Here is a 69,788-nt window from a genome sequence, read left to right as displayed (position 1 = left end):
ATATGTTTTTTCATCTCAGTGAAGTAAAATGTGCTTAAAGTGAAGTATTCCATGGTTAGAGTGAAGTGTTTGTGATCCATGCTTATAGTGCACTGTTTTTTCATTTTAGTGAAGTAAAACGTGTTTATAGTGAAGTATATAGAGATTACCTCATGTCCCATAATATCATCAGTCAGCCTGCAAATATTTTACCTTTTTTTTTAATTTCGTGAAGTATATAGAGATTAAAGTGAACTAATAAATGCTAATAGTGAAGTATTTTACCTTTGCAGGGAATCAATTTATGTAGAGTGGAATATATGATGCATGTCTAATAGTGTTATGTGTTTTGTGTTTTCTGATTTCAGTGAAGTGTATAGAGCTTAGAGTGAAGTATATGATGAATGTTACTATGGTGAGCGCGAACAAGATTGGAAATGTGAATTGCCTAGAAGCATCAAGGGAATACTACAAAGGCTAAGAGCAAAAGTATTGCAGTGCATTAATGTTGTCGAAAACAAACCACAAGTCGTTGAATAACGTGAAAAACTATGATTGTAAACTTCAAGCGTTCATGACCATTTTAGTTCATAATATGTGTTATTTAGTTCAATTATAAAGCTCATCCGTTTCAATTAAATTCAATATTTTGTTAACTATTTACTTCAATGTAGAGTATATTTATTTCACTGTAAAGCATGTTTGCTTCACTATAATTCACAGATACGATCATTCTAAAATTCAAAATTACGAAACACGTGAAAAGAAAATAGAAATTTAGCTTTATTAATAAGCAAAGATCTCACTTTATTACTCATAAATTTATAAAATACAAAGAATATATCAATAATACCCAGCCAACCACAACAAATCGCTACTACTACTACTATGAATCATAAAAATCCATACATAAAAGGGGGAAAAATACAGCAATTCTAGTTTCAGTGATTCAAATCACTCAATTCAATGCTTGAGCAGCGCGGCGGCGGATAGGAGAACTGACGCGGCGACGGCGGTTCCGGAGATCGACAACGACAATGAATCTCCGGAGACGGATTCTGGAGCCGGTGCCGGAGCCTGAGCTGAAGCGGTGGCAGCGAATGCCGAGATCGCGACGGCGGCATACGCTAGCATTGCGGCAACCTTGTTGAAGCTAATTTGAGCCATCGGCGAGCGGTGTAGGTTAGCAGAATGATCGTATTTCAGAATTGAATTCATATAGCAATTCAGACTATTCACGATGAAGGACGATCGATCAGGAATCGAATATGGAAATCACGCTTGACGAATGATTAGAACTCAGGAAATCACGAACGAGATGAACAAATCTGGAATCATGATAAATCTGAAATCTGGAATCAGATCGTGATCAAATCCAGATGATTAACGACCAGGAATCGTGAATTTTGGAAGAAATCATAAGTTTGAAAGAAATCATGAATCATGAATGAGCTGAGCTAAATTTGGTGAAAATACACAAATATGGTAATGGTGAAGAAATCGTAAATTTGAATTAATTTCCAAAAATGCCCTTGGGTTATATCTAAGCAATATGATTATTTAAGCCATAGGATTAATTTAAAGTATAAAAATGTGTGGCTGAGATGTATTCTCTAGTTATACCCTTAAAATTAGTTAAGCATTGATCACTCCTCTATATATATGTATATATCTATGTCTAATTTTTGTTTTTTATAACATTTTTTAGCTGGACTTTCTCATATTTCATTTCTACCAATTTGGGCCCGTCAAGATTTGAGCCATAATTAGCCACATATCTCATATGTTCCCTCTTGTTTAGTATACTAGAATTGACCCAAGAATTGATCCAAATATTATACAGAGTATAAAATAAAGACTTTGACTTAATAGAATTATAGATTGATAAATTTATCCCTCTAAGTGGAAATGTGGAAAGGTGAAAAAGTGAAAAGGTGGGGCAAATATGTAGAACTAAGTCCATTTTTTGGTGCACTTTTCAATGCACACCCAAATCTTACTTATTCAAGATTCAATTTTTCCTCAATTGGCATGAATAGTGCGGATCTCACCTCAATTATAAGAGTGGAAAGTGAACATAAGAATTGGCCCAATTCTTCCCGGGCCAATTTTTTCAAAGTGAACACACCCTAGTATAAGGCTAGTCACTTTTAGTACCTACAGTAATTAATAATTATCGTGATGGTTTATATAATTACTAGTATTACTATGAGAATAAACATGATGTGTTGAGGGGATGAGAAGCTGGGCCGGTGTAAGTTGGAAGCAAAGTTAAAATATCGGATCGAATGCCATATAATATGTCTGATAAGCTTGAAAATATTAGAAAAGCTCACTGCTCACATTTTTTTGACATCGTATTTGATAAGCTTGAAAGTGTTTCACACGGACCCGCTCTTTTTTAAGTGATCCGCTACTTTTATATGAAAGTAAGCAAGCCAAATGAGACAAAATCCTAAGTCCTAACCATCCTCCCTTGGTATAGGATTCTTACTCTTCATGTGTGTATTTTATAACCAAATACCCTAAAGCCCATTTTCACTAGCCCAATTTTGTAACCAAACACAAATCCTAGTTCAGTTTCATAGAAATTGTTTTTAGACTTACAAATTTATCAAACATACTCTAAATAATTTAATGTGAAAATGTGAAAATAATTATGGAGAATTTTATCGGTGTGAAAAGTATTACATATTTTTTATGGAGAGACTAAAAAAGATAAAATTAGAAGACGTATATGGAATGAGAGTGTATTTTAAAAGTGACTTGTATGGAATGAGAGTGTATTTTAAAAGTTGTAAAAGTATTCCAGTGAATATATATTTTGACTGCAATGAGAAAAATTTGAACTTTGTAATTCGGTGGTGTATATATTTACTATCATCAAAATGTTTTAGAACTAGAAAAATAAATGTAGTAACAAGATTATAAAGAGAAATTGTTTAGTTTCGTATTTTGTGAGTAAATAGAATTGAAATTGAATAGTGAGAGAAGCTTCTGGAAGCTAAACATCTCTGTCGCGCACACACTCTAAGCCCTAGTTTGTCAACTAAACCCCTAACAAGAAACTCCATTTCTTCTTCATTCCCCAAACCTCGCAAAAACAGAAATGGCGTCTGCAAACACAATCTCGACCGCCTCCATCCTCCCTTCCTCATCTAAACAGGTGCTGCACTTACATACACTTGTCTATGACTTTGTATTTTGTTTGGTTTGTTTTCTATGTATGTTAATGTATTTATTCATTTGTGCTTATATAGAATGGGTTGAAGAATAGGAAGGTGAAGCAGCTATTGCAGCAGGGGCAGAAGCAGTCCAGGAATCGCTTTGTGGTGAAGGCCAATGCTAAGGAGATCGCCTTTGATCAGAAATCGCGCTCTGCAATGCAGTCCGGGATCGATAAGCTCGCCAACGCTGTCGGCCTCACTCTTGGTCCCAGGGGTAATTACTGGAGAACTGGTGTTGTTATCCTCACCGCAGTTTCATTGAATTTGTGACTTTTATCAACCACTGGAGCTGTTGGTTTTGGTATTTGCTGTTTGTCTTTGTTTTTCGCTTTATTATGAGATGGGGAGCGAGAAAAATGATGTTTTTTTGTTTCTATACGATTGATCTCCACCTTGATGATCGGGCAGATTGGCAGAAGATTGTAACTGTTGTATGTGGCATTGAATGTCGATGTTTTAGGCTTCATTACATAGTAGAGTTTTGTTAGTGTCGTCTGCTTGTTTGAAAATAGTAATACTTGTGGAATCGTCCAAACTTTATCCTGTGAAGCATTTTTGTAGACCGAGTAGGGACAGCAGATTTCATTGTCTGACGATTTCAAACAACGCTAACTTATTTGAAATATATCCAATATTTTTCAAATGGTGTGCTAGGCAATGTAAGCTGCTGGTACAATTTTTTTTTCTTTCTTTTTTTCTGTTCTTTGCTAGTATGTGCTCTGCACATTCTGGCTGCTGGTGTCTAAAAGCATGTCCTGCTTTGTTGCTCTTTTGTGTTGTTACACCCAGTTTAAGTTTTTTTAACTGTGTGTAGGAAGGAATGTTGTCTTGGATGAGTTTGGGTCCCCTAAGGTGGTCAATGATGGGGTTACAATTGCACGTGCCATTGAGTTGCCTGATGCTATGGAAAATGCCGGCGCTGCTCTGATTAGGGAGGTTAGTTCTTTATCTTTTGTCTTCTCCGTTCTTGGAAAATCAGTTACTATATTAGCATTCTTGTACATCAAAGCAAGCCACTTGTTTGGCTGATTTTTACCAAATATCCAGACCTCTCCTTTTGTTATTCAATTTCTTACTGAGTGCGCATGTTATGTTGAAGGTTGCTAGCAAGACAAATGATTCCGCCGGTGATGGGACTACCACTGCATCTGTTCTTGCACGTGAAGTTATCAAACTTGGCCTGCTCAGTGTTACATCGGGTGCCAACGCAGTTGCTGTGAAGAAAGGAATTGAGAAAACCGTACAGGGTTTAGTTGATGAGCTCGAAAAGAAGGCTAGGCCAGTCAAGGGCCGGGATGATATTAAAGGTATTTTGCATTCATGAGGTTGCACCTGTGAACTTCGTGTGGTCTTCTTCTAATGATGTCACCACTCTCTATAAAAAAAGAATTAGTAGTTTCTATACTAAAAGTTTGTTTTTGTTGCTTGCAGCCATTGCATCCATCTCTGCTGGGAATGATGAGATAATTGGGACAATGATTGCTGATGCGATTGACAAGGTTGGACCGGATGGCGTTCTGTCCATTGAGTCATCATCCTCCTTTGAGACCACTGTCGATGTAGAAGAAGGAATGGAGGTGTGCATCAAGGGTTTTCTTCTTCTTGACGTGCATTGCTCTCTGCTATTACAGTTTTTGGGTGTTTTGGGGGAGGGGTGCTTGCCCTTAACATGTCATGTTTTAATCTTGCTTAAAGTACTTGACCAATGCTGGTATTTTCTAATCACAGATTGACAGAGGATATATCTCTCCGCAATTTGTCACAAACCCAGAGAAGCTGACTGTTGAGTTCGAGAATGCTAGGGTATTAGTTACAGACCAGAAGATCTCAGCAATCAAGGACATCATTCCTTTGTTAGAGAAAACCACCCAGTTAAGGGCACCTTTACTCATTATTGCTGAAGATGTCACTGGAGAAGCTTTGGCAACCCTCGTTGTAAACAAGCTCCGAGGTGTCGTAAATGTGGCAGCCATCAAAGCCCCTGGATTTGGAGAACGGAGGAAAGCTCTTCTTCAAGATATTGCCATTTTGACTGGTATGTGTGACATATCTGTGAATGTGTGTAGTGAAAACAGAGGGGGTTCCACAGGAGAAGAACTGCAGTCGAGCATAGAAACATCATTTATTGTATTTGTTGAGGATCTCGTGCAAAATTTTTAGTTCAGTTTTGCTGTGTTGCAGGGGCTGAGTATCAAGCTACTGATTTGGGATTGCGTGTGGAAGACACTGATATTGACCAGCTGGGTATTGCTAGAAAAATAACCATCTCCAAGGACTCGACTACAGTAATTGCCGATGCTGCATCCAAGGATGAGCTGCAGGCTAGAATTGCTCAACTTAAACGGGAGCTTTCTGAGACTGATTCTGTTTACGACTCCGAGAAACTTGCTGAGAGAATTGCCAAGCTGTCTGGTGGTGTTGCTGTTATCAAAGTTGGTGCTGCAACAGAGACTGAGCTTGAGGACTGCAAGCTCCGTATTGAAGATGCCAAAAATGCAACATTTGCTGCCATTGAGGAAGGAATTGTGCCCGGTGGCGGAGCTGCGTTGGTGCATCTCTCAACTTTCGTCCCAGAGATCAAGGACAAGCTTGACGATGCTGATGAGCGACTTGGTGCTGATATCATACAAAAGGTGACGACTGCTTCACTTCTTTAGTAGCGACTGCATGAAATGAGAATGTATTCATGAATTTTGATATGTAATTGCAGGCTTTAGTAGCGCCGGCAGCTTTAATTGCCCAAAATGCTGGGGTGGAAGGCGAGGTAGTTGTGGAGAAAGTGAGGGCCAATGAATGGGAGTTTGGTTACAATGCGCTTACTGATTCGTACGAGAACTTGGTAGAGTCTGGAGTGATTGACCCAGCCAAGGTGACGAGATGCGCCCTGCAAAACGCAGCTTCAGTTGCTGGAATGGTGCTCACAACACAAGCCATTGTGGTCGAGAAAGCCAAGCCTAAGGCAGCAGCCGCTGCCGGTCAGCCACCTGCAGGCAGCTATGCAGTCTAATCTGGGAATAATTTTAGAAGGATTTAGTGTACTATTTAAGGAGAGGGATTGTTTTGGGTGTGTTTTAAGCGAGCTGAGTTTCATATATTGGTCGACAACATTCAACTTGATAAAAATGGCTTCAAATTGTAATGTTAGATAATAAAATGACTCTTGGCATTCTGCCACTCTAGCTGTTTCAAAATACTAGTACGAATGAAGAAATATTTTACTTTATTGACAATTCGGATAATTAATGTTTAAAATGGGAATCGAATTGAGCCAAAATGTTTATATAGTGGCTTTATTGCATGCAAAATATTTTTATTTGGATCAAATTTGATTTTATATATGGTTGTGTGAAAATACAATAAATTTGGAAAGGTCCACGTGGCTTCTAAAAATATCTACATGTACTGTGTCTATTAAAAGTGAGCATCACTATTTGATTTCCAATTGGTTATAGAATTTCAACTCAATTATTGCAAAAACTAGTTCCATCTGATCTCAACTTATATCATGGGATAGAGGTGGGGGACACTCAAATATTATTTGTTTTAGTTTTATAATTTCCAGTTTGGACAAGCCAGCAATCACTATTTACATGTCAGTTTCTCTCATTAATCCGTATGGGATAGCAAATAGTGCTCATTGGTCTTTCGTATATCTCACTTTTTTTTATTTCTTCCTTTAATTGGCTACTTTTATTTACTTTTATTTCAATTTTAACAATACATGTTTTCTTAAAATTGGTTAGTGGCTTTGTTTAATAGTATCTAAGTAACATCAAAACATCAAGTTTATATATTATGTGTGTAAAACTTACCATCTAATCAAGTTCATACCGTTCAATATAAATCAAATAATATGCCCACAAATTTTTTATTCTTTTTTATCGTCAATGAAGAAGGTCCCATACTTTTCTTTAGAATGCTTGTGCTAGTTTTACTGTTGGAATCAAATGGAGAAGCCGAAACTTTAAGGAATTACGTTTGTGTGAAAGCTACTGCAATTGAATGCCATGGTCCCATGATTTCCAGTTCCCATCATTCGTAAATCAATTAATTAAATTAAAAGTTATAAATATAAAAAGAAATTACAAATAAGAATTGGTAAAAAGAAAAAAAAAAGTGAACAACATAATTTTCAATTTAGAAATTCTTTAAAAAAAAGTGGGTTAATGATGAGTATTCTAACTAGTGAAACCTCCAACCTATTAATTAAGTGAATGTTTGATAGGCATGTTAAATTAATATAAGATGGGTTTTAAGATAAGGATATGTCATCTCACTTTTTTGGACTGTTAAATAATCTACCATTTTGAACTAATTCGCCCCGAGCCTTAGTGGGCGAGTATGAGCTTTGATGGCCTAACATGGACCTTATTTATATACCAAACACTCAAATAACCTATATAACTCATATATCTTGTCTTATCTAGGCTACCAAACAAGATAGGTGGAAGCATTTTACCGATTGAACTGTTTCATCGTTAATATTTCTATAGTCACATTCTCTTCCATAAATTGATCGCATATACTACCAATTAATTAAAAATACTCCATACGCCATTTACTCTTCATTAACAAATCATCTAATATATCATCACTAAAAAAAACTTACTTTTAAAGACAAAAATTAAGATGCAATTACGTACTAGTGTTTGAAATTGTTTAAAAATACCATAATTTATAATGCAAAAGAGTTTTTAGACAAGGATAAATCATCTTAATCTTATCCACTAATTTTAGTTGGAACACTAAAAATAAAGAGGCTTTATGAAGTATTGGTGATATAGTTAAACACACAAATTAACATCATTAATAGCATTAAAAAGTATGTTTAATGTAGTGCATATAGTACCATTTGGTTGGTTGAAGGTTAACAATTCCCACTACACACTGATAATCATGCCATGCATATAGTACCATTTGGTTGGTTGAAGGTTAACAATTCCCACTACACACTGATAATCATGCCATGACCTAAATCTATAGAAGGTCAGCATTTCCCACTATGCAATATTGGTAATGCTGTTTATCTTCAACACGAAATTAATGATGGCAAGGATTGATTAAGCGCATCATTTCAATGTATATGTCACACATTTCTGTGCCAAAATTTGAAAATTGAAACTATTAAGTGATAGGGGGCTCGGCTGCACCACTACCAACAGAAACTCGTGACTAAAGCTTCAATCTCGAGAGTAAAGCATGTATCATTATCATACAAGGACAAAATCAATAAATCAGCATTACTTGAGAGCAGTAGCAATGGGGCCGATCGCAGCCCCCCCCCCCCCCCCATCGGCTCCCATCGGCTCCTATTGTGGAGAGGGAGCCGATGATCACTCTTTTCGGCTTCCACGCCTCAGCCGATGCATCGGCGGTTCTCTTTCTCTCTTTTTTTTTTTAATTCATTTTTTATACTTTATATATACTCCATTCCCCACCAATTATTCACATTTAATCTCATTTTATTTTATCTCACTCTACATTATACTTCTCTTTAGTCACAATATTTTTAATGTTTTTATCAATATTTTTAGTTTATTTTTTTTAGTATTTTTTATAAATGTAGGCTTTTTAATGAAATTTGTTTTTTATTACGTTGTCTTTAATTTATTTTTCTTGCTATTTTATATCATTTTATTTCAGACTAACAATTATAAGTAAAATAATAAAATATTGTTGATGTGGAAATGAGATGGACTCTGGAATAGACTCTCATTGCAGGGAGATAAGCTCTGAGATGGGTCTGCTAATGTGGCAGGAAAAAATGTAAATAGGCTCTGAGATGGGCTCCGGAGATATGTCACCATTGCTAGTGGTCTAAGAACATCTCCAACCATTTATACAAAACTCAAACTTATTTTAGTGTAAATATCACATTAAATATGATTTTACTTCAACTATTTACACTAAACTCAAATTTGAATATTCTCTATAATGTGATTTTTTACTCGTAAAAATTGAATTTTTTTTTTTTGTTTGAGCTTAGTGTAAACCTAAAGATAAGGTATTTTTTTTCTTAAAAACCAAAAATGAGATTAGTTTTGGATTACTATTGGAGCTAATTACCTATCCCATTTTAGGTTTTAGTGTACAGTTGGAGATGGTGTAATCGCAAATTCCATTATCTTAGCTCTCTATATATTTCATTTCACACATTGATAGAAGCAATTCAAACACAACAATGGATATTACAGTTTTGAGCATTGCAGCTTTTGTGATAATAATTTTGGAGGTTTTACGAAGGAGGTTAAGAAATAGGGCGCTGAATCTGCCTCCGGGAAGCTACGGATGGCCGATTCTGGGTGAAACGGTGGAGTTCTTCCGCGCTGGAGTGGATGGAGAGCCGGAGAGGTTTGTGATGAAGAGAGTGGAGAAATACAATTCTCAAGTTTTCAAGAGTCATATAATGGGGGAGAAGGTGGTGTTCATGTGTGGAGCTGCAGGTAACAAATTCTTGTTCAGCAATGAGAACAAGACGGTTACAGTTTGGTGGCCGAGCTCCGTCAGGAAGCTGCTGGGGCAGTGCGTCTCCACCACCGCAGGAGAAGAAGGCTGCCTCATGAGGAAGATGGTGTCATATTTCGTCAGCCCCGACGCTTTCACAAAGCTTTACATCAACAGAATAAATATGGTTTCCCAACACCATATCAAGACTCACTGGCAAGGTATGTATATAAAATCGTGTGGCTGAGATTTGGTCTCTGGTTTGGTTGTAAAATGCATATGCATGTGTTATTAATTACTGTTTGTGCTTAGGTAAACATGAGGTCAAAGTGTTCCCTACGATCAAGCAATACACGTTTGAGCTAGCGTGTAGGCTTTTCATGGGGCTTGAAGATGAGGAGCATATTGGGAAGCTTGCTACTATGTTTAATATATTTCTGAAAGGGATAATCTCAATTCCTATTAATTTTCCTGGGACGAGATTCTGGAAAGGAAAGATAGCTACAAGGGCTATCAAGGAGGAACTGCTCAAGATAGTGAGAGCAAGGAAAGTTAGTTCGGAGCAGAAAGTAGACCTTCTGTCTCATCTACTAAACACCCCAGATGAGAACGGCAAGTACATGTCTGAGTCAGTGATTGTCAACAACATCCTCATGCTTCTTTTCGCTGGACACGACACCTCCAGTGTTGCGATAACTATAGCGATGAAGTGGCTCGCCGAACGCCCTGATATTTATGACAACGTCTTCAAAGGTATATATTTGCTCTCTATTTTTCTTTATTAATTTGTACTCCATGTGTTTTTGTTTTTTAATTAATGAACGATTGGAGATGTCGTCAGAGCACGAGGATATAGGAGAGTCTGTGCAGTGGGAGGACTTGCAGAAGATGAAGTACACGTGGAGCGTGGTGTGTGAAGCAATGAGGCTGGCACCACCGGTCATTGGTGCTTTCAGGGAAGCCTTGACGGACATAAGCTACGGTGGCTACCACATTCCCAAGGGCTCCAAGGTATAAAAGTATAAAGAGAATAAAAAACAGAGAGATTGATATTTCTATTTTAAGAAATGTGTGACTGATGAAGTATGGAGTATAAAGTAGTAAATGATGCATGGTTATTAATTATGTTTGTTTGTTGTTTTTAGTTGTATTGGAGCGCCAACAGCACCCATATGGACCCGAGCTATTTTACTAGCAACACCAAGTTTGATCCATCTAGATTTGAAGAGGCACTGGGGCCGGCCCCCTACACGTATGTGGCGTTTGGTGGGGGGCCAAGGATGTGCCTAGGGAAAGAGTTTGCTAGGCTCGAGATACTACTATTTTTGCATAATGTGGTGAAAAGATATAGGTGGAAACTCGTCAATCCTCATGAGAAAGTTGTATGTGATCCAATGCCCACACCACTCTATGGTCTTCCAGTTTATCTCCAACCTCATGTCTAGTTGCATTGTTTTTGGCAAACGACTAAGAAATCATGTTTCTCTTAATTTGGTTTCATAATAAACTTATTCGATGTTTTCATTTAAAATCTTGATTTGACATTATGCTATTTTAACGGTGTTAATTGCATTCCATTTTTTATACTCCGTCAGTTCCAGAAAATAAGGACAATTTCTTTTTTCATCCATTCCATAAAATTGTTTCATTTCCATGTATGGAAACTTCTCTTAAACTCTTTACATAAAATTATTTCATTTCCATGTATTGAAACTTCTCTTAAACTCTTTACATATACATCAATTTATTTACAACTTATATCATTAGGGTCTCCATTAAACACTAATAATATTAAAAGTCTCCATATCCAATTATGCATTAATACCTACGCTGTCCCAAATGTCCTTATTTTTTGGGACAAAGGGAGTATATCTGTATCCAATTTTTCAATATATGCTTTATAATTCGCAAAATTTAATTGATTGAATTTATATGAAAATATTTTTGTCGAAATGAAAGGAAGAAATCTTTATAAAATCTCAAAGTTAATAAATAAAGATGAATCCATTTAATATTCACTAATTATATACTCCCATTGCAACAACAAAAAAATTTATTAAGGACATTTTCTTAAAGCAATTAAATACACTCATTTGTGTTTCTAAATTTATAACCAATGCTTCAAAAAGTGTTCTTATAGTTGGTGTCCCAATTAAAATTATAGGACGCAAATGGAAGCGTTCTAAAAAATAAAAGATTTTAAGTTAATTACTTTTTAATTTAGAAATGTTTTATTTGCGTCCTAAATTGTTATGCTTTTTTTAAAAAACAATCGACGCAAATAAATTGGATCTCAATCTTTTATCCTTAAAAGTTAAGTTTTTTTTGTAGTGACCTTCTATCCCTTAAAATAGCTTTTTTTAAATTGTGGTTTGTCATAAAAGAGGCTAATTTCTATTTTTTAAGGTTTTTCCTCTAACGAAAAGATCAATTTTTTTTATTAATAATATTTTAATTATATATTTTATTTCTCATGTTTTACTAAATTTACATTAACATTTGTGTCATAATTTCTAAACACGAACCGATTGAAAAATTGACCATCATGAAGAATTCAAAATTCAAAATTCAAAATGTACTCTCTTTGTCCCATTAAAGATGACTCAATTTTTGTTTTGGTTTGTCCCCCTACCAAGATCACTCATTACGGAAACACATTTTTCTTTACCCCTTTTTTTTATATTTACTTTACTCTCTTCATTTCACTAACAGAATAAAGTTGCATAAATTCTCATGTCATCCAAGGAAGAGGTCATCTTCCTTGAAACGGAGAGAGCAAGAAGAAGACGCATGTTGTTCAATAAACCAAATTTCAGCGCACGTGATCCCTTTAAAAGTAAACCTCGAAAACTCTGCCACTTTAAACCTTCACAGTAGAAAAGAAACTCTCGAATGATGGCAACTCAAAGATTTTCATTGTACACTATATAAGATTCAATACCAAAATCTAAATATTTTACTTACCGTCCCACAAAAATATGAACACGTGATATGGCATGAGAATAATAATAAAATTGATAAAGTAAAAAATAGAAGGAAAAAAGTTGTTAAAGTAGTGTTAGTGAATAATATGACCCGCATTTATTAGTAATATTAAATTAAGATAACTTTCCATTTAGAATGCACATATTTTTATGGCACGAAGGAAGTATATTTATTAGGAGTTTGGTACCGAAGGAGTACTTAACGGTAAAAAGCAGTATCTTTGGCTATGGGTTTGGAGTTTGGAGGCAAATTATGGTAGGCATCTAACACATACCCACCGTCAATATAGCATCATAATCTACAAAATAACCCATCACCACATCGCCTGATTTTTGTTAAATTCATAGCTAAGAACTTGGGTTAATTGCACTAATGACTCAGATCTTCACGAACACATATCTAAATCTAAATTAAAAAAAAAATCTTAATTAAACAGAAAAGTCCATAGACCATAGTTATTGTTCAACTAAAACTGAGTTGACCAATCAAAACTAAAGGAAAAAAGGACAGATTGTGTGGAATCAATTAAGGCTTGCACTAGTGGTACTATTAATCGAATACACCACAGATGAACCAGGACCCAGATAGATGCCTTCTATATTTTGGTGGATCCCTCTATATAAAGTATTCCCCCGTATATAAGTATATAAACATGTAGTAAAATATTTGAATTATTGAGATAGAAGGAATGAAAACAAATGAATTAATTCCCATTTCCAGTAAATTGATGGCGAACAGTTACAAAAATGGTCTTATAAATATGCTATTTCCACCTCTTTAATTAATTCCCATTTACCCTACATTTATATCAGTAGTTTGTAAGATATTTTAGAATGATATTAAGTGAGAATTGCTGTTTCCAATCACCTATATCAATCAATCAATGTTTGAGAGAGAGATACAAATTTGAACTTTACAACGACATAAATTCTACTCGTATATTATTTGGAAGTGCCATGCAATATGAACATTATTTGAAGTTGGAGTTTGAGAAGGGGAGCGCCTGTTAGATTTGATCGATCTCTACTTACAAATAAGGCTTTGATCACTACTTGAAAGTCCTCCAAGAGCAACACCTACAAACGATCTCTTCTTACCTATATTATATATATGTTGAGAGATTGAAAGAGGAGTTACGTTGATTAGGGTTAATGTTCGCAGCGTGTGGACAAATTACAACACGTACGTACATCTGAATATACATCAAAATGTCGGCAGAATCATATAAATACTCGATAGTATTTATTAACATTTGAAATTCATTTGATGATAGACTGCATCTCCTCTTGCCCATATGCTTTGTGGGGTTGCCCTTTCTGTACGATTCAAACTCATATTAAATTCAATGTTTGAAAAATCTATTGCAACATTACACAACATAACCTCTCACTTGTTAATCTGTAACAACCTGCAAAATTAAACAAAAACTAAGAACTCATTAGTCTCAGACATGATATCTAATTCTATGTTGCCTCCTTCAACATAGATTCATCTCATATTGTCAACAACATAAGATCATATATAGCTAGTCCACTAGGACAACATTGATGAACTCGTTTATATCAATTAAAATCATACACGAATAATATCCTCCATTACTTCAATGAATTGTCATTCAAATGATAGTAGTTACAAACGTTGTAAAGCAATGGTGTTTTCCATTAAGAAGAACAAGTTACTGATTGTCAAGCTTCATTTTTCATACTATCTTTTACCAAGAAGGCTTCTCTCCATGAAGAATAACAAGTTGATGAGCTGCCGAATATTTCAAGTAGTTTTGAGAATATTAATAGTATATCTTAAAATTTGATGACCAAGTAAGAATTAAGAATGCAATCAGAGCAAATTAAGTACAGTACTGCTAAAGTCAAGCTGGTTCAACTCATTCACTGTAATTTTAAGCAATAAAATTGCAACAATTAGAAGCAGTTAAATTGCCAAGCGTAAAGTGCACAAATCTTTTGGGAATGACATACTAGTAACTTTCCAATTTGGGTGTTCATCCTACTACCAAGCAGCCTCAGTGTGAGTGAGCTAGAATATGGGCAAAGGGGAAAATTGACTGACCAACAACTGGAATAACAGGATCTTGATTTCAATAACAAAACTAGCTAGGCTGGCGCTGCAAGAAAAAAGCTCAACAAGTGGAAGGCAAATACTACACATTTATGTTATGAATGAAGGGGTCACTGAGGATAAGCCTAGAGATGGGGAAGTGTACAATCAGAGCAACTTGCAAACTGCAGTCGATGTGTAACAGAATAGTAGGTCCACCTACCTCCTTTTCACTCATATATTACTATCATGCTACCCTTTTTCACCATCTACTGAATTTGGACTAATTAAAAATGATCAAGGAGCCAATGATGTAATTATGCAAAGTATTTTGATTAAATGAATTGAAAACAAATATACACATATAACCAGATTTTCTCACCTCTAATTTCAACTTCTTTCCCAAAGACTGCTCTTTTAATTGTTGCCATACCAGGAGATATAATTCTGCTAAAATTGAAAATCAGATGTAAATACAAAAGTGGAGGAAAGACAAACATTATACCATAAATAATTCCAGCCCTTTATGATAAAATCTTGGATATCCAAATTTCTGAAGAAAAAGAATAGGAAAAGGAGTTGCATCAAAAATTCAAAACTTTTTTCTGTGGCAGAAGAATAATCAGCAGTGATTCAGTAAAGTTTCCATACCAGTCAAATCCAAAAGAGAGAGAAAGAGACTGACTATGTAGAAGAATTTTTAAAATACTACTCCACTAGCTAGTATTGAGTTTCCCAGAAAAAAATAAAAGGCCAAGTCCCACCTGACAGAAACCATACAAACTAGGGAAGATTGAGTTTTTAGCACGACGGTTTCTAGTCATTTATTGCCGATGCAGCATCATCAAGATTCTCACCATTCAAAGCTAGCTTTCACAGAGAGAGATGATGGTATGGTAATTGGTAGGTATCAACTAAGCAGGCACCATGCTTTTGCATGTGAATCTTGATGATGCTACACCAGAAAACAACAACTGTATCTGTATTTCTACCCAACAGATCCCTCCACCAAATCTCCAACAAACAACACCTATAAATTTAATGGGACTCCCAAAAATATTTTCTTTACAAAGATGCAAGAGTATTTCATATTGTGTGTGTATTTGGAATGGAGAGATACAAGCTGATATTTATAGGCGCATTAGAATCAAAGCCACCAGCAACGATGCAGATGTGGCTCATTACACTCACAGCAAAAAGAATTACTGTGACATCATCAAACAAGAATCTCTAGTTTTCAACTCCATTTTCAGACAACAAAAATAGAGTTGTCAAAAAATAGAAAGAGGTGAATAGTGTGGTTTAGTGGTGAAGAGCATAAATAGGTGAATCTATTTTTGTAAAAGAAAAATAGAAATAAATTCCATTTCAAACTCAATTTTTCTTGTTTTCTATTCCAGATTTGCCAGATTCCGCAACCAATTAACCTTATCTTAATTTTATAATTCACCGAAAGGAAAAATTAAAGATGATTAGAGATATAGTAGTTAATTGACAAAGACAAAAAAAATGAGTGATTGAGAAGATAATGACTATGAGAAAAAATAAGTGATCAGCATCTTTGAAAGAAAGGGAAATGCGCTAAGAAAACGATGCGAAGAATATAGACTTGGCCTTGTTTTGTTTTTAATTTAAAAAAAAAAAGAAAAAGAAAAAAAGATGATGTTGGAGCACACGTCTGAGGACTGGGATCTGTGAAGTTTAGTGGTAAGAAATACTACTACGAGTTTATGAAAAGAAGATGATGAAAAAGGAGCGGAGGTAGGTCAAGCAACTCAATAATATTCTCTTAAAAATCCATAAAAAACTAGAAATTAAAATTGAACATTCCAAATATAAAAGAAAAATATTTGTAATGTTTTAGAACGCGATGGCGGAATGGATTTGCTTTGCAATATTCACTAACACAACTAATTGATCAAAGACATGAAAATCTAATTAATAAAAATAATGTTTCCTAGTGATCTTATCTAATTAATAATTTAATACTAACATTATTTAAATCATTTAACACAATATTAGCCCAAATCATTCACGTTTTCACATTTTATGAGATTTCACTCGGTCACTATGAAAATCACTTTCTCTATCCTAAAATAATAAACTCTCAATTATAGGATTAATCGTCTTCATATTAATTCAAATAATATGCAACGCAAATAATTCATCGACAGAATTAAAATCCTAAACATGAATTTTACGATTACATGATTTATTGTTCAGATTATCCAAAAAATCACCGATTACTTGCACTTCTTCATAAGACTTTCTTGAAATTCAACCATGGATCTTCTGAACTATTCCGAAACTCAAATTAAAGTAGAGTATCTTTTTTGTGTGAACAGAATTTATAGAAACTCATAGGTTTCATCCTAAAACCAATTGGTGATAAGAAAAGAAGCTTATGAAACTTAAATAGTGGTTTCAGTTCTCTCTTTAACACCAATATGAGACAGTTATATTTTTATACTCTCTATGGCCCAAAAAAATGAGTACATATTGAACAGCACGAGAATTAATACATTATTGATAAAGCAAGAAAGGTGAGGAGAGAATATTTGGAAAGACATGAGAATTAATGCATTATTGGTAAAACAAGAAAGATGGAAAGACGTATAGTTAAAATAGTGTTAGTCGATAGTGATATCCACATTATTATTAGTGTTTAGTGGTAGCCCCTAGTGGTATAAATCGTAAATAAATTGATATATATGAGTAATGCGTTGGCGATAACTTTACATAAATGGAATGACTATTTTTATGGGACAGACGGAAAAAGAAAATGTCTCTATTTTTATGGGATATAGGGAGTTTTTAGTTTCAATTGCCAACAATCTCCCTCAAACCCTTCAAGATGTGAATTTGAACTTTTTCCTAATTAGTTAGACTACCGATCCAAATTTTTTCTAAAACGGTTGAACCACGTGCCTAAATTTATAGTCCAAATTCTAAAATACCTAATTGGTTATGCACATTTAAAATTTGGTACATTATGTAGCACATGTATTTATCGAATCTCCATAACTACATTTTAAAAGGTCACATGTTATATTTGAGGTAAAGCATTGAAAAATACAATGAAATTATGCATCACCTTTTTTTCATATGTCATGAAATCGGACAATTTTTTTTTTTTTTTTGACCACAGGTGTACCGAACCCACCTTCGGCGGAATCCGACTAATCCTGCTCGACCAAATCATCTAATCCTGCTCGATCGGGTTTGCGGATTAAGGTCGAAAGTCTCCCAGCGGGTGGTGGGATTTGAACACGTGACCTCAAGGTCACCACAGTTCCGCACTGACAACCGCGCTACTACCCGTCGGACAAAATTGATTCACCTAATTTTGTCAATTTAGTTTGGGCTGCATACCTACGACACATCAGCCCAATCTAATGGACGTGCATTGCTGCTAATTCACATAATTTCACCTACTTTTGGCCCAATCATACTCTCTCCGCAATCAAAACAATTTTTTTTAATCAATTTAGTACAGAAAATTATAAACAGATGCAGGAAAGCAAAACAAATGTGATTTTCTCTCGAAAACGGAAGCATTGAGATTTCATACATATTCAGTAGTCAATTAAATCTATTTATTAGAGGATTTCAGTTGGTAAGAAACTTTCAATTGCAAATTTTATTTGTAATTTCTATCCAATCTCTTAAAACACTTTTTGTGTCATTCCTTTTTTGCAATTGTTGTGAAATCTTAGCTTTCTTCACCGACTTCTTCTTTGGCGATTTTCTTATCAATTTTTTTATGTTGGTTGAGGGGTTTGAAGTTATATGCACACAAATGAAGCTACTCTTCCAGAATTTGTTATTCTTTCCTTCATTTTTTGTAGTGAATTTCTCGGCGTCTTGAAATTTGACCTGAGAGGGCTTTCTCAATCGTCTTAATTTATAATGAGATACTTCCATTAATTGCATGGATAATTTTCTTATAAAGGTATAATTTTTCCACCCTGTTATGCATTAATTACTGAGCGCAGAAGTTGATTGTCGCAGTTGATCGTGAATTGAAGCGGCCGAGCCTATTTTTATCAGGTTCATACTGATTCCGTAATTGGGTTATCTACATTTGATCTCAATAGTTTTATAATTAAGCGGTTATTTGGCAGTAGTTCCTTGTGACTTGGTTGTTTGATTTGCTTTTTATATGTTTATCCTCTATATGTGTGTATGCGTGTGTTTGTGGCATTTTGCTAGGCTAATGGAATGCTGATATTTCTGGATGTCATGTTATCATATTTCTAGAATGTTAAGGCTCAACCAAGGCTAAAATGCAGATGATATTGAGTTATAGTACTACATAATCTTCCCTTACTTGTCATTAGTTTACTGTGTTTATCTGCCAAGTGTTGTGTTTGTATTTTGTAGCGTGATCATGAACACCATATATGATTTAGATTTGATACTATATGCTTGAATACTATCAAACTTGACCATACACATTCAATACACTTATCCTATAGATTTGTGTTGTATTTATTGAGTTCTCCTATCATCGTGGAATGATTTAAATCCTAGATGATACCCAAATATCAGATTACATCCTGCCTTTTGAAGTGATGAATCTTATTAAGATGCAACTGGGTGAACCAGGCACAGGTGAATTAAAATTGTAATGTTAAAACTATAAGGCCCTTCTTGGTATGATGAAATGGAATGATGGAATGAAATATGATTCCTATTTCCATTCTATTCATTTGTTTGGTACGATAGAATGAAAATGCAAAGAAATTTGTCATTTCTTTCCACCCTCATTTCATTCTATCATACCAAGAAGGGCCTAATAGTAGGTAATATGATAGCAGCACATTAGATTTAATTGAGTTTGTGTTGCTCTCCCGAATGAATAGGAAAAATGTGTCTTGTGCTGAATGTAATTTTGGAGTTTTTCTATCATATCTTTTTTCCTTTCCATGAGCTTGCCTTGATTGATATATTTGATATAATGGAATTTAATGATCGACAACTTTAAAGACCCATTGACCCAAATATGTTATTACTACTTGTTGAACCAAGTGAATACTATCTGTACTCCTTGCGTCTCGATTCTTTCAAAACATTGTTTGCTCTATAATTAAGGATATGAAAGTATGCTCTTATTTGCTATATTCGATCTGATTCTAGGATCTCATCTTTGCAATTGTTGCTGAGGTAAATACAAGTTAGCTACAGCCCATAAATAGATGTAAAACTTGTACTTCTCCATTTATTTTAAAATGCTCTATACCTATAAAAAAACCCAAATGATAAATTGAGATTCAGAGGTAAATTTTGGGCAATATATTGCATAGCAATGTTTTATTGATATTTCAACCATGTTAGGGGATCTAATTCTGAATGCTCATGGAACATCATTGTGATACTTGCAGGGTCTGCGGTCTCTGTTAAGATACAATGAACAATCAATATGGAGAAGATCAAGTAAGTTGAGAAACACTGGTGTCATGTTATCTGACCAAACAAACTGCTCCTTAAATGTGATTCTTTTACAGGATCAAGTGAGTGTTGCTGGATTTGATGTTCCTAACTCGCCAGAAGCAAGTTACAATAATGTCTACCCTGGAAGTGACGATGATGGGAGAGAACCACCTACGCTACCCCCTCACCTGCAACACACCTTGCTAAACTATAAAAGGAATAGTGATCCTTGTGGACCATCCCTCCCATCTCCACAGAATGTCAATTTAAATCATCTGTACATTGAGAACAGAGAACCTCCAAGATCGGTGGTGGCGCTTGGTGTTTCGCATCGCTTTCGTTCAAAATTTGTCACTGTTGTGCTCTATAAACCTGTTCCAAGAAGGTGAAAAGGTGACAGGTAATTTGTGTAAAGACTACTCGTTATGTTGGCCGTTTATGTATCTGTGTTGATTATAGCGTGCTGTAGAAAACTAGCCAAATCCGAATTTTATCCGTAGAAGGTGCTTATTTATGCCTGCTATGTCGAGATTCCTATGTGTTCCATACCTATATTTGATTACAAATGACAGAAATCCTAGAGTTATGAAGTGAGTTGTCTAGTGCATGCTTAAACTTTGCTGTAACTTTCTGGGTTGTGTTTTTTCATTACATTGTATATAGAGATCTTAAATGTTGATAAGTTAAAAGTTTGGTCCGTTTCAAGATACTACTCCTAATTTAATTATGTAATGCATCGACTTCTTTGATACTTATGTATTCATTATCTGACTAGTAAATAACAAGAAATATGCAGACTGTGAAAATGGACTTTACTACAGCATAGGAATTTGAAAATTTGAATCCATATTTGATCAATGGAACCATTGATCATACTCATAGGGGAAATGAAATGTATTAATTAGAACCGTTGATTGTTACATGAGATCAAACATAGTTGGGAGTAGCGTTGGGTGGGGTTGGGGCGGAGGCGATGCGGTTGCCGCGCTCGGAGCGGCTGTTCTCGGCAAACTTGAGGCTGTTGTGGTGCATTCCCTTCTGGACCTCTTCCTCGGTATACTCGGAGGTGTAGTAGTGTTCCTCGGAAGCCTTCTTGTTGGGAGGAAGGAACATACTTCCCCACTGCGGGAAATGCACTAACATGACCGGCAGAGTGCAGCATATTATCATTATCCCCATATACTCCAATCCCTCCTCTGTCGTGTATTTTGAAGTCGAGAAAAACAGCAGCTGTGTCAATCCTGATCCGAAGTTTCCTCCAGCCCCGGCCAGCCCGGAGATGATTCCGAGCGATCTCCGAGACACGAATGGGATGACTCCGAAGGTGGCTCCGCAAGCAGCCTGCGCTCCGATGGAGAAGATGATCATAAAGGCGACAGCCAGAGGAAGAGAGTCCGCCCTTCCTAACAGAAGGCAGAAGACACCGCCAAGCGTCTGGAGGATCCAAAGCGTCCACAGTCTGCCCCTCATTCCGAAATATCTAGCTGAGTAATCAGAAGCAAATCCGCCAAAGGGACGAGCCAGGAGGTTGGCCATCCCGAAAGTGGCAGCGATTATACCGGCCAGGTGGAGCTTCAGATCAAACCTGTCGTAGAAATACTCAGCGATGACGTTGTCGGTGGACAGCTCGACTCCCATGGAGTAGCCGTAGAGGAGGACGAAGATCCATGTTCGGTAGTTGGTAACAGCATACCACAAGACCTTGCCAAATTGGTCCTTGGCAACATTCCCCTTCTTCTGGAGGGCGCTCAGGTTTCCGTCAGGCAAGTCTTGGCCTAATGTCATAACAAGAATCCCCATAATGACATGAAGCCATCCTGGAATGAAAAAGGCGATCCTCCACGCGGTGAAAGGTGTGGACCCCGTCTTCTTGATGATGTCGAACAGCACCGGCATGATCAGCTGAGTGGCGCCGCCTCCCATGTTTCCCCACCCGGCCGCCGTGCCGTTCACCGTCCCGATGATCTTGCTGTTGAACATCGTGCTCATCCAGTACTGGCACGACACGAACGTCGCCAGCGAGAACCCAATCATGAACCGCACCGCCACGTATCCTCCCGCCGAGGACACGAACGACATGCAGAACACCGTCGGGGCTGACAGCATCACCAGGAAGGCGCATCCGTAACGCGGCCCCAGCAGATCGCACACTGCTCCCATCACCAGCCTCGAGAATATACTTCCCGACACTGACGCCACTCCAGCATTCCCGATGTCGCTCTTTGTCAGGTTCAGATTGTCTCGGATGATCGGCACCAGCGGCGCCGCAGCAAACGTAGACACAAAACATGTGAAGAAGGAAATCCACGAGAGATGGAAGGTCCTCATGTGCGGATTCGCAAATGAAAACAGCTTGAATTTCTTTGCCTTGTGCTCCGAGTCCACCGGCAGATCGAACTTGGCCGTTGTGTCCGTCGGGACGATCGGAGACGCCACCGAGAAGGCATGCACAGGCTCCCTTCCTGTCACTCCGTGCATCGAGCTCCCAGGAGACCCTTCAATGCCTGCCATGTCCTTGTAGTTTAATGTAGAAATGAACTTGTGAGTGTTTGTGAGAGGCAAGGAATGTGTGGTTTATATAGGTTGAAAGTTGAAAGAGTTGAATGTAGATAGATTAGCCGCTAGAGATTCAAACAGGCAACATGTATGATATTTGTGGAATGAAAAGAAGAGAGTTGTGAGTTGTGAATCCATTTCGCCGCATCGGACCCCGTCGTAGATACTAAAGGATTCGATAGTTCTATGTAATAAAACAAATAAATTAGATACATATAATATTAATGAGAGGCAGTAAGCTGTTCGACCTCAATGGACATTCAAACTATGAGGTTGTGCCAGTATAGTCAAATGTGAATGATACATACTCAATTCAAGTTGGAATTTTAAATTCATTTCCATATACATGTATTTCATGAATTTCTTTTCATCTGCTACTCCCAAATACTGCACTCACACACAAGCCTGTACCTGAATTAAACTACTCCCTCCGTTCCATACAAATAGAGACATTTTTTTGGCACAAAGTTTAAGAATATTTTGTTAAGTGGATTATGAATAAAGTAAGAGAGAATAAAACAAGAGAGATGAAGAGAGAGAAAAGTAAGAGGGATGATTACTTTTTGCCAAAAAATAAAAATGACTCAATTATATTGAAACTTCTCAAAATAAAAAAATGACTCTATTTTACATGGAACGGATGGAGTATAATTTTTAACCAACATTGTTTTTGTTAATTACGAAACGGTGCATGGTAGCTACAAGCAACCATTTTCTGTAAATTCATAGTACAACATTTCTATCTTACATTTTTATATGATATTATGTTGAGTGCCATGAATGGTATTGGTGCTATTGCCTGTTACTATTAGGGATATAGAAGAAGAGTTTTACACGATATGTTTGGGATACTACTTTCTCATGAATTCATTACTTACCAAGCTTTCTTTAAAAATCTATGGAAACATATAAATCCAATTTCAGAGGATCCCTAATCTTATTCTTGGATTGATCTTTGTAATGGTCTACAATACTCAACTTATTTGAGTTGTCCGTCTTAATGTGAATATGTCTGTCAATTGGTCTTCTGATCTTACGCATGATAATTCCACAATTTCATTTTCAATCTTCTTTTTGATGACTGTCTACCTCAACATGTTTGGTTCTGTCGTGTTGAACCATGTTTTCCGAGATGCTTATTTTTTAGAATACGGATGATATTAGGGGTTGGACAAGCTCAACAAAAAAAATGGTAGTGAAGATCGGAGCTTGGACGAGACCAATGATGTTATACAAAGACTAACTTTAGATGGTAAAGAGAGTCCTTCCTCAGCTCGCATGTACTATTGAAATGCAAAGACTAACTTTGATAGTGGTTGGTGTTCAGAGTCTCTGCCTTGACCTTGCCCGTTTGTAGTTTTGAGTTTACGGTCCAATATCTCTCTTTTTTGGATTTGGTATGCTGTGTGTGACTTTTTTTCGGATTGTTTTTGTTTTTATGAAAATCATATTCTTACTTAAATATAGATTTCTTTTAACTAGAATTGGGATCTAAAATCTTGTAAAAACATAAAAGTAGCCAATCATATGATAATTTTTCGTTATAAATGGTCATTTATAAGTTTTGCACCTAAATATTTGGACTTCGGATACTAAGCTCGGATACTATATACACTAGTGTTAGCCCACGCGCTATGCGCGACACATAGTATTTTTATTCTATTAATTAGACATTGTGAATAAACTAAATAAAAAAATATATAATTTTTATTCTATTAATTAGACATTGTGAATAAACTAAATAAAAAAATATATAGTACTATACAGTAACAATATGTTAAAAAGAGATAAAATTAAATAAATTTTAAATTAAACTAACATGAAAATATTTATTAATTATGACACTTATAGGTCTCTAGAGCGAATAAAAATATCATCGTTAAAACATACATACTTCAAAACTAAAATGTTATCAATATAAAATTAATGGTATAATATATTTAATATACAACTAAAAAGTATGATAAGAACAATAATGTCGTCATAAAAGATAAAACATAATGTACAAAACAAATAAAAACACCCATACATATAAACATTCGAAAGTTTCTATTTTAAAGGGATGAGCCTAAATGGAAATAGTTTCTATTTTTATGTGACGAAGGTAGTAGTTCGTAAGACATGAAAAAACTTACTATATGTGAACGACCTTAATTGTACAATAATAAGAATAATAAAATAAAGAAAATATAAATAATAAAATACAAACTCTAATATCCCGCTGACTCTTCCTCCCCCTTATTTTCATCCTTGATTACTCTCCAAATTAAAGATTTATGCATATGCGCGAAAACAAATGTGATAGTTTATGATCTTCATTTTCTTTGCTTCCTTTCGTCATTTTGTTGCTTTAGGTGTTTTTTTGGCATGAAAACTAAAGTTGTAGCTTCAAAATATTATAGATGGTTAGTTAGAAGCTTACGTAATTTCTATATTTGTAAAAAAAGAATTATAAACTGGACAGAAAAATTAAAACAAAACTAACAAAAAATAAAATAAACTAACATTAAGAAAAAACTTAAATATGAACTAACATCACTGGAAAAATATCTCTCATTGGATACGTGTTTTTGGTCGCCATTCGAGATGCTCTTAGCCGTTGGAAATAAAAACTTATCATGACTTTTCGTAATTTGCCTTCATTAACATGAAAGAATTTCAAAAAAAATATTCAACTGTAGATCAATATTGCAATTTTTTAAAAATATACAGATGAAGGCTTAATCTCAGTGGAAAAAGCATTTTCGGCTTCCCTTCGATATGCTGTTAGTTGTTCGAAATAATCTCTTGTCACGCCTTTTTTAAACCGCCGGAAACTTATTCATCGTTGCCAATCGCCACCATATTCTCTCGTACCCCCTGCCGATATACTCTCTCCCTGTAGCCATCACACACATACCAAACACAAATAGGATAACACATTTTTTATTAATGGTATTGGTATTTATAGAAAATTATGTAACTTTTGGCTTTCTTCATTTTTCTTGGGTCAATATCATTTATTCTAAATTAAATCAATGATTCATTATTTTTTTAACCTCTCAAATTATGATACTCACATAACCGCAAAATTTTAAAAGTGCATAATAAAACCGTTTTAATGATTAAGGAAAAAACTTTTGACTAAGAAACCGATTATGCGTAGCAATTTATTGTTGGTAAATGTCAATTATTGAAAACCGTTATGCATATGCATAATGTTTCTAAATTCTAATCAATTCAGTGATGAATTATATTTAAATTTATTGTGTAGATTCCAGCAAATAATGGTCTATTAAATTATTATAAGCATGAGCTTTAACAAATAAGTATAATAAAAAGTACAAATAACTGTCAATATAAAAACTTGTTAATTACTACTATAATCCAGTTTACCAAAACTATATACGTCTCAATTTTCAATTTTATATTTCTGCTAATGGTTTTCTTTCTGATTTTATTTTCTTATATCTAATTATAAATTTAAGATATTTAACAACTCACAATTCCAATGAGGTTTATTTATTTTTCAACTTCTGAATCAAAAAAATTTAGTTGCAACTTTCACACCATTCCACCAAAATGAATTGGGTGACTAAACTTCTTACATTATTGATTGAATTTGGAGGACGAATATTTCTACAAATCTACAAATTAATTGGAAACCGAAATGAATTGATACAAATCTATAAATTAATAAGCAGGTACAAAAGCAAAATAGTGGGAAGACTTTGTAATGTTTTATAGCTACTATCCAAAACTCATTAATATTTAAAATCCTTTCCAAAACTTTTAAATATTCAAAATATAACTCAAAACTTGTAAATATTCAAATTTACGCCCAAAATTCATAAATATTCAAATTAAGGCCAAAACTCGCCTTTTATATATGTATAGATATATGATGCATCGATCATTACTGAAAATTAAATTATGTTTAGAGTATTGCGTTAAAATGAACAATAACTAAAATATTAAATTAATTAGAGAATTAGCTGTGCGTAAAAAATGCAAGAATGTCGTAATTTCGTGACGCTTGATTCATAACTAATTATAGAGATAAAGTCTTCGTGCTTACTTAATGCACATTATTATTGAGTTAATGATTAAGTCAACTAAGCCCTTCACAGGCTCTTAGAGATTTTGAGACAGGATACTTTATTTGTTCTACGTTTTTTAACCGTATATTTACAATTAGTACTTGTCCTTAGGTCATCTATAACGGGTACCTCTCATTATACCTTTAGTCATATTCATTCTCCTCAATTTATGTGTGAAACCACAATTTCCATAACCTACACCTTTCCCTTAATTTTAAATTTTGATTTATTTAATTAATTTTAAAAAATTGAATGACATTATAAAAATTTACACCATGCAGTATGGGGTGAAAAGTTTTACACCAAATGTATCCCTCTATACACAATCATAGTTTCCACAAATATCAATTGCTAAGACAGAATTTTAATCAATAAACTAATACTTATGTCTGTGTGTGTACATCATGGTATGAGTAATGGAGTTTAGAATGTTAACAGATCGTACGTACTTGAATTGACTTTTCGAAACTGTATTTCATAATACTTCTATAATTTGTCTTTATATGATACAAAAAAAAGTTTAATACTATTAGCCACAAGAATGAAAATATATTACTATTTTTTTCTTATTTCACAGAAAATGGACAACCCCTTTAAAATAAATCTATATATATCCGTTCTATACTTTTATTGAATTTTGAATTTTATACTCAGCCGCTCGTCCCATAAAAATGTGCTCGTCAATTTTAATAAAAGTTAGATATTGAACGTTTTGAATGGAGAAATGATCCCAGTTTGATTACAAGTCTTAATTTATTATATTCATTGATAAAATAAACTTACTACTATTATTTTGCTTTGACTATTTTTACATCATGAGAGAGAAAATGAGAAAAGAAAAATGTGAAGAAAAAGATTGAATAGCTTTGAAATCCGTTGTAGAGTTTTCAAACAACGAAAGCTAATTATTTGGAAGGTAGGATGAAATTGATCTTTAAAAAAATATACTAATTTTTTTTAAAATAATCATGCATATATTTCTTCGTCAACACGAAAACTAATTTATTGGAGAAACATTTGAATAACCAAGAAAAGACATAATCACAATACATATATTTATATGCATTTGGACTTTACTTATACAATTACCTTATATACTAGTATATGAAAACATATATAAGTTCAAACGGTTGTCACGATTCATGAATTTGACAAGTTTTTTCAAAATATATTAGTCACGAATAGTATATAATTGACATGTAGTAAACTAGTAATCTCCAAACATTATATTTAAAAAATGTTAATAATTTTCATATTCAGATTTTTTTATGAAATTTTATTAAAATTTCACTTATTTAATTCGGTGTTCCTAATAATACAAAAACAGAACAATAGGAACCAACGAAGAAAAACTAAATTTTGGTTATTGGCACTATATTTTCTTACCAATATCAATTATATTAATTGCATAATTGAGGAGTATAGCTTAAGAGCAAATTTGCGTAGTGCATTTGTAAAAATGCCAAGTCAAGCATTGCAAATAATTGATAGTTTTTCAAGTTTGTCAGCACATACAAATTAATCAAAATTTAATAATTCAGTGGGATAAGGTTTTAAAAATAATTAATGGTCTAGAGTTACGTTTGTCAACTGTGTGGGATTTATCTTATTAACGAGATTATCTTAACTGTATTAATTCCTTTTCGCATGTTACATATATAATGCAAAGTTTATTTGTGTATAGTCAATTATTTTGAGAAAAAATATTTATTATTTCTTCAAGTTCAGATAACTTTGTTGGATTTTATATCTGGTTGAAAAGACTATGAGTTTACAATTGCATAAATTGGTACGAGAGAGGCTCGCATCTGATAGGTGGGCTGTCACGATGGGACGACACTGAGGGGCTTGCCGTGAACATCGAGAAAATATCGATAACGTTGAGAAGAAATGATCAACTAGACATTGTATTTCTTGAATTGTGAAAGAATACAATTTTATTTATAAAATTATAATTACTAGACCATTTATGGTTCAACTGTCTTTTGGATTTTCAAAAAGAATAGACAGAGAAATAATTTGGAATGAAACTTATAATTCTGCTTGACTCAAAACAAGACAAAAAAATAAATAAAAGTAAATAATAATAATAATAATAATAATAATAATAATAATAATAATAATAATAATAATAATAATAATAATAATAATTTGGTGATAGCTGGGACGGGCTGATCTGGCGGTGTGGTCGACCTGGTGGCATGGGTGGGCTGGGGCTCGTATCATAATATCTTATGATAAGCTTCATCTCTTGTATATCATCGACATTATCCGTTATGAAACAACCTAGATGTTATGATAATACTATTAGATGTCATTATTGTTTTGGTTAGAGCATTCCCAATGGGTTCCCTTAAAACTCCTTTATTTCTCCCTTATTTCTGCCACATCAGCGCCACATCAGCACTATAATTTATCCCCAGTTTTTAGCCAACTTTTAGCCAACTGCTCCAATGGTTTCTCCCTTATTTCTCCCTTATTTCTCCCTAACTCAACATTTCATTTTTACAAATTTAGCCGTTTAAAAAAAAAAAACGCCGAATTATCGCCGAATCGCGCCCACAGTGGGCGGCGATGATTCGGCGATTTTTCGGCGATGAATCGCCGGATGGCGTTAAATCGGGAGAAAAATCGCCGATTTTTCGCCGAATTCCTTTCATTGGTCGGCGAAAACTCGGCGATTTTCGGCGAAAAATCGCCGAGTTTTCGCCGACGCCATTGGGAGTGCTCTTATTGTTGCATACTTTTTACATTTAAGTGCCCATGACATAATATTACAAAATATACTCATCCATTAATTATATCTATATACAAACAATTTCCTACCCGCCATATGTATATGTGCACATGATTACCAACTAGAAAATATTATAAAGCACAAACAAAAACATCAATTAAGCAATATGAATCATATGATACACACATACATATATAATTAAGACTACTCTGTTTACTATACATAATATGTTTAACAAATAATAGTTCTAATTAATAAACAAAACTTCAATGCTTATTCATAGTAAATTTGTTTACCTTCAATACAGAATTAAATTGGTGATTGCCAATTGTTTATTTTGATAATTAATAATAAAGTGATATAAGAACCCAATAATCAATTGTATAATAAATTACTACTACATCTTATCTTTGAAATGGTCTCCATTTCATCAATAAACATCCCACTTATCGACTCATCCAACTAAGCTCTGAGATCATGGCAACAAGTACTTATCAGAATAAGCAAATTAAATATGTTCCATATGATTTGCTCTGAACTGAAATATAATGATGAAGAATATATATGTATAAGATTAAAAAAAAAATAGACACGCACTATGACAAATGTGTATTATTAGACTGTCAATGCTTTTGAAAGGGTAGGAGCTGTATTAATTGATATTTATAAAGCAATTGTCACAATCATTCTCCGAAGTAAGTTTTTTTGTGTACGCTGATGCGTGTGGATTATGAAATATACTAACAAATACGGAGTACTAAAATTAAAAACAAATATTTGCAACCAATCATTTCCATTTTCCAGTGTTGAAGGAAGAATAATATCGATCCAACTCAATGCCTCGTCGACTTGCAAGTTGGCTAGCTGTTGAAATTTTATTTGAATAAAAAGAACATTATGATCCTTCAAATTAAACCGAGACGGGCCGGGTGAAGAGACTAATCTGTGCAGATGTATATCATGTATAAAAGGGTAAATGGCAAAAACAAGCCATGAAATTTGACAATTTTCTCTATGATTTGGGAGAAACTATGTATACTTTTGGCAAACAAAAATATCATGCGAACAAAATATTCGACTATCTAAACAATGTCATTTAATATATTTAGTCAATTATTTTTTAATTTTTATATATGTACACGTTGATAAATTTAGAATCGTTGTATGATGAATTTTTTTGCTATGGGACAATTACGAAAATGTCAAAGTTATGATGTAATTGACTATTTTTAAAAGTTAAGGAATAAACTATGATTTAACTAAACTTTATGATTTTTTTAGCCATTTGCCCTAAATAAAAATATAAAAACAATGAAAAAGAACCACCATGCTGTCAAAACAAGAATAAACGGTTCATTAAGCAATATCCTTGTCAATTAGTCATAAATTATTTGGTGTTCGCATTTGGTGGCTGAATCAACAGGTAGGGAAAACATGAAACTAACATAGATTAAAGTTCATAATTAATCCTTAGTATTTGTTCTAAAAACTTTTTGATTCTATATATAAAGTCTGTTAATTTTTTAATAGAAAATGTTTTGGCCTCAAAATTCATAGTTCCGTTTAAATTTAACAGTCAAATACTAGTATATATGTTTGATTCAAATTGGAACTTAATTATGAATTTAATTTTATTATAAGCATATGTCACATGGGTGTGGATACAGGATTAGTGAGGGCGGTATGGTACGAATATTTAGATACAATAGTATATTTTAATGAAAATTTAAAGTAATGTAATCAAATAACATGAGTAATTTAGGGCATTTTATTAAAGGAAATTACAAAAATATCCCCAAAACATAAAATTGTTAAAAACTAATCTCAAATTAAAGGAACCGAATTGAGAGGTGGCGTATAGTATATGCAATATGATAGTATTTTTAGTGGAACTGGTTGATTATAGGAGTACATATTATAGGCAAATGTACGTACTGAGATATCTGAAATTATTCTTAAAACATGATTGAGATATTACAATAATAATAATTTTTGGCTTTATACCATTTATAGGATCTGTTTAATACAGTAATATATAGAATATCATACTCCTCTCAAAGTAGGTATGATCCTTAACCTGACACCTTACAATTTACATCATTTAAATATCTGTATAATGAATGAAAACAAAAAATGTGTCTCTCAAATATAATTAGAGGAAGCTACCTCGAAACAAAAGGATAACCGTGAAAGAAAAATAACAAATATATGCAGTAATTTGGAAGTAGCAGAATTAAATAAGAGGAGAGACAGCTTCTAATTAGTTTTGCCATAAATTACATTAATTAACTTTGTTTATATATTGTGATGATTGTCGGGTTGTAAATGTATGTGAGGAATCGGAAGGTTGTGGGCCCCCTTGAATTTTGTTTGATCTTTTGGGATATACGATAAGGCTAAACTCTAATCCTACTCAGATGCGGCAAATTGGATTCCATCTCTCACCAAAATATCTAATTCATTCAAAATGAGCTATTCGCTAACCCCGCTGGCTCATTAATGCTATCGCATTTGTCAACGCCTCCACGCTATATAAACTCTATGCATCTGCTCACTCTTCCTCACCATCAATTTACATAAACATTTCCATAACCAAAAATGGCAGGCATTGAAGGGTCTCCTGGGAGCTCGATGCACGGAGTGACAGGAAGGGAGCCTGTGCATGCCTTCTCGGTGGCGTCTCCGATCGTCCCGACGGACACAACGGCCAAGTTCGATCTGCCGGTGGACTCGGAGCACAAGGCAAAGAAATTCAAGCTGTTTTCATTTGCGAATCCGCACATGAGGACCTTCCATCTCTCGTGGATTTCCTTCTTCACATGTTTTGTGTCTACGTTTGCTGCGGCGCCGCTGGTGCCGATCATCCGAGACAATCTGAACCTGACAAAGAGCGACATCGGGAATGCTGGAGTGGCGTCAGTGTCGGGAAGTATATTCTCGAGGCTGGTGATGGGAGCAGTGTGCGATCTGCTGGGGCCGCGTTACGGATGCGCCTTCCTGGTGATGCTGTCAGCCCCGACGGTGTTCTGCATGTCGTTCGTGTCCTCGGCGGGAGGATACGTGGCGGTGCGGTTCATGATTGGGTTCTCGCTGGCGACGTTCGTGTCGTGCCAGTACTGGATGAGCACGATGTTCAACAGCAAGATCATCGGGACGGTGAACGGCACGGCGGCCGGGTGGGGAAACATGGGAGGCGGCGCCACTCAGCTGATCATGCCGGTGCTGTTCGACATCATCAAGAAGACGGGGTCCACACCTTTCACCGCGTGGAGGATCGCCTTTTTCATTCCAGGATGGCTTCATGTCATTATGGGGATTCTTGTTATGACATTAGGCCAAGACTTGCCTGACGGAAACCTGAGCGCCCTCCAGAAGAAGGGGAATGTTGCCAAGGACCAATTTGGCAAGGTCTTGTGGTATGCTGTTACCAACTACCGAACATGGATCTTCGTCCTCCTCTACGGCTACTCCATGGGAGTCGAGCTGTCCACCGACAACGTCATCGCTGAGTATTTCTACGACAGGTTTGATCTGAAGCTCCACCTGGCCGGTATAATCGCTGCCACTTTCGGGATGGCCAACCTCCTGGCTCGTCCCTTTGGCGGATTTGCTTCTGATTACTCAGCTAGATATTTCGGAATGAGGGGCAGACTGTGGACGCTTTGGATCCTCCAGACGCTTGGCGGTGTCTTCTGCCTTCTGTTAGGAAGGGCGGACTCTCTTCCTCTGGCTGTCGCCTTTATGATCATCTTCTCCATCGGAGCGCAGGCTGCTTGCGGAGCCACCTTCGGAGTCATCCCATTCGTGTCTCGGAGATCGCTCGGAATCATCTCCGGGCTGGCCGGGGCTGGAGGAAACTTCGGATCAGGATTGACACAGCTGCTGTTTTTCTCGACTTCAAAATACACGACAGAGGAGGGATTGGAGTATATGGGGATAATGATAATATGCTGCACTCTGCCGGTCATGTTAGTGCATTTCCCGCAGTGGGGAAGTATGTTCCTTCCTCCCAACAAGAAGGCTTCCGAGGAACACTACTACACCTCCGAGTATACCGAGGAAGAGGTCCAGAAGGGAATGCACCACAACAGCCTCAAGTTTGCCGAGAACAGCCGCTCCGAGCGCGGCAACCGCATCGCCTCCGCCCCAACCCCACCCAACGCTACTCCCAACTATGTGTGATGTGACTTGAATTGAACAAGGGATATATGCATGTACTTTTCAATGACTTTTCCTCGCTGTGTATGCAAATATTAATTAGTTGCATTATTTTCACTTTTCAGTAAGTAAGAACTGAGAACCCATATACACGCGCGATTTTTAATTTTCGTCTTTAAACAAAGTAATACTACTATGAAAAAATAATCAATGGAATTATTATATACAAATCACACCTACTGTACGAGTAAGTTATTCTATACACGGCGGTTTATGTGATTAATTTCTTTAATTTATTCCTACTTGTGTGTGTTTACCTCCTAATTAAGCCGTTTTTTATTTAAAATAAATACTCTGGGGAGTGGGGAACCCTAATTTCTACGGTTAGGTATACGTGTGCCACCAGTCCACATCCCATTGGTTTGGTTTTTCCAAAGAGGTCGGAACTACACTACTTACAATCCAATTATTATTTTACAACTCATTATTGCAGTTTTCAGATCACGAAAATAATGGCCACCTTCAACTCATCTTAATCATTACATGTATAGTTGACCAAAGATTGCTTACAGTATATTTAAGTCCAAAAAGAAATTGTACAGTATACATATGCGACTGATGTTCACATTTCACTATCGCAAGAACAAAATTTAAATTAAACAACGTGTTAATTCAATTTTGGTGTTAATTCAATTTTGGATCACAGTTCATGTCGCAAAAGAATAGTGTTAGATGCCTTGCAAAATCAGTGATTAGTAGTATTTTCTTATTTCTCATGTACTCAATTAATACTTTCTCGGCCCCTTGCAATTTGTCGTCGATGACGTTACTGTACTTGAATATGTAGAGAGGGTATAAAGCGGTGATGGTGGCAGCTTGTTGCTGCTATTGGTTGAAACAAGAACTTAGGGTGGTGATGACGATGAAAATTTTAGATTGTTTCACCCCAGTGGTCATCTCTAATAATTAAAATGTCTTTGTTACTATAGTTAAACAAAAACATGCAGATAAACAAACACAAATATGCATAAGTTTAGAATTCGCTTGAATAATGTTGAATATAAATATGGTAAATTCCATTCCACTATAATTAATTATCGAGAGATTTCTTTGGTTATGGAGATTAATAAATGAGTGTTCAGTAAGTTGTGGACGTGGAATGAAATAGCAGATGTAATAAAATAGATACGTGAATAGAGAATAAAGTGTGAGTAATAATAAAATATCTTGATATTTGCTATACAGAAAAATGACTTAAGTATAATGGGACAACGAATAAAGAAATAGTACGACTCATATTAGGAATGTGTTTCTCAAATATCTGGGTTTTTTTTAATATAGATGCAACTCTGCCACAGAAATTGCGCACTTTTAGCGACATTTAAATTCTAAATACCATATGTTCGCATATAATAACATTGAATTGAAGGCATGGTAGGGTTCAAATCTATGGCCTCTCTCAATCACGAATGAACTCATTATTAGGTATGGTGTTCCCATGGAAGTGATGGCACGTTTTCAACCTTGCTAACTTACTTTAGGAATTTAATTTAATTTCAATCTTGCCTTTTCTTTCAATGCGCACTTTAATAGTTTACCAAAACTCGTTGAATAAGGTAAATATATTAATATAATATGGTACATGATTTCATTACTCCAAAGGGCAAGGCAACACCTCCGCCAACCAATGTGAATCACTATTAACTAATTTCAAACATCAAACGATAAAATTCAACTTTCCCTACTACTTACCATCCGTAGATTCAAATTTAATTGTGACGCCCTAAACGTAATTTGATCCTTGAAACACCTAAGGAGACTGCATCAATCAATGGCTCGTGTTTATACAACAAATTCTTATTCCAATTAAAATACATATTGATATTACTGTCAAATACAACCTCCCCTAGATTCTGCATTCATGAATATCCAATGCATTTTATATTATAAACGAATGAATGTTCGACATTCGATCTTCTTACTTTCCCGCTTTTACACTAAAACTCTCATAACTATATTAGTATAAGATTTAGTCCAACATATGTATTGTAAGTGACATGAATCTCAAAATTAAAAATGTCAATAAAGAGCGAAAAAGATATAGAAAAATAGGCACTAACATATCCATTATATGGTTTTGCAGCCATTCTAGAGAAAATGGTCCAATTATTGACTCTGTAAGATTCTCTACAGAAAAAAAAAAAGAGAGTTACCAAAACACGCTACTTATGAGATAATAGTACCCTTTGAAAAATAGGCACTAAAAATATCCAATTGCGGTCTAAAATCTAAATTTCAGCTTGTTTGATATGCTACACTTTTTGTGTAACATATTCGGAGAAAACTTATTTAGCATAAGGATATATATACTGATACCTTTTTTTTGTTTGACTACAGGTGTATCGAACCCGTCCTGCTCGACCGGATTTGTGGATTAAGGCTGAAAGTTTTCCAATTAGTGGTGGAATTTGAACTCGTGACCTCAAGATCACCACAGCTCTGCTACGACCCGTTGGTACTAATACATTTTTATTACTCCTATATTTTAAATGGACACAAATTAAAGTGACAGAATTAAATGTAAGGCCCCGTTTGGTTGTGAAATTCAGGATAGAGAAGGGAATATTCAATAGTGGTGGTATGGTTTTATTAATTTTTTATTCTGTTTTTTACACTTTTTGAAATTTTGATTCCCCCATTCTCTAATTTTTTTTTAGACCTGGATTCCCTTTCCCCGCCATTTCCGTACCACTACTATTATTGTGGTGGTGAAGAATTGAAGAAGTTGAAAATTTGAGAATTAATCATTTTAATGAATTAATTTTGTCGATTCCTTTTATTAGCAAACGGTCCCTAAAAGAATAAAAACGACTGCCAGGGTGATTCCTTAATTTATTGCAATCAGTATTTAAAAAAGAATCCGTGGAAGAATCATGGTGAATATTCAATGTGATACAGCTCCATTAGACGTAACCCGCTCCCAACTTACTAAATTAAAAATTCCAAAGGTCACAGTCAACTCTTTTTGGTAGTGACATGTCAAAATTGAAACTACTACTAAATTAAGTTAGGTAGCGTGTAAAATATCCAAAGTTCTTGGAAGTGAGACATAATCTTTCTGAGCTAACAATTAACATTATTGAGTTGTAAAGATAGATATATCTAAGGTTAATCTACCAAATCAAGCATACATGCATGTGCCAACTCATCTGGTAATGAATTTTGCCATGTATATGTGATGAGATTCTAATAGTATGTTCTCTTGCTTAATTGTTCAGCTTCTTTAAGCTTATTATTTCTTTTATTCCCTTGTAGTATTTCTTATGAGATACTATGAATCATATGAATATGAATGATGATGGATATTAACTGCAGTAAGAAATATTACCGTGCACACCTAGCTAGTACTAACACTGGATGAAATTCCATGTATATTAATTAGTAATTACTACTCCCTCCGTCCCAAGATAAGTGACCTACTTCTTTTGGGCACGGGATTTAAGGAATGGTATTTAAATAAGTTAAAGTGGAGAGAGTAAAGTATGAGAGAGGAAAAAGTAGAGGAGAGAAGAGAGAATAAAGTAGGTGGAGAATAAAGTAAGAGAAATGACTTTTTGCTAAAAATGAAAATATGTCACTTATAGTGGGACACCCTAAAAAGGAATCCAAGTCACTTATCTTGGGAAGGAGGGAGTATGATTTAGGACCTTTTCATGTATTGCTGGATATTTAGGTTTTATTAATTAAATTAAATTTATAAAATATAGAAAGATCCTTTAATACGTTCAATCTTTCAAAAATAATAGCGAACCATAGCGAATATTCATAGCGAATATTCAGATACTACTAGTATTATATTTTACTAGACGGATGAATATTCAGTGTTGATACATGACGAAATTCTTTGTGATATTTGCTATAATTAATTAATTTCAAGTTGATAGTGAACTCAGATATTAAGGCGAATAAAAACTTCCAATATCATAGTCAACTCTTTTTGATTGTGGCATGTTAAGTTGAAACTAACTGGACAAGATATTTAAGGATTGGAAATGAGACAGCTGAGTATTAAGAATTTACATTATTGAGTTGGAAAATTAGTTGTGATTAATTAATAAAAAAGAGAGCATATAGGTGCCCAACTCATTTAGTAAAACTGAATAAAAATTTAAAACAGTACTACGATGTCATTCTATGTTCTTCAATTACTAACATATTGTTTCAAACAAAATGTTAGTACTAACATATTTAAATAATTTTTGAACAAAATTTAAAGAGAATGAGAGGCTTTTTTCCAATCCATAAGAATCTTCCAAGACTAGAAACAAATGTAGATTTGTTCTAAGGAACCTTCAAAATCGAAGTGTGTACTGCAAAAATCAGCTACATTTCAACATACACCTATACATGATCAATCACCAGCCAGGATTCCTCATTCCTTGCTACAATCAAGCTAAGTCAAATGAAGCCAATCCATCTGTATGAGGCTGTTTATTGTAGTACACTTAGTTTGCCACGGCCGTCGCATGTAGCACAGGATCGAGCAGATGAGCACTTTGTGCAGTAGCTCCACTTCTTCGGAAGCCTGTCCACAGAGAATGAGATAATACATATTACTGCTATATGGTGAAGACAAGTAAAATCGATAGGAACAAACAGCCTAACCCTGCTGTGTATCTAGTTGCTGCGTTTTGTGACGTCAATCTTGCTCTTTCTGCACTTGCCTCAGACAATCTCTTTAGCACAAATCCTTCTCCTTTGCATTCAGAGCACACACCTGAACCTCCACAGTCATCGCATGTTCTTGTTGGAGCCTTTCTACCACAACAATCACAGTCAAAGGAACATCAACATAAGTAAAGAAAATAGGATGCAAGTCTCTGAATTTAATTTTTTAGCCACCAATTCTTGCTTTTGATTAATGTAACATGTATTTTGATGCTTTTCAGCCTTCAACATAGTTTGTTCCTTCACTTTCTCCATTATAACTCTGTATGTTTGGTTTAGTATCAGGATAAGGAATTATCTTGTTGAGCAAATGACTAAAAGCAACTAGAAATGCAATGCTCTAAATAGGTTCTTATATCTTAAGTAAACGTCCCTTGAAGCATGTATGCTATAATGATAATATGTTAGAGGCCATTTTTCAGGGGTTTCCAGCAGTATTTAAGGCAATAAGAATCATTATATGGCTTAAATAATCATATCTTCTACAGAAAGAAAATGACATTTCATTCAATCGAAGACAATGTGAGGAGTAAATTCTCCGACTAATGTAAGGCTCATAAAAAAAACCTGTCCCTTCACATATTGCATTAGTTTTGGTACAACATTTTACATGTGAAATGCTTGGCTCATAACTTTCTCTTATAAGGAGATGCAGTTATATCAAGTTAGGACACATATATACCTCAGTCACTTCAGAGTTTTTAGTTTTCCTAATAAGAAATGTAGCAGCTGCACCAACAAATGTTGCAGCCACGGCTACAGAGGCCGCTGTTTCTGGTAGTGAAGACAGTACTTTTACTGTTTCTCTTCTTCGTGTTTTTGCCTTGTAAACATTCACCGACCCAAAACTGACCCTGGACTTCGAACTTATCGAATCTGCACAAAAAAGTGAATAACAGATCTAAAAGTACTGAATACAAGATATGTTAAGTTTGAGTTTCCAGTATTGAGAATGACAACTTTACTCTGCAGCAGATGCCATTTTGTTTCAAGAATTTGCAAACATTCAAATAAGAAGCAGAATATGTTCTATCTATGGCAGCCAAGTAAAACTAAGCCACAAGGACCAAATGCACTCTTGAAACTACATAGATCGTGTCACAAGTTCAAAATCAGCTTGGGTAGGATTATTATCTCAAACATAAAATGCGTTAAAATGCATGTGAAGGAGAAATACAGATCCATCTCACCATTTAGCATATCAATTAACTTCGAGGTTGTGATTTGGAGATTTGATTAGTTTGATTGTAGGGTCTATCTCATGAACAGAGACAAAAATATACATCCAATATACACATGAGACACAAATGAATTAATTCATCATATGTTTGTGAGTTTATTCAATCTGTTTTGTCCAAAAAGGAAAGCCTATGGAAATTAGGAATCAGGCAATGTAGAGACAAGTGAATCACAATGTTTTCACATGGAAAAAAGCACTTACAATTTCTTTTATATCTGAACTTTAGTTATTGATAATCAACTATATTTGAAACTTAAATCCAGAAAAACAAATGACAACATTCAAATGAAATAAGCAAATGCTGCAAATATTTAGGCTTTATCATTTCAAATATCAAATATTTTGTTTAGTAATTCCCTGACCACTCTAGTGTACAAAAGAACTAGGCAACAAACATCCCTGTGCAAGTAACATGATGAGTTGCTCAAATTGGATAATAATCAATATCACATCTCTTCAAGCCAATGTCACCGAACAAACACTCAAAATATAATTGATGATTGCAATCGGAGTAAAAAACAATCAAGAAACAAGGCCGTATGCTTCACTTATATGCATATATCATAAGTATGCCTTCCCATCAAAAGTCAATGTCTTTGTGATCAAATCAAGAATTTCGACAACAGGCAATGAATGAAATCATCATCTTGTTTGGAAAGTTACAGCACGGTGATTAGTAAAAGAATGAGAGTAAAAGAGCGAATTCCTGGCTGTGGCTTACTGAAATTGAAGGGAGCAAGTGAAAGATTTAGATTCAGCGACGTTAGCTCCATTTGCAATTTAGATTTTGATACTCGCACCGGATTTAATGGCTCGTATGCATTGTATAACCTCGCCACCGATATTTGTTTCTCACTTTTCAAATATGCCCCTCCACTATCTTCACTTTACAATTTTGTCCGTCTAATTATAATCCGAGATGTGTTTTTACTTTTTATCATTTCATAATTTTATTTATTCCGAAGAAGTAAAATCGAATGTGCTTTTTCTTATTCTTATTTTTACCATACAAGAAGTTCTGGTTTAATTAGATAGTACTAATAAAAATGTGTATTACTAATAAAAATACATACAATTACACTAGGAATTTAAGTCGTTAAAAAATCTAATTTCATTTATTCTGAAATTTATTTTATGACCTACAAAATCTAAAATCTAAAATATGGAGTACTTATATTTTTAATATACAGTTAATTACTTTTTTATTTTCGTACTTTATGAATTTGTTTTAAATTTGTGAAGTGTATTTTTAAGAAAAGTAATATTCCCTGTCGCGGAATCCGCATCGAATCGGAAGAAATTGCCGGCGATAGAAGCTATATGGCGCTGTCGCGGCAGCTCAACGGCGAGAGGGCGGTGGTGTTTATCTATATTGTTCGAATTCTTTCATCCATTCCTCTTAGTCTCGTGCCGGAAGGCTTCTCGCTCTCTGCGTTGAGATATCCGCGGACGACGCCTCCAATCCGCTTTCTATTTTCTTTAGAACCAGGTTCAAACTAGTAATTTCGATTATTTTGGGAGATTTTGGTTTGTGTTAGGATAGAACACGCTATTTGCTGTTGGTTTTGAGGATAGCTTTCGACTGGTGTTGTTGCGTGTCTTATGGAAGGATTTCATGATATCGTTAGGATCATGCATCGGGCTAAACTTAAGATCAAGCTTAGTCAAAATTGGTTTTTTAAATCTGATGACTCGTTCTTTGCTTATTTTGGCGTCTCTGAATGTGTTATCAACTTTATACTAGGTTGAAGTTGTTGATCAATATGTCCTGGGAATGGGATACTTTTGTTTCGTCTCTGTTGATCTAAACTGAGCGGGCATGGAGTCTTGCTATCAACTTACGAAATTAATTTCGCCATAATTTCCCCCAAAGCTTGTTCTACCAATTTGTTACTGCAGTTAATTTGGAAATGGCTGCTGACAGGCCTGGAGTTTCTTCTGGAGTTCTACTGGGTGCAGTCACACTGCCTGGTCTCCTACTCTCCAAGTTGGTACAAACTTTGAGAGAAAATTCATTGCAGCAAGTTGGAGTTAAAGGTATGTGTTAGGAGTGAAGGGACAATGCAACATGAATGAAAGATGTTTGAATAATTGTCCAGACAAAATGTAAAGCATTCACTGAATACAATGCTTAAGAACAACAAAATGGACTTTTCCTTTTCTCCATTCGGCACTTGCCGGACCCACTCACTGCATAAACCCACTACTACGTACAACTTTGTCTACGTCAACTGCATATATGATGATGTGCATAACACATCACTCTTCATGAGTAATCGACAACACCTTACTTTCATCGTCGACGATACATTGGCTATCGCTATCAGTTTGATGTGTAATGTTCACTTTAAGCACCCCCCCACTCTTATATCTTTTCATATTTGTTGGGATTCCCTCTTAAAATTAAATATTCCAGTTTTGGGTTTCTGGTTGCACTTAAATGCAATTGCAGGGTTGCTGAATCCAAGGAATATATTGTACAAATCAATAAAGCATAATAATTGTTTCTTTATTTCATAGCTCCTAATGAAATTAATTATTCTTCTAAAAAACGGTGATGCAACAATTTCACTATTGTTTATCCATATTTTCGTTTGTTTATGTATCATCCACACAAAATATCTCGTGAAATTCTTGTCACCTCTATTTTTCTCACTTTTAGATTATACAAATATTCTATAGTTGGTTCATTTTATCCTTGAAATGCCATAGATTCATGATCATCTAGTTCATTCTGTATGTTTCTGCATTCTGCAGAGTTTGAGTATCTGAAGTCACAGTACTGGGCTGCATCATCCAGTTGTGTTGCTGTGCTAATCTTCCTTTCCCTCATTGGTCAGTGTCCGGGAAAGAGCAATTCTTCTATCTGCTCTCCTTCCAGAAGGAACCAAATATATAGTTCCATTTGTGTAATATTCTTTGTTGGATCTGGCTTGGCATCCTTATCTGGTAAATTATATGGTGGTAAGTGAACAAGTTTGATGTTATCATACACATTCCAGTATTTGGAATATGCGTGTTTGTTCAGATGATGAGAAATAGGTAGTTTTGTTAAAGGACTTACTCAATGAAGAAATTTGTCATACACTCCTTAATTTATTTTGTATGCACTTCTCTTTTGTAGGCTTGTCTCCAGTCTTGATATCGTTATGGGTGCTTGGCCATGGGTGGGCATCAATTGCACTAATTCAAAAGATCCTTGAAACATTTCCAGCTTGTGCTTCTATAGGTACATTATGTGATTGTTTAGGTTACATAAGCACTAATAATAAAAATTCGAGTTTCGAAAGTTTGGTTGCTCACAATTTTATTGCTTTCATGGAAGTAAAAATCTTGAGATCGTGCTCTTATGATTTATTCCATTCTTTTCTGTGTGCATGTGCCACGAGTGTGTTTGTGTGAGAAAGGGCTTGTTATTGTCTAGTAAGCAATTGTATGTGTATCTCTTGGCAGGAGAATCTCTTCTAGTGACTACTGGAATTGTTATCTATTTTGGAGACATGTTGGCATATACTGCTTCCAAAGTTTGTTTCACCATCTTCAGTTCTCCTAATGCATGGTCACAAGGTGACCAGTTATTTCTTTTTTGACTGATCAAAGTCTGTATCAAGCAGATTTCTTATTTGGTGTCATTGAAGGCACTATTCACTCAAAATGGAATCAACAGAGGTGAGATAAGCACCATTATACAGGTATTATTCTCTGACAACAGTCAAAATTGTCAGTTGTACCCAGTAAAGCTGATGAAACAATTCAATCTTGTTAGTTGTTCACTAGAGGTTCGTTTGCTTCATTGATGCAGGGAATGATTTTTGGTCTCCTTCTTTTTTCTGTGTTCTATAAATATATTCTTCGAATGGGGGAATACTGTGTCAGCTCAAGAAACAACACAGACTTGGAAACCCATGAGAAGAGAAGATCCCTTGTTTTTTACGCTTTGCTCACTTTTTTGTTGGTAGCAGTAGTTCCGGCATGGATGCAATTTGTGCATACTTTCAACATGCACCCATTTTTTTGGTAGTAGCCTGCAGATTATGGTTTCAATATGTTTCTGCTATCTTCCATAGTCTTGGTTCATATTAAAGAAATTATAAAGTATTTGTCTTATCATAACGATAGAGTGGGAAACTGACACTTGTGTAGGAACCCCAATGCTTAGAGAATTAGTAATTAGCACTTTATCGAAATCCTCGAGATCAGTGATTACATAAGGGCTTCAAAAAAAGCATTGTTGGTATCTTAAAAGTTGAGGTAAGATTGTTGAAGACAACGCACAAGAATTCAAAGGGGTTAAGTAACTTCCAGTTTGCTCCTCCTTGAATGTTTTTAAGGTCGATTTATCATAGTCCTTGACTATGAAAGATGGTTTGCATAGCTAATTTAACTTTTTAATCTGAGATACTGAATATGGTGTCTATTATTTAAATGGAAAATGCATGTGTATACTGTAGAAACCTGCAATGGGCTCCATAATTATCAGGAAGCAGTTAGAATATTCTGAAAGGATGAAGTTGAATCTCATACATGAGATAAGTTGGCAATGGTTCAGTTTAAAAGTGTAAAGTATTTCTCGAGAAAACACAATCTTTTCCAGTAATCCTCTTCTGAACTTTCTGATAATAGATTTGGCTGTATCATATTTTGTTCAAAGGATAGATTCAATAGAATTATGAGATATTAAAATTAGAGAAACACTTAATAATTATAAAACATGAGTTATAACCTGTACATGTTAGCATATATGCTATCTCTATTTGGTCACTTGAAATTATTTTCGCTCAGTGGATAATTGCAAGTGTTGGCTTATTTTAGTGAATTATCTTGGTCATAACATCTGAATTATCCTCAACCTCTTCTGTTAGCCAGGGTCATTCATTTTGTTTTATCTGAACCGCTGAATCGACTTGCTCTATGTGTCTATTGGCTGGTCACCATATCTGTATCTGTTAGACGGTTTTACAGCATATCAAAGAACAGTAAAACCGAGAGAATACTTCTTCGTAAATATTATCATCTGATGGCTGTTGCACTTTTTGTTCCTGCCCTTATATTCCAGGTGCTTTAAGTTAAAAAAAAACTCGGTTTATCTGTCATTTTCTGCATCTCTATTTCCCTGTAATTAATCGATGTTAATGCTTTATATTTTCTTTTTTCAGCCAAAGTTTCTTGATCTTTCTTTTGGTGCAGCTTTGGCAGTTTTTCTCTTGCTGGAAATTATTCGAGTAAGTCCTGATGAAAGCAACTTTCCCAGTTTCTTGGGTTTTATTATTCTTGTCATATGAAATGCAGAATCCTATGTCGGAGTTCAGTAGCTACTAACTACTGAAATATTTACGTTTGCTTCTAGTTACCGAGAACTCATGCATCATATTACCATTTTATTATTGGAGTTTCTCTCTTGAGATATATAACGAGTGAATACGCAGCATCTTTCTAAAATCTGAGCAATGTTTTATACTCCCTCCGTCCCATTAAAATTTGAGTCGTATTCCTTTTTAGTCCGTCCCATAAAAGTTGAGTCATTTCCTTTTTTAACAAAAGACAAAACATCTAATCACTCTTACTTTATTCCATCATTTACTTTACTCTCTCTTATCCTTCCTACTTTTTTCATCTCTTCTATTTATTTAATATAAATTCTTAATCTCCGTGTCCAAAAGTTTTGTCTCAACTTTTAAGGGACGGAGGGAGTATAAATTTGCATAGATCTTCCATCTTTGATTGCATGATGTTTGGTGATGGTGCAAGGAGTAGAAACTTGAGTCTTTCCCATGTGGAAATAATTTATGCATTGTCCCTCACTATCACTTCCTTTTTTTTCATTTGAAACCATAAACATGCCATTATCTTGGAAACTAGAAATACATAGTCTTCATCTCATGGGAATGATACTTGGATATAATCATAGGTGACAGAAATTTTCTACATCTCTTAATACTGCAATCTATAATTGACTGTGGTGTTGTTTGAGCTACCTCTCCATGAGTTTCACAACTTGGGTCTTTTTTCACCTGTGATACTTTTAAGCAAAGGGGGGATGCAAGTTGGTTCGCTTCTTTTGTATATGTTGGCCCTCTGGCTTATTTATAAATAATTCTGTTTATGCTTATATCATTTATTGTTGTACCTTGTTTTTTACTAACTTAGATTTTACTGTGCAGATACGGAAAATCTGGCCCTTAGGTCATCTAGTGCATCAATTTATGAATGCGTTTACAGATCATCGTGATTCTGATCTTCTTATTGTCAGGTGTGTGATCAATGGCTACATTGCATAATTGATATACCATATGGGTCCCATATTGATTGACTCAATTCCTGCCTTATCTCTCTATCCAGCCACTTCTCACTGTTGTTGGGATGCGCAATTCCTATATGGTTGTCCTCTGGTTTTACTGATAGACCACTTGCACCATTTGCTGGAATTCTGAGTCTTGGTATTGGAGATACAATGGTAAACTCATATGGTCTCTTTTGGCTGCTGACATTGTTTCTATGATCTTTGATTTGAATTTCTAACTTGATATGCAATTTTGATTCTTTAAAGGGTTTAGGGTTTAGGGTTTAGGGCCTAAACCCTAAGAATCATCTACAAGTAATCTAGTGAAAAGTTGAACTTGTTTGCTCATGCAATGCCAGTAATCCCTGTGCTATATACTCTAGTTTGACTAATGCTGAGTAACCATCCATCTTAGAAATATACCAGTTCAATTACCAGAGTTTTCTAGTATTCTGGTGGTTGATGCAACTTATCACGTCTGTAACTGCTGATAAATCATTGTGTCACTTTCTGTTGAGAATACGTGTTGTGGGTTTGCTTCTCAGTGTAGAATGTTGTAACTTGTTATATTTGAATATTCTCTTCTCTATAATGAATTGTAGTGACCAACAAAGAAAAGGAAAAATGGAAGACGAAGATTCATTCAATTACTGAGTTAAATAGTGTGGATGACTTCCTACCACTGTTTTGCTTGTGCTGAATGTTTTGTTTTGTGGTTATATAAGGCATCTATGGTAGGACACAAGTATGGAGTTCTTCGGTGGAGCAAGACTGGAAGTACTTTCTCCATCTCCCTTCCCTCTGTGTTATGTAAACTTATTTTTTCTGCACTAACTCGTGTGAGTTTGTTATTTCAGAGAAAACAATCGAAGGCACTGCTGCTGGCATCACTTCTGTTCTTGCTGCTTGCTTTGTTCTACTCCCACTTTTAGCAGCAACTGGTTACATTTTCACTATGGTCTCTCTCTCTCTGTTGCATATATCTGTATATAACTTGCTCACTACTTTTTCACGCATTCATGGCCGTTTGCACTTGTGGTGCATGTTTTTGCAGCACTGGTTTTCCTTGATTGTAGCTGTAACCACGAGCGGGCTGTTGGAGGCCTACACAGCACAGCTTGATAATGCCTTCATACCTTTGGTTTTCTATAGCATACTCTGTTTATAAAATGCAACAAGAAAGCAACGTTCGACGTGCAAGAGCCTCACCTATTAATCATACACAACTTCACAGATAAGTCAGCTTCTTTTTTCCTGTATTTAATACCAACATAGCGTAAACCGGTCATAAATATAGACATGTGTTCTTACTTCTTTCCATTTTAGGTATAGATGGAATGTATGCTGTACAAATAGTTTATATAGTATACGAGTCAAAATTAACATATGCTACGTGGAAGCAACACGACTGCCGAGAATGTAACCCAGTTTACTTTAATCTGTATAAGAACGTGCCATGATTTTTATTCACCAATTGTTAACCACATTGTGTAACTCATAGTTGTTGATATTTTAACTCACTTATGCTCATGAAAGTTTGCACAAAACTTAGGCCGCATTCTGAAATATATTAATTTGCACTCTACTACATACTAGGAGCAGCTAAAAAAGACTAGCCTCACATGCTAATCTCGAATACACTAAATATAATAAAAATTGTAGAATTCTTGGTGCTTTTCAACTAAGTTGGTGGTTTGTTTCCAAAATGGAGTTTGGATAATTGAACTCTTCTTCTTTCACTCCAATTTAACCCATATTCTCAACAACTGCTATGCGCCACTTGACTGAGTGGAGTGTTGTGACACACCACTCAATCGAGTGGGAGTCTCTGAAAGTATTCGCTCAAATGATTCGACTGTTTGATATGTGATAGCACATATCACTTGATCAAGTGAAACCTACTAGGATAATCGACTACATAACACTCGGTTGAGTGTGATGTGGTGTGGCACCACTGGACCGAGTAGAAGTCTTTGGAATGATTTCACCATGTGACTCAATTGAGTCTATGGTCGAAACTCACCACTCTATCGAGTGGAAGCATCCGACTCTTTTTGTGTTTTAACTTTGTCCGAGCTCTGTTTCTACCTCAAATTGTGACCTTAGAATGAAAATAACACTCATTACGAGTGTAATAAGATGTTAAAACCCAAGAAACCTTGAGGGGAATAAATTATCTAATTCACCAACTGCATCTGTTAAAATGATGTTTTCTGCAATGAAATTTGTAAGAACACATGCAAAATAAGATGAGAGATGATTGATTGAACAGTGATTTGGTGACATTTAATGAAAGGCCCCCGTCTTCCCCATTGTTTCTAATAAAGGAATTTTGAACGATTTCAAGATATTAATGATAGAAATTCATAGGGTTTCATCCTAAAACCAATTGGTGATAGGAAAAGAAGTCCATAAGACTTATAGAGTTGTTTTAGTTCTCTCTTTATATTGAGGTGGGATGACATAGTTATATTTTACTTTTAGTTTTATTACCGGTGCCTTCCCTTGAACCCTTCAAGTTGAACCTTGTAGGAGTTGGACTTTTGTGGTTATCAATTAAACTAACCCTCTATCGAATTGACCTAAATATAAAATCCAATTATACTGATCGAGCAATTAACTTTTTTTTTTCACTCTAGATATAATGAAGGGGTTTGTTAAATTTGACCCATGGTTGACGACCTGCTCTAATATCATGTTAGTCTTGATTCAAATGACGAAATTGTAGAGAAACACATTGCACAAGAATGGTTTTTGTTGCTCTCAAAAGATACTATGCACCATTCTAATTAGTCCTTCCTATATGAGAGAGTACAATGTTTACAAGGAAATTAATCTACAATACAAATACAACGTTTTATTTTAAGAAAGATTATCCTTGATTTGTCTTGATTCTTTAAGATTTTTCAGGTTCTGGATAAGTATAATAAATTTGGTTCATGGCCTAACAAATTCTTCATATCCATGTCTTGATGACAAGAATTCGAGCTCACTTCAAAAGTGACATTCCTAGTTTGAGCCGAAGTGCCTAGTGGCATATTTGCGCCCCAAGTGTACATGTGTGCAAATGTGCAAGTGAATTTTCTAATTAATTTGGTTTCGAACTTTTGTGACACCTTTTGCACTTTCCCAGCTCATTTACATATAGGGATAGTTTCAGCCATAGAAATGGAGTAGTATTTTAGAGTTTGGACTTATACTTCCTTCACTTTATAGTTCTGTTTTGGGTAGATACCTGGCCACATGGCAATAGAGAATTCTGTCTCGTCGGTAATGTCTGGTCGATCCATCATGCAGATTTCATTTTACTTGCCAAAACTAAAACAAGTGGAGTACTATCTGATAATTTCAAATTAACTAAATTTTTCCCGAACCCAAGCTTCCGTATTGATATGAGAAATCATACATTGGGTTTTGAGTCATTGACAGATAACAATTTGGCATATATAGTTGGGGGTAATCACTATGCATATAAAATGTTTTATCAATATTTCAGTTTAGTATAAAAAGTTTTAGGTTTGCATTAATCTTATCAAAAGTTTCATTATTATTTTAAGTTAATTATACATTCCGTCCCAATTTCTTAGTCTTCATTTGGCCATTTTTGTATTAACTTAAAGCATTAATGAAACTTTTCTATGATTCATGTAAATTTGAAATTTTTTGTACTAAATTGAAAACTGGTGAAATATTTTGTATGTACAATAATTATCTTGGTTTTGAAGTTGGCTTATGCTACATGTGTGTCGAAACCAATTATGATTCGAGAATAACTTGACTACTTGAGTGAATAAAAATGAACAAAGCAACTGTTTTAGGTCATGCAATTGAACAAGAAAAGCGACTATTAATCTCATGCTCACTTTCTTCATTTATCATTTTTCTATTTTCTTTTCCATACTTTAATAATTGCACATTAAAATCTGTGGTATCTATAAATGAAACTATTTTTGTGTGGGTTAAGTATATACTCCCTCCGTCCTATAAAAATATTTACACTTTTTATTTTCGTCCATCCCACAAAAATATGTGTATTCCATTTTTAGAAAGTTATATCAATTTAATAATGTAGATCTCACTATCCACTAACACTATTTTAACAATGATTCTCATATTCTCTCCTACTTTATTAATTTTATCTTAATTATCGTATCATATCCATTGTCCATATTGTTATGAGACGGAGGGAGTATAATGATCCCGTATGATTCAAAATAAAGTTATTAACTCTATCTGAGAGTAAACTGTCGGTCATACAACTTAATTAAAGTCATAAGTATATATTATGATGATATAGCGAAAACAAATAAAATAAATGATGATATTTCATTATATGAGATTTAGATATTTCATTGCCATCCTTACTGACATACATATATGATAAATATCAACGTAAGAGTACAGTTCACAGTACTAGCGTACTGGATAGCAATATTTGGATTTATAATAACCAAATATTCATCACAGTATATAGTTTATTTAGGTAGACTTTATTATCATGAAATAATAATAGCGAATAATAATAATACTAGTAATAGAAGGATTGATGAGAATTGATTGATGGAAGAAAATGACATCTGATTCACTTACAGAATGACAATCTCAGCACATGCTTCATACTCGTGGACACTGATGCAGTTTGCCCATTTATTTAAAGGATTGACTTACTCAAATATAAATACTGTTTTGTAATTAAAACGTTATTAATTCATTCAATTAATTAACCCTATCAGTTGCCACAAGACAACTCTAGCTGACCATGCCATGGAACTTTATGTCGTTCGCCACAATAATGTAAATATGCTGTGCTGCTTCAGTTTAATTTCTCTCTTTAAATTATGAGAAGTGACAATTCATGCAACGACAGTGATATAATTATAAAGATCCAACTGACATACGAGTCTCAACTATCCGTATCCGTATCCGTATCCGTATCCGTATCCGTATCAAGTTTCTGACTACTGATTTTTATCAATACTTCTCGATATTATTATAGCTAAAACACCAATTCATTCAGTTCTGTAGATTTGTGAATCTATCACTAAAAGCGTTTCATTTTATCAATAACATAGGAGCATCTCCACCGGCGGACGTCGTGGAAGTCCGACAGGACGTCCGCCATTGTGAAGGTTTAGGTCGGACATGGACGTCCCGTGAGGACGTCGGATATCCTCGCGACGTCCGACCGGACGTCCGCCATTGTGGCGTCAGTCGGATGTCACGGTCGGACGTCTGAGTTAAAATTTAATTTTTTTATTTTATTTTTAAAACTCTATAAATACGGCTCGTTGAACTTCATTTCATTCACACCACTTGTGTTGACAAGTTTCTCTCTCTAATCTACAAGTTTCATTTCTACTATAAATGGAGTACAATAGAAACTCCCCCACCACGAGCGGATCAAACACACTCACGTTTCCCGCCGGAACGAAGGGAAACTTTAATGCGGGGATGAATCCCCAAATGGCGGGGATGGCAGGGATTACTCCCCAAATGTTCTACAATATGTACAATTGGATGAGTCAGATGGGTGGGATGATACCGGGGACAGCGGGGATGGGTGGTATGACGCCAAATATGGCGGGGGTGGGTGGGATGATGCCCGAGGCCTCGGGGATGGGGAGTATGACGCCAAATATGGCGGGGATGGGTGGGACGATGCAGCACAGGAGCCCTCAGACACCTAGGGAATCTGTCTATCGTCCATATATAGATTTGTTGTCCGATGATTCCCCTAGTACTGTTCCGGAGACTCAGTACGCCGCCGGCATCGCGACTTTCTCTTTTAAGGAGTTGGGGCTATCGCGGATCCGTGAGACTCCCGATGAGGCGGAGCCTGCTGCAAGGGGCAGGGGCAAAGGCAAGGGCAAGGCCAGGGGCAGGGGTAGGGGCAAGGGCAACGGGAAAGCCCCGAGCTCTTCCTCGCAAACGGGGGGCAGAGGAGGAGGAGGGTGAGGAGGAGCGGGGGAAGAGGTCGATCTGGACCGTGTGGGAAAACGCCGCGCTTGCGAAGTCCTGTGTCGGTGTAGTCGAGGATCCCTGTGTCGGTGCGAAGCAGTATATTGACCGATTGTGGCATCGCATTAGTGACGCCTACCTCACAAACAAACCGGCTGGGGCGAAGCCTCGCAGTCTCGAGCAATGCTGGAAACAGTGTGATCGGTTGAGGCCTAAGCTCAGTCATTTTTCCGGCCTCTACCAAAACAACCTGCACATGGCAACCAACGGCATGTCTGAGGAGGATGTGAAGAACCGGGCCTTGTCCCAGTACCCCGGCAAAGAATTGAAGTTTAAAGAGTTTGACCAATGGGAGGCCTTTCTCGTGGTCAGAGGTTCGCAAAAGTTTTGTGTTGGTGTTGACTCGGGTTGGAAGCGGACGAAGATCAACTCTTCTGGTGAGTACAACACCAGTGCTGGTTCGCACGAGCTCCCCGAAGCCGAGGAAGTGTCCCCGCTACCACGATCAGACTCTCACCATCGTCGTCGCCCGATGGGGCAAAAGGTTGCGCAGCGGATGGCGAGGGGAAGCGGCAGCCGCAGCGGGTCCTTCGAGGTCGAATCGGAGGCCCCTGAAGCCCCAGATGAGTACAACCGTCTCGCCCGCGCGCAGCTAACGAAGACCCTGAGTCAGAACATGCATAGGTGGTGTAGCACGCACGATCCTGCGTACAAAAGGATGTGCAAGGATGTGATTGACGCATGTCGGCGCGATTTAGGAATGCCACCCATTGATGATTATGGCGTCGAGATTGGGGACGGGGACGTCGGAGGCGGCAGCGGCACGGGCGACGAGGACGAGGACGAGGAGGAGTGAGAGCCGAGGGTTGTATTTCTCGACTTTTTATGATTATGTAATTTTAAACTTAATTATGTTTTTTTTAAGTATTATGTAATTTTTTTTAATGAAGTATTCGAATTTTCCCGTATTCCGTGTCGACATTTTAATTCCGTAAATTGAGTAATTGTGAATTTATTTTATTGCGGGAAGTCCTAGTGGAAGTCCTACATTGTCCAGTGGGATGAGAACTCCTAGTGGAAGTCCTAGTGACGTGGCAGGAGATTTTTGTGGGAAATCCTAGTGGAAGTCCTATTGGGAAGTCCGCCACCGAAGATGTTCTTCGGTTTCAAAATAACCATTTTCGCTCTCATGCTTAACTTATGGAAATGCACTTTAATTTTTTTTGATACCTTTATTTTAAATAAATGCGATTTTCTAATGTGATTCATCTCATGATTAAGAGAATAAAGATACTCCCTCTGTCCCAGATTTATAGTCACATTTTGTCATAAAAGTCCGTCCCACATTTATAGTTACATTTAGAATTTTCCATATTTGGATATAAAATTTTACCCATTATTCACTAAAATTACACCCAAATGTCATTATCTACATTAACATAAATCAAAACAAAAATAAAAAACCATGAAGTCAAAAAGGGACCCACCTTCATCATCTCACTTTATTTATTACACACTCCATCATCTCACTCCACCATCTCATTTCATTTATTCCACACTACACCTCTCACTTCATTAATTACACACTCCACCAATTCCTTAATACCCGTGCCATAACAAAATGTGACAATAAATCTGGGACGGAGGGAGTGGTAAGTATCTTCAAAATGCAAATCTAAATTCTATCAATTATTTTCTACATTACCTCTACAATTCTGTTCCTCGAAGATATTTTAGAAATACAGGCAAAAACCTTCACAGTATTCTGATAGTATTACTATTTGGAATCCCTGATCATATTATAATTAAAGGACGCACGAAAATCTCATGTAGAATTATTTAATTCAAAAAAAGGGTTGCAAATGAAGAAGTGAAATGACAACCTATGATTATAGCGACGTTACATGGCTGCACTCAAACTTGGTCACATGCATCGGTCTCCCAAATTAAAACACACCCAACTCCAAGTCCCATTGTCCCAACCATCATCTTCTTTCTTCTTATCTTCCCATTACACATCATTTTTAATTTGTGGCACGTTCAATTCAGACACACCACATATTCTAAATATGTGGTCGGTACTTGATTCATTGCTAGATTTATAATAAGACCAATAAGTTCTATTTGGATTTGGAGCACTATTACTTATTGAACTCAGGAAACTAATTAAATAACTCCAAAAGATCGAATTAAAATTTGGATTCATCCTAATTTGTGTCCCAACTCCCAACTTTTTATATTTTTTTGAAAATTATCTTCAACATAATTCTGTTTTGTTTATTAAAAAAAATTCCAATTTTATTTGTTACTAAAACTGTGATGAAATTTTCATTTTTCATTTATAAACCTCCAAACTTTCAACTTCTTATGAAAATTTCCCCAGCTTTTAGTCCAATATTCCAACAGTGTCCACAAATTTTCATTTTTCATGAAAAAAATTACTACCACTTTCAGTTCTCTATAAAATATAGTTATCTCCAAATTTCAAAATTTTCAATAAAATATTTCTCTGTATAAAATTTGTTAACGGAAAGTTGATTCATCTCGCTAGAGTCTCGATCTAGCGAGATGAATCAACTTTCTGCCACTGAATTTTATATACCAAGATATTTTAATTTATGAAAAATGCTGAATGTTGAGAATAGTTAAAAGAAAACACTGGTTGAGAGGATTTTGACATAATTAGGGACATTTTTTAAAAATGGAAATTTAAGGTTTTTATTAAAAGTTGGGACATTTTCAAGAGAGTTTTGAAAGTTGGGGATTGTTAAAGAAAGATTAAAGTTCATTTTTCGTTAAACCCCAAGGGGTTGTGGGTTTTTTTCTACCAGTTGGGGCTTGAGTTTTGGCCAAATTTTAATTTTAATTGGCGCATCGAAAAATGAATTAATTATGTTTGTAAGTTACTACTATACTTATAATTGTTTATGGTTTTTGAGTGAATTTGGTTTATACAATAAAAATTGAAATCATAATCAAGTTGTCTCAAATGTAGGCAATTACGCGTATATGTAGGACATGCATACTAACCTGAAAAGTATTATTTACGTTTACGTAAAAATAAATTCGAACTGAAAAATATATCATTAGAAACCCCTAAAATTTGTAAACCTAACAGTCTAATTTAGGAGTAAAGCGTGAAATTAGAATTCATAAAAAAAATAATTATAATAAGTTAAAATCATTTATAGTGTACAAAATTTTAATGCGATCAAATGAAAGAGAAATTTTACATATGTATACTTACCTTTATAGGTAGTAGTGCTACTAGTATTAGAAGAAGTAAGAGCATTATGTACGTGGCTTTGGCAGTCTATTTATATGTGCGTACCAAACCTAGATATCATATCATAAAAAATAAAAGCCATCCCGTGTTTCCCAAAAAAGAAACCCTCATATCACATAAAAAAAGGGCAATGGCAAACACTAAGAAAAAAATTGTTGACGTACTAAACCTTAAGAGGCTACAAAAGAGTCTACTTTCCGGCAAGAAGCATTTTTCCGGCGAGGAAATGAAGGTGCCGGTGGATGTGAAGGAAGGACATTTTGCGGTGATGGCGGTGGACGACGATCAATTGGGGCGATTTATCGTTCCCTTGAGTTTCCTCACACGCCCCTCATTCTTGCGGCTATTGGAGCAAGCTGCCGAAGAATACGGCTTCGATCACCGCGGCGCCCTCACCGTTCCATGCCGTCCCACCGAGCTCCAGCGGATACTGGCAGAGGAAACCCCTTCTAACTGGACCTTGCAATAAAACACCACTGTACCCTCATTTTTCTACTTCAACCATATATTTATATATATAGACGAGTCATGACCCCATTCATTCCTCAATTTTCTAGCATATACAAAAAATTAAACCGATACTACTATAACATGTCGAAAATGGTAGTAATTTTTAGTGGAGGCTTCAATTCCATTGTTTTCTAGTAATGGCTTCGGTAAGTGGATACTATCATCAAATTTCCCAGCGCTTCCCCAATAGGTCAGTAATATCTAAAAAAACGAATGTTATATGGAGTAATTTCTATGTAAAAATATTTCTTGGGGTCTTAATCTGTGTTATTCAGGGATTGTGAAATATTTCGAAATACCAGTACAACTTACTTACATCGAATCGGAAATTAAATACCAAAATTTTGACGTACCGTAAATTTCAATATAGTATGATATCGTACCGGAAGATTTTGGTACGATAAAGGTATGCAATTTTGCTTACCGCGATATTTTGCGATACTTTTACTATACAAGTATGGTATATGCTTAATTTTAGGCATATCGCATACACCGCTGTAGCGATATACAAATAACACAATATATATCGGATTTTCATACCAAATCAAACGTATATGCCGAATGTTGATACAATACACTGAAAATACATACAACATACGAGATTTCAGTATGGCATACCGAAAAATTGGTTTCGTAACGATATGGAATATTGGCATACCAAAATAACGATCAGATAAAAGTATGATATTCACTTGTATCAAGAATTTGGTAAGGTATATGGTGCTATCTATCCCTAGTCTTATTTAGTTACTAAACAAAATTTATCAATATAAATTTCTACTCGGAAACTTGTTTGCTATTTCCATTTCACTTGGAAAAGTGACTCAACCATTATGGAAGTTTTCTTCGTAGTAATACATCTTTGAAGTTCTTATATATGTGTGATATTTTGTTGACGTTGCAACTCACACATTACATATATACTGTATGTGTTTTTAGTTAGATGTTCCATGTTTTTCTTAGATGCAGCTATATATAGGGAGAAGGGTACAATTGTACCCCAAATTTTGTGTTAATACTATTATTAAGTGTACCCCAAATTTTTTATTAATACTATTATTATCTTCATATGATTATTTAATACTATTATTAGTAATGTACACTAATTAATTATTTTGAATCAAAGAGGAATTAATTCTAACGATAAGATCATACCTCAAGCCCAAAATATAAATTCTATGAGGAGTTAATTCACAATTCAAGCCCAAAAATTTAGATACAGAATTGATTCACACGTCAAGCCCAAAAAGTAGTCCAGTTAGCTTTTACATCAAGAGACAGTAGAAACCAGACCAGCCGCTACCAACTTCCCAATACTGGCTCAGCCTTACCTGACCATTTCGAACCTACACATAAGGGCAGTGGCAGATCCAGGATTTCCGATTTGGGGGTGCGATAAATAATTATAATGATTTAGAGTTTCAAAATTTGACCGATGCTTTACTCATTTGATATCTTTTTTTTTATAATAAACTTCATTATATATAAAAATGAAATATTATAGTATTATATGAATGATTTATTTGAACTTTAGCAACATATAGAGTATCATTTTTATATATAAAAAAAAATCATATTTTCAATTATCTAAGCAAAATTTAGTCGTTTTTCAAAATAAAAAAAAGTTTAAATACATTAGAATGAGTAAAATATTTTAAAATGCATTAAAATAAATTAAATTGTTTTGCAAAGGATTGAGAAATAATAAAGAAATATAAATGCCTGATAAGAAAATCAAACAATGTCTATAAGAGAATATTAAATAAATTAATTAAAAAAAATTTGAATGTACAATAATAAAAAGATAAACAAAATTAAATGCATTCAAAACATTAAAATAATTAACAAGACAAATCTACGTTATTCTCGATTTTACTTTACTATTAATCATTCTAACTATTTATTACGATTACCGCAGAATTCGAACTGTAGTCTACCGGATGGCAAGGGTATATGTCTACCACTGCACCACTACTAGCACTTTGTTCTGGGGTTACACTCGTACCAGTTTGTTCTCACTTAAATCCGCCACTACAGAAGGGTCAGCGGATTTCCAAATGACGAGTATTTGTGTTGGACAATTTTTATTGAACTCATTTCTTATAATTTCGATTTGAATGAATTTGAATAATTGAATTCATTTTTTATTTTTGTTTTTTTTAACATTGGCCACTGCATTTGTCCTACTTTTAGCATTGTTTTGCTTTTAGTATTATACTGCTTCTATCATTTAAAAATAATAATTTTAAAAGATGATATGGTTTTAATAAACTAAGAGAGAGAAAAAGAAAAAATATACTATCTTCGTCCACCAAAAATTAACTACTTTACTATTTTAGACCGTACATCAAAATTAGATTAATTTTAAAAATAAAACGTTTTAAACGCTACTAATAATGTGAACCCACAATTCACTAACACTACTTTTACCGTCTTTTCCCACTTCTCTCTTACTTTACCGATTGGGTTTTAAAACCCGTGTCTTTTACAATAGTGTTTATTTATATATTGTTAGTGGATAGTGGAGATCATAAAATATGTAATTTATTAATTCTCATATAAGTCGCAATTAAAATGATATTTATGGATGATAAATTGTTAAAAAGTTTTCTAAAATAAAAATTTGCATAATTTTAAGAGACAGATGTAGTATAATTATTTATAGTAGGATTTGCAATACCAACTTACAAGTTCTTGATACACTTCTGTCAGCACCAGTTATATATATCATGTGTAAAATGAATATATATATATATATATGAATGTCAATTGAGTTAGCACATCAAGGTGTGGATCATTCTTATTCAAATTAAGAGCTGATTGGGCGTGGCCTAATCAAGTTGTTATTGGATTACAGATTTTCAACTTAACTCTAAACATTCATGTTTCATGTGAGTGCAAGGGGCTAATCGAGCTAAAAATGTAAAGATAAGAAAATCAACATTTGAATTTTTTATTCTTAAGGATCCTATATTTATACCTATACCAAAATATTTAAAAATATCTACATGTCACGTGCAAAAAAGGATTGTCTTGATTGGAAATGTAGTGTGAAGCTAAATAAAGAATAAAAGAAAATGGAAGCATGTGCGTTTTAGTATAATGTATCTTTGTAGGAGGAGAAAAAAAATATACGTATTTTTTTGGGAAGGTGGGTTGTTACGGGAGAAAAGGACATATGGGATAAAGAGATTAAGAGAGTGCATTACAGCAACCATAGTCCATTGCTTTACAACACTTCACTAACAACCTAATATATTGTTTTCAAATGAAAAAAAAATGAAACACCCTAAAATATCATATAGAGTAAGAGAAAGATTAACACATTTGCCAAAAGATAAGACAAACATAATTGCTGCTTCTATCATGCTTTGTCTCTCTGTTGTTTGCAACTAGTAGTATTTCATTTCATTTTATTTATTTTTGTTTATGTAAACTTCATACACATACTAATATATTTTTATTTCATTTCATTTATTTTTTTAAAAAACTTCTTGGACTTGAGCATCATTCATTACATACAATGTATTAAACTCGTCGATATTCAAATTCCACTACAATTTCGTTTATAAGATAATGCATTATTCTTGAGTTTTACTGAAAGTCTTCCTTTTCCCTCAAAAAGAGGTAAGAGCATCCGCAATGGTCGGCTAGCGACCGGCTAGCCGATTCGTCGTGCTAGCCGATCGGCTAGCCGAACCATTGCGACCGGCGAGCGCGAAATCGGCGAGCGCATCGGCGTGGGCTGGCCGATCGCTCGTCGCTAGCCGATCCGCTGGCCGATCGGCTAGCGATCGGCCAGCGGTGTTTTCCGATTTTTTTTTTTTTTTAAAACCTATACAAACGCGATTTTCGTTTCATTTTCATTTGCACCACTTGTTTTAACGAGTTTTCTCTCTCTCTAACTTTCTGTACAAGAGCATTATCGAGCGGCGATGGATCACAACAACGAGTCCAACCCAGCGACGAGTGGATCTCAGACTCCCACGGTACCTGTGGGATCTGGATGGGGGCAGATGGGCCCGGGGTTTAACATCCCTTGGAATCAGATGATGGGGATGATGGCTGGTGCGCCGGGGGGGGGGGGGGGGGGCGATGGGGGGGAACCAGGGGGGTATGCCGTGGGGGATGCCGGGCGGCGGGCAGTCAGCGCCCGGGTGGGGGGTATGCCCCAGATGCAGCAGCAGATGATGCTGCAGCAGATGATGGGGATGATGTGGCAGGGGGGGATGTCGGGGGGATGCCGCACGGTATGCATCCCGGGATGCCGGGGGGGCTGCAGGGGTCACCAGGAGGGGACGCGGTATATCGGCCCTCGCTTGATTTCTTGACGGCTTCGTCTCACACGTCGACCCCGGTGGAGACGCAGTTCTCTGGCGATGACCTTCTGTCATTGCATGATATGGGGATCGATCTCGGGGACGATGATATTCCCGTTCGAGCGACGCCGGCCGCGCCGAGGAAGAAGACGAGGGGGAAGGTGAAGGGGAAGGCGGTCGGCGAGTCATCGCAGCCCACTGCCACCGGCCGGAGGAAGTGGACGGAGGATGAGTACGCCGCGGTGGCCAAGGGGTGGTTGGAGGTGTGCGACGATCCACTGGTTGCGAACAACCAGCGGGTCGTCAACATGTGGGCGAAGATCAGTGCTGCCTATAAGAGGCACTGCCCGCACGGGAAGGACTTCAGCAACGAGGAGGTCCGGAAGGGGTGAGAGCGCACCAGGGCCGCAGTGGGCCGTTTTGCGAATTTGTAAGCCAACGCCCTCCGTCAGCTCAAAAGTGGGCAGACTGAGGACGACGCCCGGAGGATAGCCGCGAGTCAGTTCCCCTTGGAGGGGAAGTATAAGGAGTTCACCTTCTGGGAGTGCTTCTTGTTGCTGAAGGACTCGGAGAAGTTCCGGGCGGGGTGCGACGCTGGGTGGCCGAAGAAGCAGCGACTGAACTATAGCGGCGACTACAGCGGCAGCAGCGGCGGATCCCACGACCTCCCCCCGGATGCTGAGGAGTTTCCATCCCCTCCTTCATTTACTGGTCGCCCCCGCCCGGTTGGACAGAAGCGGGCGCAGCGGGCTGCGAGGGGCAGATCCCCCCTATCGCCTCGCGAGGTCCAGTCCTCCGCCCTCCCAGCCGCCCCACTCGAGTACGCTCTCCATTCGCGTAACCAAACGCGGGCTCAGATGTTACAGGTCTTCCGAGAGTGGAAGAACGCCACTGACCCCACGGAGAAGAGGTTTCTTTACGAGATGCTCGAGAGCATGCGTGCTGATTTAGAGATGGCGAGGTCACGGCTGGGGGGTTCCGACGTGGGCTCAGATACCACGGGTGGCGGCAGCGGCGGCGGAGACGGAGGCGGCGACGAGGAGGGCGACGGCGACGGCGATGAGGAGTAGAGAGTGGCGGGGCTCGGGTGTTGAAGCCCTTTTTTTAAAAAAAAAATCATGTACTTTTTTTTTAAATCTTTGTACTTTTTTTTAATGGAATGGATTATTTTTTCCGTATATGTGTCGTAAATTTAATTCCGTATATCGCAATTTTAATTCCGTAAATGTAGTATATTTTGAATTGTTTTTATTGCGGCTGGCCTATGGCTGGCCTAAATCTGACGTGACAGGTGGTTTTTTTAGTGTTGCTGCCGTGGCAGAGGAGAGAATGGCTGGCCTATGGCTGGCCTATTAACCATTGCGGATGCTCTAATAGTCTTTTACTTTAACATATATATGCTCCACGTGTCCATAAAAAGTATACAATATTTATTATATTGAATGACTTTTCTTTATAACATGACCATATATTTATACATTTAATATTTCAATTTTTAAATATCTCTTATTTAATAAAAAAACCACACTTTTTTCTAGAGAAACTCATTAATCTTTATAAACTCAAAACACATTCATCAACTTTTTTTTAAAAAATGTTATGCTGATGAAATTGCGTAATGACTGAAAAATGGTGAGATCATATATCAATGTCATTATATTCACCTTTTATTTTTGCAAGATTAATCCAATTAATGTTCGGACCACATAAATTTTGTTTTTCTAACAAAGAGAAGGTGCCAAACCATCCAAAATGGCGAACCAAAATTCCAGCGGGCAAACAAAAGCAAAAGTAAAGACAAAACAATATATCCAAGGTCAAACAACAGAGAAAGTAAAACCAAAACAGAAGCATGCCTACATCACCTAAAGTTGGTGCTCCATCCATTCATATCTATCCTCATCAAACCCACATACCAAAAGTAGTTGTTGCAAGGACTGAGACTAGATTATATGAAATGAATTGATTCACTGCATGCACTAAGTTTTTTGTCTATAAAACTCCAATTACCATTGTTTGCAGGGGCGGAGCTACATGTTAGCTTGGATGTCCATGGCTCCCCAGAAATTGAACTAATAATAACTATTCCTACGTTCATTTTTAAATAATTCTTACTAAGTTTATCGGTGCAAGTGATCGTAACATGAGGCCCAGAGAGTTTGAATGCTGGTAATCATAATGTATTGTTTAATAGTAGTAATCAAACTTCTAGATTCTTGTATTAGACAACATATACCGACATTGATGTACTAGTTTTTATAGTTCGAAGTTCGAACACATTACAACTGCTAAACTTCAAATTATCACTATTATAAAAATAGGTTCCAGAAATTTCTTTTGACCACTTTCCACCAACCTTGATAAACTATTGATCATAATTCAGAAAATCAATTTATGCAATCATGAGAAAGGCCCAACTCCACAAAGGAACTAAACAATTGATTTATATAAATAAATAGCTACCAAAATTGGTCAAAACAAACATAAACGGTTACAAAGTTTTACATAATCAAATTAGATATAGTGTATTAAATAAATGGACCGAAAACAGTTGAGCAAACTGACCTGGAAAAGTAATCTTATTTACAAATGATGCCACTCACATAACACTGCAAGCGTTGGGGTTCTCGTCGCTGAAAATTTGAGGGGCATGGAACTGGGGCCCATACGGATTGTAATGAAATTGGTCACCAACGGCGTGCCCCGCCCCGGATACAAACGGGTACGGATACACTAGCGGCGGAGCCTGCATTTTGTTTCCTTGCACATTCTCATCGCCGCCGCCGCTCTTCCCTTTCCCATCGCCACCGCCACCGCCTTTCTCTTTATTATCGCCATCTTTCTTCGGCGGCACGACAGCCACGTCTCTCTTCAACTGCTTCTGCAACACATCAGCCAGCGCCTTCATGTCCATGGAGCCCGTCACCGTCACCAGATCCTTCTGCGTGTCAATCTTCATATCCTTGAAGCCTGCACAAGGCAGCCGAGAGGAAACTTAGTCGAATTTATACATGGTGAAGTTACAGAAATTGTGGAAATAATCTTACCTTTAGTTTTGGTGATGGTTTTGTAGATTTTGTGGATGCATCCGTCGCAGTGAAGATTCAGCTTCAGAATCGCCGTAGTCACAGGTGGCTGTCAAAAATGGAAATGGAATTGATATTACAAAAATTAGTAATGCTAAAATTACGGTAATTGAATGTAGAAACATCCAAGCATTATACAATAACCAATGAGAGTTGACGTGAATTGTCGCCTTCTAAAACAGTCGCTACAAACGTATGGCTGTCTTCCACATGAATTTCCGCTTTTACCGGAATAAATTAATCTTTATGAACTAAATTCAATTTTTTATTCTAATGAGTAAAACGACGACGGCGACGCGACACTGGGCTAGAACGACAGAAGCACATCACATTGAAATTCACAAAAATGGGGACCGGACAATCCATTAATGAAGAATAGAGAGCATTGAGTAATGAGTAGTACTGACTCCAAGTGGGTTAATAAAAAATTAGTAACATAATAAAGCTTTTTCACCTCTTTCTCATCGGACTTTTTAGCATCGCCTCCGTCTTTGTTATCCTTTTTCTTCTCCTTTTTGCCATCGCCGCCGCTGTTGTCTTTGCCTTTGGCGTTCTCCTTCTCGCCGCCGTCTTTTTTCGGTTGCGGCGAAATCAGCTCCACTTTTTTGTGCGTTTTCTGCTCAGTCTTCTCCCGAAGCTTCGCCGGATCTACATTTCCCACAACCGTCATCTTCTGGCCGTCAATCGTCACTGAATCGACGCCTATTGCACAAATTCAAAAAAGTCGTAAAACAAAACAAATCAGAAAACACACAAATTAAGGAGGTATTAGTTAGTTCAAATTACCGTCAAAAGAGCGAATGCACTTGATAACTTTAGAAGCGCAGCCGTCGCAATGGAAGTCGGCTTTGAGGACGACGGTCACTCCTCCATTCTCCTTCTCCTTCTTCTACAAATTACACAAGATGAAAAACAAATTAATTACAAAGGCTAAAAATTATATTCGCATATAGTACTAATACGTAAACATACCTCTCCCATTGTGAGATTGTGAAGAGTGATTGTTGGTTGTTATACGAATTAAGTTAGCAAAAAGGATTTATATAGAAGAGATAGAAAGGGGGAAAATGAGTGACTATGGTCTATGGACCGTGCGAGTGAGCTGGCGGTGGGAATGTCAAATTTGTGCGCCTCTAAAATGTACTACTACTACTAGTGGACTACTTCTCCATCCCACCACGATACTAATATTGTGTTAATTTAATATTAAACTAAACTCAATGAATAAAATACTGGAATTTAGTGGATTATCATTCACTTAGATTCACTCATATTCTTTTTTACATTGTTCCAAAAAAGTTTTAGACATTTTCTGTCCTTTTTTTTGACATAACACTTCTTCCATTTTTATAATCCTTCTGAAAAATATATAAATTATTTCCTTTTTAATCCGTCTCTAAAAAATATAAATATTTTAATTTTAAAAATTCATTTTTCTCTAATAAGGTATAATCATTCTATCTCTTTTTACTTTTAAAACTCATGCCAAAACAAATTTTCATATTCTTTATAGACGGAAGGAGTACTTCATTGCTCTTCTTTTTATAATATATACTCCATTCTCTTAACTGTATTCTTTTCTGTGTTGTTCCAAAAATGTATGAGCATTTTCTCTTTTTCTTTTTTCCCAAACACTTCATCCTCTTTTATACACTCTTCTTCTTAATTTTGTTACTAGTAGTAGTTTAGTTAGAAATTAAGTGTATATGCATTAAATTGCCAAAATTTTGAAATTAGGTTGTACGATTGTTATTGTTTTTCTCCATGGAATTAATGATAAAATGTTTATGATTGGTGGATCACACTAATGCGTGTCGGGTAAGAAATGGCGTGTGAATTGGGTTAGATGGCTTCTTCGAAACTTCTACTTATCAGCACTAGTGACACATGGAATTTGGTCTTATCTATTCTTTTTCATTTTCATAGATAATATGTCCTTGTTTTGCTTCACTACTTACGGTATATAATTGACATCAATTTCATTTTTATTTATCCGTTTTTAATTAATTGACCTTCTTATGTTTTATTATCTTCATTTTTTAAAAACAATTTTTTAAAAAAATTTGTTTCATAAAAATACACACTTCTATTAAAGAAAATTCTTTCTCTATAATGAGATAAGACCCATTTTCAACTAACACGCTTTTATTTCTATTATCTCTTTTACTTTACCAATTTTATATTAAAACTCATATCGTTTCAAATATTCATAGTTTTAGGTAACAAAAGGAGTACTAATTTTGATAATGAACCCTGCATTCCACTAATTCATTTCATTTACATTTTATTACAAAGTTAACGTATAAAAATAGGACATATATTCCTTTATTTAGTCCACCTACTATGCATTTTATTTCTTAAAATCCGTGTCAAGTGAAATGTTACTCCCTCCGTCCATAAAAAATAGAACACAATTACCATTTTTGGTCGTCCACAAAAAATAGAGCACATTCATTTATGGAACGTTTTCAACAAATAATAACTTTACAAGTGGAGCCCTTTCATGAGCAGGGGGCTAAGCACAGTTCTTTGAATCAAACGTCATTTCACTAACACTAATTCTCACTTACTTTTTCTTCTTCTTTCTTACTTTTTTCCCTTTTATCTTATTTTACCAATTCTACATTAAAACCCGTGTCATATACAAATTGCTCTATTTTTTTATAGACGGATGGAGTATTAATTACGTGAAGCAAAATAATATGACCAACTCAGAGTGTGACCTGGTAATAAAAGATCAAATCGAGTACGACTTAGTCACACAATTTTATTAGGTTTCTATCTTTAAATTAATTGAAAATAAGTGAACAAATGAACTATAAAATTGGTATACACATTTGTCTAATTGAACGTGCGTTTAAAAAGGCGTAAAGGCTAAAAGTTGTCCTAAAACATATCACAATTTTATAATTTTGGTTCAGAACATTATCTTTTGAATTATTTGGTCCCGAATAAATAAAAATGGACCGGATTTGGTCCAATTTTTACGGAACCCTTATTTTTAGTAGTCAAACAAATTAAAAGGCATTTGACTAGATTAGTATTTCTAAATGGGGTTTTAGAGTTATAGATTCAACACTTTTTCCTCTCTTCTCTAAATATCAATGGCCGATGTTGAATATATAAGTTTCGTCGGTGGTTTTGCGTGGGCAGCCATGGGCTAGTTTCTTGGCCAGGCCTTCTCTCAGTCCAGTGAAGTCATCGTTCGAAGGTCCGTTGGATCCGACTCAATTCACTCTTGTATGTTAACATTATTGTTATTTCTCTGTTATTACTACTATTAATTTCTCTGTTAAGAACGTACCGTTTGTAGTGTATAATAAGATTTAGAAATATTAAATATATTAATTAAAAATACTAATATAGTCAAATGCCATTTATTTTTTGTTGACTGTTAAAAATAAATGGTTCCGTAGAAAATAGACCAAATCCGATCCAATTTTATTTGTTCAGGACCAAACAATTCAAAAAATAATGTTTTGGACCAAAATTGTAAAATCGTCATATGTAGGGCTGGAGAAAAATATCGAAAAAATGATATATCGCTCGTATCATATTGAAAAATATCGAAAAATTATCGAATTTTCGATATATCGTAATTTTCGATACGATACGATATCGTATTGTAAGTTTTCGATACAATAACGATATGAATTTCCTTATATCGCGATATATCATTTTATATCGAAAATACGATATATATCGAAAATTTTCGATATATCGATATTTTATTTTCGATATATATCGAATTTCGATACGATATATCGAAATATCGATACGATAACGATATGAAATTTTTTTATATCGAAAGTTCGATATATCGAAACTTTCGATACGATAACGATATGAAATTCTTTCATATCGATATTTTCGATACGATACACGATATAACGTTTTCGATACGATATATCGTATCGACCCACTCCTAGTCATATGTTTAAGACGAATTTGAGCCTTTACTCTTTGAAAAAAAAAAATAGTATACGCATAGAAACCAAAGGATTCGAAAAATTGGTCGCGATAAGTTAAAACTATCACAATTTAAGTTTGTACGAAAATAGTGGCGGATCCCGGGGCCAATTGTCCCTCCCAACCTCATGGTAACTTGGACGTAAATATTTCATGTTTGTCCCCCCACCGACGTCACTTCGGACCTGATGCTATCTTGGACGACTTGTTCCAAGCCCAAACTATATTTAATTTAAGCCCAACACTAAGAGCTCAAATTGCCTAACTTGATATCCAATCCAAATTCAAGTTTTATAAGTTATTGACCTTGGACCCACTTAGTCCTAAACATAATCAAGCCCAATGGCAGTCCTTAAATGATTTAAAAATAGAGTGCATTTAATAAAATTTAAAATTTTGAAATAGATTACAAAATTAGGAGCAAATTAATAGAAATCGATGAAACTGAAATTAAAGCTGATTTTAATTTACGAATTCCAATTGCACAATTGCAAATTATGGTGTGATTTGTGAATATTCGTGACCGCATTAATTCGCAGAGAATATGTAGGTAAAGGCCTTTGTTCTACCAAAAGGTTACTAAGTACAATTTTCCATAAACATGTCAAGTAAAAGATAATCCGTGTTTTAGAGATGTTTGGTATAAAGATCGTGATTGGATTAAGTATAGCGCTAAGTGGAGTATTATACTAAGAAGCTTGATTTTGTGTTTGTAAAACAATGCCATTAATTTGGGCCTGACTAATAATGGGTTGGTTAATTTGATTATTAGTAGAATATATTGTTGCTCTATTTGTTTGATAGACTTTCAGCCCATATAACTTGAATGCTGTCGTCGGACACAAACACATTTATACTTGTATTTGTTGGATTCCAACATAATAACGGTTAGAGCTGGGCCAAAAGTTAGATCTTGATATTTTTTAGTTGAATCGATCTTCACTTTCGATACGCAAACATTTGTGGCATTGTAGTTTGGTAGGTGGCCAATGCCATGACCAACGACTATGCGGGCCACCACAAAAGAGAAAAGGACATTTAACAAATATTGGATTCCAACCTTTAATAATTGGACCTCTTAACTCAGAGATTTCATGTTTCGTTGTTCATGTTATAATTTGCATGGAATATTCGTTTCAATAGATGAGAACTTAGGACAATACCCCAATATTTCTAGTTTATGAGTCTTGGCTTTCTTTCTAAATAAGATTAATATCATAAAAAAATACTTTATTTAAATTTATTATCGCATCAGTTGTACCCTATCACTAGAAAAAAGCTCATTTTTCCGATCGTTACCGTGATGCCAAAATTCGACCTTGAACAACCACACCATCCTAATTCCTTCCTAAATTTTTTGAGAACTTTGACAAACAGCCCTAATCATAAACTTCAAATCCTTGGATCGAATTTTAAATATGGATTTCAAATTGACTCGATAGTTCAATGACACCCAAATCCAGAGGGCAATAATTTTTGACGTCCAAAGGCATGAATAGTGATAGTTTGGAGAAAATTTATTATTAGGGTCTTCTGAATTTCTAATAATAAAAGCTTGTAAATTGGAAAAATGACATTTTTCCCGGTAAGCTAGATTGATATACAAGGAAAAATGGTAGATAAACTGCATTGAATTAGGAGTTGAGAAGATTGAATTTTGAGAGCAGTCTAAGTGTATACTGTGTGGTGAAGGGGTAAAAAGAATTGAAGGGGTAAAGCAGAGCAATGCAAGTTGTTGGAAATATGAGGCCAAGTGTGGGGGTTGAGAAAGTGAAGAAAAGGTAAAGCCACTTTGCGAGTACAAGGCCACGAGGTAAATTCCACGTGGCAGGTTTGGATTAGTTAAGGAGGCAAATCCCACGTGAGAAGGGGCTTCCACATCACGTGGGCTATTGGTGGACCACGTGTACGAGAAACTCCACCAGCGTCAGGTCCAGGCACCATCGTTCCACTCTCCCTCTTCTGCTGGGGAGATAAATTCATAAATTAATGGGTCTAGTCCTCCACATCATGTCTCTTATCCTATCTAATTGTTGGCTTCGTCTTCGTCGCTTTGTTTTGTTTCGCCCTAAGTGCTGTTGTTTTTCACATTATTCAACTTCCTATTAGTAGTTCAATTTCTATACATTCCACCTTCTCATCAAACACATGCATGTCTTGCGCTGTTTTTTCTAGTATTACCAATCCATTGTACAGTCGTTATAGTAATTTAAGTAACACTATTTTTCTTTTATAGAATTATTTCGAATTTAATATATTACTAAATATCTAAACAGAATATTTTACTATTCATAAAATATCCTGTATTGTTTGATACTCCATATATGTCCCCTACTAGTAGTAAATTGATATGTAAAGGAGTCGGGTCGGATATTTTGGCTCCACAAAACCCAAGTCGACTTAGTGACGTGAATACCCCAAATCTGGGCATACTGATGAGGGAAATTAAGGGGGCCGGAATTAAAGCTGATTCAAATATTCAGCAATGGAGGCAGATGTAAACACGCAAATTAAATACTACTCCAATTCATCTGACTTTTGTAAACACAGATGCAACATGAAACTAGAAAATCGTAGTGAGCACAGTAAACAGCCTTTAAACATTTTTTTTCTACCGCATCACGCTGTTGGTGTTGGTGTTGGCAGCAGGAAAATGAAGAAAGATAAAATGGAAAGGACGTAGATAACAGTCTTTGTTGCGGTACCAACATTGGACGTTTGTGTGACGTACACACGCCTTCTAGTTTATATATATACAC

The 69,788-nt window shown here is 35.6% G+C and overlaps 9 protein-coding genes and 1 long non-coding RNA gene across 17 annotated transcripts; 6 read left to right on the top strand and 4 right to left on the bottom strand.

The window, feature by feature from the left end:
* Positions 1-2,964: 2,964 nt before the first annotated feature.
* LOC125222430 (ruBisCO large subunit-binding protein subunit alpha-like) lies at positions 2,965-6,429 on the top strand. The gene is made up of 8 exons (XM_048125035.2): positions 2,965-3,145; positions 3,240-3,420; positions 4,021-4,142; positions 4,306-4,513; positions 4,638-4,783; positions 4,935-5,241; positions 5,388-5,839; positions 5,917-6,429. Exons 1-8 carry the CDS (start codon positions 3,089-3,091, stop codon positions 6,211-6,213), a joined length of 1,770 nt encoding a protein of 589 aa, XP_047980992.1. The 5' UTR covers positions 2,965-3,088; the 3' UTR covers positions 6,214-6,429.
* Positions 6,430-9,368: 2,939 nt separating this feature from the next.
* On the top strand, positions 9,369-11,181 carry LOC125222431 (beta-amyrin 28-monooxygenase CYP716A378-like). Its single transcript, XM_048125036.2, has 4 exons — positions 9,369-9,871; positions 9,963-10,403; positions 10,492-10,661; positions 10,796-11,181. Exons 1-4 carry the CDS (start codon positions 9,388-9,390, stop codon positions 11,093-11,095), a joined length of 1,395 nt encoding a protein of 464 aa, XP_047980993.1. The 5' UTR covers positions 9,369-9,387; the 3' UTR covers positions 11,096-11,181.
* A 2,293-nt stretch (positions 11,182-13,474) lies between these two features.
* Positions 13,475-16,353, bottom strand: LOC125220102 (uncharacterized). Its single transcript, XR_007176294.2, has 2 exons — positions 15,073-16,353; positions 13,475-14,043 (listed from the first exon to the last, which is right to left on the bottom strand). It is a non-coding gene; the product is annotated as an uncharacterized LOC125220102 (long non-coding RNA).
* Positions 16,354-18,172: 1,819 nt separating this feature from the next.
* On the top strand, positions 18,173-20,828 carry LOC125219043 (SNF1-related protein kinase regulatory subunit beta-3-like). Of its 5 annotated transcripts, none has more exons than XM_048120893.2 (4): positions 18,173-18,306; positions 18,702-18,740; positions 20,075-20,126; positions 20,198-20,828. In XM_048120893.2, exons 3-4 carry the CDS (start codon positions 20,100-20,102, stop codon positions 20,510-20,512), a joined length of 342 nt encoding a protein of 113 aa, XP_047976850.1. In that variant the 5' UTR covers positions 18,173-18,306; positions 18,702-18,740; positions 20,075-20,099; the 3' UTR covers positions 20,513-20,828. The 5 variants fall into 5 exon arrangements, with proteins under 5 accessions (XP_047976850.1, XP_047976853.1, XP_047976855.1 ...); XM_048120896.2 differs by having other exon boundaries at positions 18,183-18,306; positions 18,539-18,740; XM_048120898.2 differs by having other exon boundaries at positions 18,185-18,306; positions 18,686-18,740.
* Positions 20,829-21,002: 174 nt separating this feature from the next.
* On the bottom strand, positions 21,003-32,128 carry LOC125219041 (high-affinity nitrate transporter 2.1-like). Of its 2 annotated transcripts, XM_048120891.2 has the most exons (2): positions 32,061-32,128; positions 21,003-22,618 (listed from the first exon to the last, which is right to left on the bottom strand). In XM_048120891.2, exon 2 carries the CDS (start codon positions 22,599-22,601, stop codon positions 21,051-21,053), a length of 1,551 nt encoding a protein of 516 aa, XP_047976848.1. In that variant the 5' UTR covers positions 22,602-22,618; positions 32,061-32,128; the 3' UTR covers positions 21,003-21,050. The 2 variants fall into 2 exon arrangements, with proteins under 2 accessions (XP_047976848.1, XP_047976847.1); XM_048120890.2 differs by lacking the exon at positions 32,061-32,128 and having other exon boundaries at positions 21,003-22,692.
* On the top strand, positions 32,053-33,803 carry LOC125219042 (high-affinity nitrate transporter 2.1-like). The gene has a single exon (XM_048120892.2). It carries the CDS (start codon positions 32,094-32,096, stop codon positions 33,675-33,677), a length of 1,584 nt encoding a protein of 527 aa, XP_047976849.1. The 5' UTR covers positions 32,053-32,093; the 3' UTR covers positions 33,678-33,803.
* A 4,119-nt stretch (positions 33,804-37,922) lies between these two features.
* LOC125218699 (uncharacterized) lies at positions 37,923-40,501 on the bottom strand. The gene is made up of 4 exons (XM_048120437.2): positions 40,343-40,501; positions 39,064-39,257; positions 38,319-38,467; positions 37,923-38,238 (listed from the first exon to the last, which is right to left on the bottom strand). Exons 1-4 carry the CDS (start codon positions 40,392-40,394, stop codon positions 38,145-38,147), a joined length of 489 nt encoding a protein of 162 aa, XP_047976394.1. The 5' UTR covers positions 40,395-40,501; the 3' UTR covers positions 37,923-38,144.
* Positions 40,502-41,078: 577 nt separating this feature from the next.
* Positions 41,079-47,371, top strand: LOC125223211 (dolichol kinase EVAN-like). 3 transcript variants are annotated; one of them, XM_048126239.2, is made up of 14 exons: positions 41,079-41,110; positions 41,546-41,658; positions 42,379-42,585; positions 42,746-42,850; positions 43,075-43,145; positions 43,236-43,313; positions 43,424-43,638; positions 44,488-44,677; positions 44,778-44,843; positions 45,783-45,871; positions 45,961-46,075; positions 46,627-46,678; positions 46,759-46,859; positions 46,956-47,371. In XM_048126239.2, exons 5-14 carry the CDS (start codon positions 43,122-43,124, stop codon positions 47,067-47,069), a joined length of 1,044 nt encoding a protein of 347 aa, XP_047982196.2. In that variant the 5' UTR covers positions 41,079-41,110; positions 41,546-41,658; positions 42,379-42,585; positions 42,746-42,850; positions 43,075-43,121; the 3' UTR covers positions 47,070-47,371. The 3 variants fall into 3 exon arrangements, with proteins under 3 accessions (XP_047982196.2, XP_088919088.1, XP_088919089.1); XM_089062962.1 differs by lacking the exons at positions 41,079-41,110; positions 41,546-41,658; positions 42,379-42,585 and having other exon boundaries at positions 42,787-42,850; positions 43,236-43,290; XM_089062963.1 differs by lacking the exons at positions 41,079-41,110; positions 41,546-41,658; positions 42,379-42,585; positions 42,746-42,850 and having other exon boundaries at positions 43,127-43,290.
* Positions 47,372-55,234: 7,863 nt separating this feature from the next.
* Positions 55,235-55,841, top strand: LOC125218081 (protein SMALL AUXIN UP-REGULATED RNA 12-like). Its single transcript, XM_048119680.2, has one exon. It carries the CDS (start codon positions 55,276-55,278, stop codon positions 55,612-55,614), a length of 339 nt encoding a protein of 112 aa, XP_047975637.1. The 5' UTR covers positions 55,235-55,275; the 3' UTR covers positions 55,615-55,841.
* Positions 55,842-62,400: 6,559 nt separating this feature from the next.
* On the bottom strand, positions 62,401-64,190 carry LOC125218831 (heavy metal-associated isoprenylated plant protein 3-like). Its single transcript, XM_048120608.2, has 5 exons — positions 64,033-64,190; positions 63,847-63,949; positions 63,515-63,762; positions 63,022-63,109; positions 62,401-62,944 (listed from the first exon to the last, which is right to left on the bottom strand). Exons 1-5 carry the CDS (start codon positions 64,039-64,041, stop codon positions 62,574-62,576), a joined length of 819 nt encoding a protein of 272 aa, XP_047976565.1. The 5' UTR covers positions 64,042-64,190; the 3' UTR covers positions 62,401-62,573.
* Between the last annotated feature and the right edge of the window lie 5,598 nt (positions 64,191-69,788).

This window comes from Salvia hispanica, chromosome 1 (assembly GCF_029641045.1).
Source record: "Salvia hispanica isolate PSC_SH4W2 chromosome 1, Shi_PSC_v1, whole genome shotgun sequence".
In the NCBI taxonomy this organism is placed as follows: domain Eukaryota; kingdom Viridiplantae; phylum Streptophyta; class Magnoliopsida; order Lamiales; family Lamiaceae; genus Salvia; species Salvia hispanica.
The sequence above is the reverse complement of the archived record's forward strand: the minus strand, read 5'-3'. Positions and strand labels throughout refer to the sequence as shown.

Excerpts from the sequence above, each read along its gene's own strand:
- LOC125222430 (XM_048125035.2), top strand. The coding sequence starts at position 3,089 with ATGGCGTCTGCAAACACAATCTCGACCGCCTCCATCCTCCCTTCCTCA. Across the intron at positions 3,421-4,020 it reads CCTCACTCTTGGTCCCAGGG|GAAGGAATGTTGTCTTGGAT; the intron begins GTAATTACTGGA and ends AACTGTGTGTAG. Across the intron at positions 4,514-4,637 it reads GGGCCGGGATGATATTAAAG|CCATTGCATCCATCTCTGCT; the intron begins GTATTTTGCATT and ends TGTTGCTTGCAG.
- LOC125219041 (XM_048120890.2), bottom strand. The coding sequence starts at position 22,634 with ATGGCAGGCATTGAAGGGTCTCCTGGGAGCTCGATGCACGGAGTGACA.
- LOC125218831 (XM_048120608.2), bottom strand. Across the intron at positions 63,110-63,514 it reads AAAAGTCCGATGAGAAAGAG|CCACCTGTGACTACGGCGAT; the intron begins GTGAAAAAGCTT and ends CATTTTTGACAG. Across the intron at positions 62,945-63,021 it reads AACCATCACCAAAACTAAAG|GCTTCAAGGATATGAAGATT; the intron begins GTAAGATTATTT and ends TGCCTTGTGCAG.
- LOC125218081 (XM_048119680.2), top strand. The coding sequence starts at position 55,276 with ATGGCAAACACTAAGAAAAAAATTGTTGACGTACTAAACCTTAAGAGG.
- LOC125218699 (XM_048120437.2), bottom strand. The coding sequence starts at position 40,394 with ATGGAGCTAACGTCGCTGAATCTAAATCTTTCACTTGCTCCCTTCAAT. Across the intron at positions 39,258-40,342 it reads ACTTGCTCCCTTCAATTTCA|ATTCGATAAGTTCGAAGTCC; the intron begins GTAAGCCACAGC and ends TTTTTTGTGCAG. Across the intron at positions 38,468-39,063 it reads AAAACTCTGAAGTGACTGAG|GCTCCAACAAGAACATGCGA; the intron begins GTATATATGTGT and ends TGTGGTAGAAAG.
- LOC125222431 (XM_048125036.2), top strand. The coding sequence starts at position 9,388 with ATGGATATTACAGTTTTGAGCATTGCAGCTTTTGTGATAATAATTTTG. Across the intron at positions 9,872-9,962 it reads TATCAAGACTCACTGGCAAG|GTAAACATGAGGTCAAAGTG; the intron begins GTATGTATATAA and ends GTTTGTGCTTAG. Across the intron at positions 10,404-10,491 it reads TTATGACAACGTCTTCAAAG|AGCACGAGGATATAGGAGAG; the intron begins GTATATATTTGC and ends AGATGTCGTCAG.
- LOC125223211 (XM_048126239.2), top strand. The coding sequence starts at position 43,122 with ATGTTGGCATATACTGCTTCCAAA. Across the intron at positions 43,146-43,235 it reads TGGCATATACTGCTTCCAAA|ATTTCTTATTTGGTGTCATT; the intron begins GTTTGTTTCACC and ends TGTATCAAGCAG. Across the intron at positions 46,679-46,758 it reads TCGGTGGAGCAAGACTGGAA|AGAAAACAATCGAAGGCACT; the intron begins GTACTTTCTCCA and ends TTGTTATTTCAG.
- LOC125219042 (XM_048120892.2), top strand. The coding sequence starts at position 32,094 with ATGGCAGGCATTGAAGGGTCTCCTGGGAGCTCGATGCACGGAGTGACA.
- LOC125219043 (XM_048120893.2), top strand. The coding sequence starts at position 20,100 with ATGAACAATCAATATGGAGAAGATCAA. Across the intron at positions 20,127-20,197 it reads ATCAATATGGAGAAGATCAA|GATCAAGTGAGTGTTGCTGG; the intron begins GTAAGTTGAGAA and ends ATTCTTTTACAG.